The sequence below is a fragment of the Staurois parvus genome, unplaced genomic scaffold (assembly GCF_062004578.1).
Source record: "Staurois parvus isolate SC_StPar_1 unplaced genomic scaffold, SC_StPar_1.0 ptg000017l, whole genome shotgun sequence".
Lineage (NCBI taxonomy): Eukaryota > Metazoa > Chordata > Amphibia > Anura > Ranidae > Staurois > Staurois parvus.
In genome coordinates, this window is record NW_028317813.1 from 803,784 (window position 1) to 875,872 (window position 72,089).

Consider the following 72,089-nt stretch of genomic DNA (forward strand, 5'->3'; position numbering starts at 1 on the left):
AATTAGCTAGCCTCATACCACCAGTTTAGGCAATGTTGTGCATTGGTTTTCATGTGCAGTCCTTGCCCTCCTCAGCATGATGTATTTTTGTACAGATACCGGTAGCTTAAAAGAGCAATGTCTCTGCAATTCAATAAAGATAATATGGAGCAATACAGCACAATTTCTATGAAGCTCTGTAGCTACAGATACTAAAGAACAACCAGTTCCTCGTTAAACAGGAACAGTGTCTCTCACTTGTGGAGTCCAAGGAAGAACTTGGTACACAGGCTAACAGCTGGTGGGATCTTTAGGCTGGTACCACAGGTGAGAAGTTATAGGTGTCCCAGGGCTAATGAATCAATTAATTAATCTTGCGTGCTTCTATAGATACCAACTACACCTCTAATAAATAACCCCATTGTTGATTAAATAAAATATAACTATTTTATTTTCCCTAAATAAGTAGCTGCTAATGCACCCAAACCTTATCTCATATCAGGAATATCTTACAAATACAGTGACAAGTGCAGCGCTAAAGCATACACAACAAATTACCCAGGGCTGGCACAGTTTTCTGGTAGAATCTGATGTTATATAAACCCAGTGAAGGAACTACCACCAGGTGATACACAGAGATAAAAAAAAATCCTACTACATAAGTTGTACCTGTCCATCTGCAGTATTGTCTTCTCTACATCCGTTCAAAGTGCTGAATTTATAGCTTGTCTGAGAGTTCAGAAAAAAGGAGGCAGAAAGCTGAAGTAACACTCTGCAGAGCTCAGTGAGGAACACTCTGAGAGCTGATTGGAGAGAAGAGACACAGGTCCCTCTACACAGCTCGCAGGAACAGAGCTGAGGCTGTCAATCTGCTGGAGGTCCCTCCCCTGTCATCGTATTTCTATTGCTGTCAGGAAAACTTATCAGAAGTGATTCATGCTGATAACAGAGGAATGAAACAGCAGACAGAAATGACACTTAGTCTGGATAGAGACTAGTACACACTATAGAGGTGTATACTTTGTTCATATTTCATGTCTGAGGTTTACAACCACTTTAATTCTAATTGGTTACTGTGAGTAAATGCACTTATCACTTTGCTATTTGTCTATGCTGAAAATATGACAAATGAGAGGATAGTGAACAGCACTCCAACATTTATGAAAAAGCTGGAGCCTTTTTACTTTTCATCTTATTGAACAAAGCCTTTGTGAATAAACAGTCATTCAGGTCTCATGTAGCTATAGTACAAGGAATGAGTTAACTTTCTTCCATCTTGTTGCTAGGACTACCCTGTAGTTACTCAGCAATTATGCAGAGCTGATTTCTCACATCATATATTATTTCATCAGTTAGATTGCATAGTGTTACATTTTTAGAGTTTTGTAAGAGACAAATTAACAGACGAAGTAAGCTAATGACTTGTTTCTGGACCTACTTTTCTGTATGTCTACACTTCATACAAATGTTAAATATTAAATTAGTTGGTTGTAGTTGTAATTCAAATGGGATGTTCATTCCTATTTTACACTACCAATTTGGGATTTTTTTACACTATGATTGCTTATACAACCATTAAGTAGTACTGTGATAGCTGTGATTGGCCACAGCTAACACATGATACAAGGTTGCTGTGATTGGCCCTGTGCCATGTGATCGCTGCGAACAGTTACAGAGATCATAGTAGTAAACAATGGTGTCATAAATGACAGACATTGTTTACTACTGGTAATGTGATCGTTGTGATTATTATTATTGCTATTATTATTATTATTATGATACAGGATTTATATAGCACCAACAGTTTGCACAGCACTTTAAAATGTGAGGGCAAACAGTACAGTTGCAATACAATTGAATTCAGAAGGAATCAGAGGGCCATACTAGTTAGCGCTTACAATATTAAAGGGGAAGGTCAAGTTACATAGTTAATCTGGCTGAAAAAAAACAAAAGTCCATCAAGTTCAACCATTAAAAAAAAAAAAGTTTTAATCCTACACCCGCCTTTGATCCAGAGGAAGGCAAAAAACCCAGCAAAGCATGATTCAATTTGCTCCTGCAGGGGAAAAAAATCCTTCCTGATCCCCCAAGAGGCAATCGGATACTGTATTCCATGGATCAACTTTACCTATAAATGTTAGTATCCAGTTATATTCTGTGTATCTAAGAAAGAATCCAGACCTTTTTTAAAGCAATCCACTGAGCTGACCAGAACCAACTCTTGAGGGAGTCTATTCCACATTTTCACAGCTCTTACTGTGAACAAACCTTTCCATGTTTGGTGATTACATTTCTTTTCCTCCAGACGTAAAGAGTGCCCCCTTGTGCTCTGCGATGACCTCAAGGTGAATTACTCTACACCGAGTTCACTATATGAACCACTGATGTATTTATACATGTTGATCATATCCCCCCTTAATCTCCTCTTCTCAAGAAAGAATAAATTCAGTTCCTCTAATCTTTCCTCATTGCTGAGCTCTTCCATGCCTCTTATCAGTTTTGATTGCCCTTCTCTGTACTTTCTCCAGTTCCCCAATGTTCTTTTTGTGAATTGGTGCCCAAACTTGAATAGCATATTCCCAGATGAGGTCTTACTAATGATTTGTACCGGGGTAATATGATATCTCTCTCTCTGGAGTCCATTCCTCTTTTAATACAAGAGAGCATTTTGCTTGCTTTAGAAACTGCAGCTTGGCATTGCATGCCATTATTAAGCTTGTGATCTACCATTGATTCCCCCAGTTGTATCCCCCATAGTATGTATGATGCATGCATATTCTTAGCCCCCAAGTGCATAACCTTACATTTATCAACATTAAACCTCATTTGCCACATAGTTGCCCAATTAAACAGTGCATTGAGGTCGGCTTGTAAGTTGGAGACATCCTGTAAGGACGTTATTCCACTGCACAGCTTGGTGTCATCTGCAAAGACTGAAATGGGATTTTTAATCCCAGACCCTATATCATTTATAAATATATTAAAAAGTAAAGGTCCCAACACTGAACCTTGGGGTACACCACTGACAACCCTAGACCATACAGAGTATGAATCATTAACCACTACTTTCTTTTCTCTCTCATTAACGCTCTCTTTTCTACCCATTTACATACAGATTTTTCCAAGCCTGTAGACTTTACCTTACACATTAGCCATGTGTGGGGAACTCTGTCAAACCCTTTTGGAAAATCCAAGTATACCACGTCCACCACCACCCCTCTGTCCAAGGTTTTGGTCATATCCTCATAAAAAGAAATCAGATTTGTTTGACAACTTCTGTCTTTCATGAATCCATGCTGTCTGTTGCTTAAAAGATTTTTTTCCAGCAAGAACTCATCTATGTGGTCTTTTATTAAACTCTCCAGTATCTTCCCAACTATAGAAGTCAAACTAACAGGTCTATAATTACTTGGTAAAGATTTTGACCCCTTTTTAAATATTGACACCACATTCGCCTTACGCCAATTCAATGGTACTATGCCAGTCATTAAAGAGTCCCTAAAAATTTGAAACAATGGCTTTGAAATGATGAAGTTCAATACTTTTTGGACCTATGGGTGTATGCCATCCGGTCCAGGTGCTTTATTCAACTTTATTCTGTCTAAATATTTTTGGATCATATCAATTGTGAGCCAATGTGGATCATCTGGAGCTGTGTCAATATCATGCCTATTATGGACAAGACCTCCCCCATGCTCCTTTGGGGACAAAGAGCAGGCAAATTTAATAAATACCTTTTTCAGCTCTGTCTATACAGTCACCCACTCTAGATTATTTTGTAAAGGACCTACATGCTTGGACCGGACCTTTTTACTATTAATATATTTGAAGAAATTTATGGGGTTGGTTCTGTTATCTTTTGCAATCTGTTGTTCATTTTCAATTTTTGCGGCCTTTATTTCCTTTTTGCATATTCTGTTTTATTCTTTGTAATGTTTAAACAATGATAGCATTCCTTCATTTTTATATTTAATAAAAGCTCTTTTCTTATAATCTATAGCTTTTTTAAGTGAAAAAAAAGTTAATAACTGTGGAGGATGAGCTGATGGAGAAAATACATGTATAGTTGTTAGGTAGAGGCAGGATAGGCTTCTCTGAAGACAAAAGTTTTCAGGGATTGCCTAAAAGTGGACAGAGATAGGAGATAGTTGGACATATTGGGGTAGGGAATTCCATAGGATGGGAGAGGCTTGGGAGAAGTCCTGCAGGCAAGCATGGGAGAAAGTGAGAAGAGAACTAGAGAGCAGGAGATCTTGGGAGGAATGAATAGAGCAATTTGTTTGGTATTTTGAAACTAGGTTAGTGATGTAGCTGGGGGTTGAGTTGTGGATGGCTTTGTAAATTGTTGGTCACAGATTGCGCTATTGCACTCTAAAGGCATGCATGAGCAGCTGTTCTGGGAGGATGTACCCAGACATCCTCCCAGAATAACGCTTGTCCAGCCTGGCCATATATTTACATTGGCTGGATGGGAAGTACAGTAGTTTTAAACAACAGGATTGTTAGTGCGTTCCACTGGGTATCAAATATAAAAAAACAAAAGTGAAACTTGGATGGCTAAATATGAAAATGCATACTAATGAGAAAAACAGTTCTTTAAAAGGGTCATCATTGGTGTTCCAAAACTACAAAAAGTGCAATAAGAAATGCCAGAGTGCGATCAAGGCAGCGAAAGCTAGATTACGAAAGAACCATAGTAAAAAAAAAAAGTTTTAGATATTTTAATAGTTAAAAGATGAGATCAGAACATCGTGACCCCATAAGCCTTGGTTCACAATTGTGCAGGTGGTTCCTGCTGTTAGTCCGCACCTGTTCCCGTAGACGCAACCATCTACACAAAAAAATGCAGGAGATGCATGTGTGTGCCATTAATACTAATGGCACCCACACGCACTGGAAATCACAGCAGCTGCATTTTTAGGAGGCATGGCAGCCTATTCAAATGAATAAGCTTCTGTTCCAGTGCAAAACACAGTTCGCAGAGCTGCACAAGTATATACCATGCCAAAAAGATGATCAGAGGAAGTTGGTAACAAGTGACAGAGAGAAGGCAACTGTATTAAATACATTCTTCTCAGTTTATACAAATTCAAAGGAAGGTTATAATAAACAAGGCAGTAATGTCAATAATACTATATTGAATATATCTTTGTAGCTGACCAGTGTTCAAAAAGTCTAAAAAAACTTAATGTGAACAGATCACCTGGACTGAATAGTTGACACCCAAGAGCTAAGGACTTAGCCATGTTATAGCCAGATCATTGTTCCTAATTTTTAAGGACAGCTTACTGACTGGTATGGTACTAGCAGATTGGTAAATAACAAGTGTGTGACAATATTAAAAAAAGGGCTGAGATATATACCTGGAAACTACAGACCAAGCAGCCTAACATCATTGGTATGTAAACTATTGGAATAAATGATAAGGGACCATATCCAAAAATTTGTTGATGAAAACAGTATAATTAGTAGTAAACATGGAATTATGAAGACTTGATCTTGCCAGACCAACCGTTTAACATTCTATGATGAAGTGAGCTGTAATTTGGATAGAGGAAGGCCTGTGGATATAGTGTATCTAGATTTCACTAAGACATTTGATACAGTACTCCACAAATTTTACAGATCAAGGTCTTTTGGCATTTATGACATGGTATGTACAGTACCTGGATAGAAATCTGGTTGCAGGGGCACGTCCAGAGGGTAGTTATTAATGGCATATCTTCTGAATAGTCTGGAGCTGGGAGCGGTTTTCCCCAGGGCTCTGTCCTGGGACCAATTCTATTTAACTTGTCCATAAACAATATAAACTGATGATACAGAACTAAGCAGAGCATTAGCTTCACAACAAGATATAGCAACTTCACAAAAAGACCTAGTTGAAATAGAGAAGTGGGCAGCTATATGGCAGATGGGTTCAATATAGGAAAATGTAAAGTAATGCACTTGGGAGAAGAACTTCTGGGGGGATCAAGGATGGGAAAGGATCTGAGTAAGTAGTTGATAGACTCAGCAATAGCATGCAATGCAAAACTGCAGCCAGCAATGCTAGCAAACTTTTTGCATGCATTTAAAAGGGTATTTTTTTTAAAATGCAACTATAATTCTACCACTTTACAAAACCCTGGTTTGGCCACATACAGAGTATGCTGTCCAGTTCTGGTCACCAATCCTTGAACTGGAGTGAGTCCAGAGAAGGGTAGGAAAGCTAAAGAAGGGGCTGGAGGACCTCAGTTATGAGGAACGACAACAAACATTAAACGTATTCTTCCTGTAAGAGCAATACTTAAAGAGGGATATGACAGTGATATACAAATTGTTGAATGGCGACTCTAGCAGTAGACACACACACACTCAGGTTTTACTGAATGGAAAAGTGTCTTTATTCAGTCTTACCAACTATGTAACAATATATGTAACTATGCTAGTTGTAGAAACACAGATGGTGTTGCCACTTTGTAATGGGGCATGCCAATGCATTGAACATATACTAACTACATTTGTGAATATTATTTAGGCAACTTATTTTTTTTATTTATTTTTACACAAGTTCAAGTTTAAAGGTTTATTTTAAAAAGTTTCCAGTGTTGTGCAGCTTTTACAGAGTGAGGAGCTGGAGGAAGGCATCAGCGAGCAAATATCCCTAATGAAAATTTGTGATGCTTGCTATAAGCAGTTAGTACCTACTGTATACTTTTCAAATAGGGGAAAATGCAACCTTGGTGCACTCCACTAGATTAAGTTCTGTGCCACAGCACAGAATGCATGTAGCAAAATCAGCTATCATTGCAATTTTTCAAAGAAGTAACATGAGCAGAAAATAATTATTTATATTTTTTAACAGGTAGAGTTTTGTCACTTAATGTAAAATTGGGAAGGAGGGTCTGTTATGACCTATTTAGGAATTTAATTGCCTAGATTATGTTTAAATTATTCCACTTTTTGAAGTTTAATATATTATTATAGAATATTGTTGTTTATTCAATACATTGAGAGCTCATGTTGCCCTTTAAGACTTGGGGTTTCTACTCCACCACAAAGCAATGCCACTAAAAACTTATAAAAGCTATCAGATCCTGTATCCTGCCATTGTGACACAAGCAAGAATATGTCGCCATATCACAGTTGTTTAAAAGAATCAAAAGGGTTAAAATTATGGAGGACCTCCACTCCCTTTCAAGAGAGCCAAGTAATTCTTTTTTTTTCTTTAATCAGATACATTTTCATTGAGAAGGAAAAGTTGCACACACAATCATATAAAGCTCACAGCAGCAAGTTACAGACAGGGGCGGACTGACCATTTGCAAACTCGGGCACTGCCCAAGGGCCCGGGGTCAGTAGGGGGCCCCATGAGATGCCCCTGGTACCTTTTTCATAGGCTTTTTTGAGTTTGGGCAAGGACACAGGGGCCCCATGATCCCCTATTGCCCGGGGGGCCCCATGAGTTGTCAGTCCATCCCTGGTTACAGATACAACTAAAAATGAATAGGTTTGCCAACTCAGAAGAAAAATAAGACAGTGTACCTGACAGTATAAAATATACTGTACAGGTTATAACCAAACCTTTTTAAAACAATCCAGATTTTGTGTTATAAAAGGAACAAAAATATTGAGAAAGCTGTATTGGACAATCCTGGGCTAGAGTTGAAGACAATGAAAGGTAACTATTGGAGCCATGTATTATAGACCCCTGTAGAAAGGGTGATATGCACTATGCTTACTAATTGGCACCTTGGTCACAAAAAGGACTTTAGGCTTGTAACAATCTATATAAAGTTATTTGTGGGGGGGGGGGGTTTATTCCTGGAGTATATAACCAACAATGTTTGGGGAGAATTCCTTCTCTGGTAAGTATTTTTCTCCCTGATCAGAATGCCATTGACTTGTTGTATCCGTTTATGGCAAGTGTGAGGGGGTCGGGAAAGCCAATATTTAGCTATCAATTTCCTGGTGAAGATAAGAGACATGTTAAAGCAATAAACACTGCAGGGGCATATACAGTCATGGCCGAAATTGTTGGCACCCTTGATATTTTTCCTGAAAATCAAGTATTTCACACAAAAAAGGTATTGCATTAACACATGTTTTGCTATACACATGTTTATTCCCTTTGTATGTATTGGAACAAATATAAAACAGAGGCAGAAAAGCAAATATGACATAATGTCACACAAAACCCCAAAAATGGGCTGGACAAAAGTATTGGCACCCTTAACTTAATATTTGGTTGCACACCCTTTGGAAAACATAACTGAAATCAGTCGCTTCCTATAACCATCAATAAGCTTCTGACACCTCTCACCCGGAATTTTGGACCACTCTTCCTTTGCAAACAGCTCCAGGTCTCTCTTATTGGAAGGACACCTTTTCCCAACAGCAATTTTAAGATCTCTCCACAGGTGTTCAATGGGATTTAGATCTGGGCTCATTGCTGGCCACTTCAGAACTCTCCAGCGCTTCTTTGCCATCCATTTCTGAGTGCTTTTTGACGTATGTTTGGGGTCATTGTCCTGCTGGAAGACCCAGGATCTTGGACGCAAACCCAGCTTTCTGACACTGGGCCCTACAGTGCGACCCAAAATCCTTTGGTAATCCTCAGATTTCATGATGCCTTGCACACAGTCAAGGCACCCAGTGCCAGAGGCAGCAAAACAACCCCAAAACATCATTGAACCTCCACCATATTTTACCGTAGGTACTGTGTTTTGTTCTTTGTAGGCCTCATTCCGTTTTCGGTAAACAGTAGAATGATGTGCTTTACCGAAAAGCTCTATCTTGGTCTCATCTGTCCACAAGACGTTTTCCCAGAAGGCTTTTGGCTTACTCAAGTACATTTTGGCAAACTGTAGTCTTGCTTTTTTATGTCTCTGTGTCAGCAGTGGGGTCCTCCTGGGTCTCCTGCCATAGCGTTTCATTTCATTTAAATGTCGACGGATAGTTCGCGCTGACACTGATGCTCCCTGAGCCTGCAGGACAGCTTGAATGTCTTTGGAACATGTTTGGGGCTGCTTATCCACCATCCGGACTATTCTGCGTTGCAATCTTTCATCAATTTTCCTCATCCGTCCACGACCAGGGAGATTAGCTACAGTGCCATGGGTTGCAAACTTCTTGATAATGTTGCGCACTGTGGACAAAGGCAAATCTAGTTCTCTGGAGATGGACTTGTAACCTTGAGATTGTTGATATTTTGCCACAATTTTGGTTCTCAGGTCCTCAGACAGTTCTCGTCTCCTCTTTCTGTTGTCCATGCTTAGTGTGGCACAGACAGACACACAATGCAAAGGTTAAGTGAACGTCTCTCCTTTTTATCTGCTTTCAGGTGTGATTTCTATATTGCCCACACCTGTTACTTGCCCCAGGTGAGTTTACAGGAGCATCACATGCTTGTAACATTCTTATTTATCCGCAGTTGTGAAAGGGTGCCAATACTTTTGTCCAGCCCATTTTTGGAGGTTTGTGTGACATTATGTCGAATTTGCTTTCTTTCCTCCCTTTTTTTGTTTTGTCCCAATACACACAAAGGGAATAAACATGTGTATAGCAAAACATGTGTTAATGCAATACGTTTCGTGAGAAATACATGATTTCCTGGAGAAATATCAAGGGTGCCAACAATTTCGGCCATGACTGTAGTTCCACATCCAAAGCATCAAAGAGATAAACTACTGGATAAAATGGGACTTGGACAGGGTAAGTTGTGTCTATCACCGGTATAGTCTTTCCAATATTGAAAGAGCTTGGGGCACCTCCACAACATGTGAAGGAGATCTCCATTCTCTGTACTACATTTGGGACATAAGGGGGAGTCTCTCCTGCCCTCAGTAAAACATTGAACCTTTCTTCTATGGGAACTATGCAATGTGAACCAAAGAAGTCTTTAGTCTCTGCAGAAGTACTAAAGGCAGGCATGCCAAGCACAACAAACTCAACCAGGAATTGTTTACCAGTTATAAGGATGCATCTATGCGGTGACATTGCAAGACAGGGCTCACCCCCTGGTTCCTCCAGCTGCTTTCACACCCACCCTCTTATCCCTTCCCTATACCTATTCCCCCTCTTCCTCTCCCTCTCCTTTGCCCTTCTTTCTCTCTATATCATTACCTAACGTATTCCAGAATTCTCCCCCACCCCCACCTGGTTTCTTCTTTCTACTTTTTGCACCTTTGACCTTATGATACATCAGATTGCAATTATAAATGAACATGGCATATATTTACTCCACAATCTATGTAATGCTGTTGTGCAAAGTTTTTTCTTGTTTGTTATTTTTGAAAAATAGAGACAATGTCAAGGAAGCTTTTACCATGCTAACAAGCAACAACAGCTTGCTTTGACTGGTTAATAGATATAAGGTGTCAGACACTTAATGAATTACAACATACCAAATAGATAAGTAGCATGGATATGTCATAACGTGTATGCAAAGGTACTGAAATGTCATTCTAAGATTAAAGCTGTCCATATACCGTTAGCTTTTTTCATTCAGTCTGAGTTAAAAAAAAACAACAGATTCTTCCATCCACACAAAAGAGGTGGATGGAGGAATCTTGCCAGAATACAGGATTCTGACAGTGGCAGCTGCTGATGACAGAATAGGTAATATATAGAAAAAGTGAGCGCTACTAATAGAAATTCAAGTGAGCAGCTAATAGCACTAAAGATGATCACTACCACCTTTGGTATAAATAAAATAAGTAAAGTGCAGCGCTAAAAGGACAATTAGAGAAGTTCGATCTCCAAAGTTCGATAGAAAATCGATCTAGACACACACATAAATGTTCATAGGATCAAGCAAATGATAAGTGAACACAGCTGAAGTCGGGTCCGGGAAATGGCAAGAATGCACACTCACCGACCGCACATAGGGAATGCGCGTTTTGTTATGTATCCAATCAAACGAGTACCGATATCCCACAGGGAGAGATGTCCTCAAACGATCTGCTGGGCTAATATGGTCTCCTTAGTTTGGAATGGATCACTCACGGCACACGTCCCTTCCAGGTACAGGTATCCCTCCTCTGGGTGATATGTAGCTGTGTCTGCCGACCCCTCAGTGGGGGGTAAAAAATGGAAAAGTACCCATAGTGTAGTATATCCAAAATTTATTGATGAAGAAAGGGTTAACAACCCAGGTCAGTAATAATGCTGGCAGTAAGCCAGAGAACACAGAAATAAAAATGTATATAAAAGTATGTTACTGACCCTTTAAAACAGCAAACACCCAGACCTCCACGTGGTCTGGGTGGTAAAGAGGCGTCACAGGCTGTCAGTTCCTCCTGAGGCCTTTCGTGCTAAGGCACATCTTCAGAGGGGATGCTGACAGCTCTGTGACAGACGCCAAATGAATAAATGGAGAAAACGCGGGGTTCGCGCATGCGCAATGGATCGCCGCCATTTTCCAGAAGACCATACAACTGCGCATGCGCGCACATCGAAGCACCATTTTGCCACGGATATACAGAGCTGTCAGCAGTGGCATCTCCAGCCCAGCTAACTAGACGCATATACAGCGCAATTGAGCCTGAGACATGGCTCCACGTTCCCAGGGAGGTGGGATGGCAATTTATTACAGTTTCTATCCTACCAAAGAGGTAGGATAGCGAATTCTTTATGCAATAATATCTCATTGGTAAATTCACCACAATGGAGATGACATAATAAGGGGATGTTAAAAATAAACCCATATCATGAAAAAAGCGCTCCGAGTGCCCAGATAACAAACATAAACAGTATAAAAAATGTCATTACATACAAGTGATTGACGGTCTATCAGAGAGCCAGAACAATTAAAGATAAAAAACAATATATATCATATATCATAAAATCATATATAAAATGCATACCATATCATATGAGTAACAAATATATTGAATAAATAAATAAATAAAAGGCTTATGATCGTAAAACAATAAGCCGAAAAGGATAGCTTACAATAAAATAAATTAAGTAAGTTAAGTAGGATAACTAAAACTGAACCGATTCAACTAGGAATAATGTACTAAGTATTGCGTACCCCACCCAATACTTGCTTCTGTTTTTAGAGACACCAAATTCATGCCAGGGATTTAGGTTGTGCATGTGACGCACCTCCTATAAAGTAATTTTTTATGTACTGCTAAATGGTGATTTCAACCACATATGTTGAATATTGTAAAAAGATGACATTAATTCATCCTAGGCATATCTTAGGTGCTCAGGGTACAGTGATCACCAACCCATGTAAAATATGTATTTTGGTACGAATCCTTATGTACTAGTTCTTAGGTTTACACCAGGAGTACTCAGGGTAATGATGGTATGATAATAAATTGAGTTTTTAAAAATAAAATAGAATAGGATAGCATAAATAGAATAGGACAACCTAGACAAACAAATAGTCCAGAATTGAGATGCAGGGCTAGTATTAGTCAGTCGTGAAATATACTCTGTGCAGGTCATAAATCAGTAGACAAAAGGGCGGAAGGTGACTAAACCAAACAAGAAGAGTAAAGTGACACATTAGTAAATAAATAAGATACTAATTATTTGCTATATAGCAATTAATATCGATTTCGATATTGTGCCCTTTAGGGTGTAAGGTATCAAGTTCATACACCCATTTTGTCTCAGCCTGTGATACGGCCCTGGTTTTATTCAGACCCCTCCAATGTGGCGGTATTGTCTCAATTCCTACAAATTTGAGGGAAGAGGGGTCACAATTATGGAATAGCCTATAATGGTTCGAGAGTGAATGCTCTCTATAGCCCTTCCTGATATTGGCTACATGCTCTCGCAACCGGTCACGGAGGCGTCTGGTCGTACGCCCCACGTATTGCTTATGACACGGGCATTGGAGAAGGTACACCACAAACCTACTATTACAGGAGATGAATTGGTTGATGTTGTATGTTTTATTGGTAATGGAAGAGTCAAAGTTGTTAATCCTGCTCTTCCTTGTACCGTTGCATTTACAGATAACACATTTATTGCAGGGATAAAACCCTTTTAATTCTCCAAAAAATGTAGTGCCCGTCGGAGGGTTTATTGCATTAGGGGCTATCCGATGCCTAATTGCTGGCGCTTTTCGATAGATGATCTCTGGTTTGTCGGGTAGGAATTTAGATAATATGGGATCCAGTTTCAGTAGTTCCCAATTCTTTTTTATAATCCCTCCAATTTGTCTGAATTGTGTGGAAAATGATGTTATGAAAGGACAGACCCTTGCTTCTGTGCGTCTTGGTCTGTTAGATAACATAGTGTTCCTATCATATTGGGCAACCATCTGTATTGTATTATCCAGGGTGTCTTCCTTATAGCCCTTTTCTAAAAACCTTTCTTTCAGTATTAGTGCTTGGTTGAAATATGTATTCAAGTCTGTGCAATTTCGTCAAATACGCATAAGTTGATCAGTGACTGCAGCTGCTTATTGGCAGAACATTTTCCATCGTGTCCCATTGACAGAAATTATTGAAACAACTGACTTTTGTTGAGCAGCAAAGCTCCTGCACTGAACAAAACTTGGCCAGTACCCTGCTTCTACTAGTGTATGACCAGCTTAACTGTCTATATCAAGACAATGATACATGTACTTCCTTGCTGACTACTTCAAATGAAGAGTCTATTAAAAAAAATGATTGGGGGTTTGTTGAACTGGGCATTGGAATTTGAAAAAGGAGCTTCCTTCCACCAATTAAGATCCCATTACTGCATGTCTGCTTGAGCCACCCATATAACCCTAACATGTTTTCATTCTAATTAAAATAGTCCTCTTTGTTAGGTACTGTATATGGTTAGTGGACAACCCATTGTCAAGAGCAGAAACAGGACCAATAAAGAACACAGTGTACATGTGCTAGTAATAAGTCAGATATTTATATTTAATTGTAAACATATGTATATGAATGTAGCAGAGATCCCATACCTACCTTGAGTAGAATTCTAGCCCCTGTGACATTAAAGGGATGTGTGACCGGGGCTAAACGATGCAACTTTTTACCTATATGTTATCTCTCCATTGTGTGACCTGTTACAGGCATTATCCTGTACAAAGATTTTTTCCCTTACATATAGAAAGAAGCTCTTGAGCCCTAAGTTGGTGTTTCCATCCAGTCAGTCTCACCTGTATTGTAATTCATTAGTATCTGACCTCCAATGGTTAAAACAACACTGATGTTAGAAATAGAGCACCTACTGGTGGCAGTATGGTTCTAGGACCTGAAGGGTGTAGTTCCAGGATTGACAAACCGGTGTTTTCCAGCAAGTCCCAGAATTTAATATCTACTTGATCCCCACCTCAAGAGTCTCACAGAACCTCAGTATTTTACCTGTGTGCCCATGCTCTGTTCTGCTAAACCTTATACAAGTTATCCTGATCATTTACCTGCTTACTGTGTACCTGATTTCAGCCCTTCTGATCCTGCTGCTTGTACCAGGGTCCCATGTTTCTAAACACCTTTCTTGCCCCATTCTTCACCCATCTTACCCTTTCGAATTGCCCCTGCTGCTTGTATATAGCTTTGTTAGTTTGTTCGATTTTCACTTTTGTATGTTTTCACTGTTTGTATGTATGTGTACACGTATTGTATGTGTACACATTTATATGTGTTCACTGGTGTTTGTAATAGGTTACTGTGTATATGTTGTTTTTTCACTTGTGTCATATGCTTAATAAATCATATTTTTTCATTTTGTTTTGAGACTGATTGTGTGGAACTCCACAGTTTGTAACTGATGTTAGTCTCTCAACAGCTATTCTCTTAGTGAGATGACTGTGTAATTTTCACTTTTGCAACTAGATCTCTTCATTTGTCCTTAATTCATCAATGTGGAATCATTTTTAGGGGAAGTTCTACCTTTTAGTTCTAACATTGAGGTGAGTCTAACATAGGACTAATATATCCTCTGCTGTGCTCTCTGGGTGCCATCTTGGGGAAGTCTGTGTCAAAACTGGATGGTGACAGAGATCCCCCTGCGCTAATATGGAACCTAATTTCTATATGCTGCTAACACCCTGTCCTCTACCTACAGTATAAGTGAACAAATATAAGTGATAAAATATAAGGCAAACTTAATATATTGTTGTCTGATATGGTTGGTAACGAAGTAAGCATGGATTAACAATGGCAATAATATAATTTAACATACATGGTGATTATTAATAAAGACTAGGAAAAGGATAACACTTGGCATTCCAGATCAGCATAAATAGTAGCAAGGTCACCTAATGTGCAGCAGTTAACAGTAATAAGACTTGATCTACTGAACACAAGAAATATGCTGCCAAAATGCATTGATGGTGACTATGCTAGGCCTAAACCAATCGCTGTATGATGGGGGCTTGCAGGTTTGTTTTACAGGAAAGGCAGTCCTTTATGTTGTTCTTCTGCCAGCTATTGCAGTGGTCCTTTTAAGAAGCATTGGTGCACTTAAAGACAGTTTTGGTGAACCACCATGCAGTATAGGTGCGGTAAAGGTGTGATAAGGATACACACCATACAGTATGCAGTATAGGTGCAGTGTACTTATTGCCCTGCCTCCAATAACTTCTGCTAGCAGTTTGAATAATGGCCAGTGCCCTCTCACCAGTCCCTGTGTTGTGGCTGTGAACATTCACTATAGAAAGGAGGGGCCCTCAGTCTCTCCACAGAATGCCTCTGGAAATTCAGCGGTGGGAAGAATAGGGTGAGAGGACATTCCAGTCTGCCTGTGGTCTGTGCTGTGCTGCCTCAGGCATCTCTGCTTCTCTGCTGGTCTGGCCTCTCAGTAGTTTGGTCAGTATGCAGCAGATGTGCTTTCATTGGTTCTCTCACTGCCAAGAACCTACCTGGACAGTCTTGGAAATACAGCTTCACTTCACCTTGCCCTATTGTCTCTTGGGAATTAAAATGCAAAGGTCTAATAAGCTCCACAATATGGCTTACTTCCTAGACTTCAAATCCCATGATCCTTAGGATTCTGTATAGAAATCCATAGGCTTTTCTGGCTATAGTTCTTCCTCTGCTGACTGGAGAGGATAGTGCAACAAAACATTCAGCATAATAGCAGAAAGTATAAGTAAGCCCATTTTAAAAGGGAAATATGTACGGTGGTAATGTAGAAGTAGAGAGGAGACGTGTCTGTGGGTTGCATGTGTGCTGGGAGCGGGCAAACATCTGAAGCTGGATACTGCTATCTTTGGATATCCTTTTTCTTCATATATGGTGACACATTTCTTCACTGCTTGTGGAGCTGTGGAGACAGCAGGCATTTTTGAAAATTGTTCCTTTTATGTCATGGACCGCCTTAAGGATAGATGATCACAGGCTAAAGGATCTGGGGACCATTGGTTTACTGGAATTGTCCCGCAAAGCGTTAATGACCACTCTAGAGATGGATGGTCATGGAATGAGGGTGAGTGTCCGTCCATGTGGGGCACTTTTGTTGAGCACAATGGAGCACCAATCAGGATATTAAATACAAGTTGAACACAAGCACGAGCACTTTCTTTTACACTAATTATAGGACTGGTTTATGATATGTCTAAAATATGCACATGTTTATGACCATGAGCGGTTCATCTGTTTTTTAATTTTACTTTTTTTTGTGACAGTTTTACAAAATTGGAAGACTACTGCAATCAGGTCTAGTTTGTGTTGTTGAGTGGAAAATATCCATAAGCGCAGGAGCACTTTCTCTTTATTCGTCGAACATATTAAGGTAATCAACATGACTTTAATAAAACTTTCATTTTAATATTTTTTCTGCAATTGTTAGCATTCTATTTGCAGAGTATATTGTAACTAGCACATAGAACTAGATGTACAGGACTGTGCAACTGATCTATATAAAACCAGGCTCATTTCCAGGGATACATATTTTTACCTGTTCCAGGAAAGTAGTGACAGCTGGAAACTATACATGTGATACATGTACTGCCTTGCTGGTGATCTGCACTGTGATATCATGTACTGTGCTACTCAAGTACCTCCATACAGCAAATATTCATTTTAGCGATTAAACCCTGTGCTCGTGTAGCACACCCGAATGTGCTGGCTTTGACAAGTATGTGGATATTGCTCCTCCCTGAATCTGATGACATCCTCGACATCGCACAATACAGGGAGACAGACAATAATAAATAAGCAACTTTATTTAGTGACGGCTGCATGCTGAAAATAAGAAAAATGGTTACAGCAAAAAGAGCCTCCATGGAAAAATAAAGTATTTTCCTAGACAGTCTACTTTATCCAACAAACACTATTGCCAGGCAATTGTATTTACCCTCTGTATTCTCGTGATAGTCTTTCCTGGACTACTAATACATTCTATCACACTCGTTCTTGATGAGATTATTATTATTATTATACAGGATTTATATAGCGCCAACAGTTTGCTCAGCGTTTTACAATATAACGGAGACAATACAGTAACAATACAGTTCAATACAAGAGGGATTTGAGGGCCCTGCTCCTTGGAGCTTACAATCTAGGAAGGAGATAAACAAATAACTGAAGATATGACAGTTCTGTTTTGCCACAAAGTAGTACCATTTTAGAAAATAGTCCATGTAAAATTGCATACAAATTGTGATACGTGAAAATGTCAGTTTTGCAAAGTAAAACAGTTCTGCTGCATATCTAGACAGCAGTAGCATAGCAAATGTCTCTGAGGTGGCTACACTAGTAAATATTATAAGGACAAAAGAGAGGAAGGCCCTTTCACCCACATAGGTTGTTTTGATCTGAAGCCCCAAGTGATCAGACAGACACAGTCTAACTATGGATACACTAAACTACTGTAGGATAACAGCTAAAACACAATTGCTTTAACACCATGTGCTGGTATCTTGCTGAAAGAGTAACCAAAGACTCTTTCCAGCAGGTTGTTAAGCTAGATCCCGCTTCAGGGCTTTTTTTCTTATCAAGCAGTTAGTGGAGGCCAGAAACCCAATCTCTTAGCTCTGTGCTCACCTCTTCACAACTTTAATAGGATCTCAGGGAAACTTTACATACAAGAGGCATCTCCTTTCCTGGTAGCTCCAAGCCACCACTCAGTGGTACCTCTGCAACACCAGGGCCAACGAGATGACAAAGCCCAAGCTTTGCTGCAGATTGCAGGAGCAGGGAAACTCAATTACTTCAAACCACAGCAGTGTGTACGACCCAGCAGGCCTACTAACCCTTTCCAAAACAATCTATTCACCTCACATGATCTAACTTCTGCAAGCAAGTATTACTTGGTGCATTGACATACTCCAGCTCAGAACTATATGAGATTGCTTTTTGAACTCAGGACTCTTTTCTGTTACTTTAGATATCAGGGGAAAACCCAGACCCTAGGACCACTCTGTGACCTTCAAACCAGTCAAACCTGGGCCTTTCCACATTCCAAATCAGAGACAAATATCCCAAACTCTTAGGGTTGACACTAACATGGTGACTTATGCCTTTGTCCTACAGGGATATGACAAGCTTTCAGCATGACACAATCTAATCTACACTACAGAGTCCTCTATCATAAATACGCCAACACTACTTCTCATAGAGTATCTTTCAAGAGAAGTTCCCATTATCAATAATGAATGTCCAAACTGAAATGTAGTTACATAAATAACAAATCTTTACTGGGGTATTGTTCCTTCAACATAAACAGGGATATACATCCTTAGCTAAATAGGAAACAGTGCTCTATCAAAGAATTCATCAAACATTAATCTATGCTTCCATGGAGGAAACTGCTGCTTGCACAGTCTTTGCCCTCAGAAAATTACTCAAACTGGAGTAAACTCTGCACTCTTACCCTCTACTCCCACTCAGGGCTGCAGGGGAGCACAAATTAGAAAAAAAACTACATGGCTGCTAGCTTATCTTTTCCCAGAGTGAAAAAAGGTTCTCTTCTGCTGACCACTCACCCCCTTTGATGCAGGTTGTGAAATATTTAGAACATTTTTGTCAAAAAAATGCCTGCCCAAATTGGTGTTCAGTTTTGACACAGTGATAAAATATAATAGTGGTGTAGCGCTGATAACTAAATGTGCAGACTCCACAATAATAAGATACAAAATATAAATCACATAAATGAATGAATATACATATATAAGTGATAGATCTTTCAAGATCTAGAAAAACAGTGTCTCAAACTGTGATATTAACAGTACACAAAGTGCATACGATGAAGCAGGTCTTATGCCCGGACCCTCATACAGTAACAATACCCAGTCCCACTTGGGACCAAACTCCAAAAGACTAGGTGCTATATACAGTGGATCCCAAAATAAGGGATATGAATATGATCACAAATAAAGTGAATGATATATAAAGTGTATCCCAAAATTGGGATATAAACCAAATAAAGTGACTAGTGAATAATGTTAAACACAATATATAAACAAACTTCATAAACGCATAAAATGATAAAAAGTTTCCAACAAATTGCCAAGCATAGCAGAGATGGCAATGACTGCCAAAATGTGCCTATATCTTCAAACCACGTGCTATAGTGCTGGTGCAGATGGTGAGCATACAGCATGCCCCCTCACTTCCCAAGAGACAATGGGGCAAGGTGAAGTGAAACTGTGTTTCTAAGACTGTCCAGGTAGGTTCTTGGTAGTGAGGGAACCAATGAAAGCACATCTGCTGCATACTGACCAAACTACTGAGAGGCCAGACCAGCAGAGAAGCAGGGAAACCTGAGGCAGCACAGCACAGACCACAAGCAGACCGGAACATCCTCTCACTCTATTCTTCCCACCGCTGAATTTCCAGAGGCATTCTGTGGAGAGACTGAGGGCCCCCCCCTTTCTATAGTGAGTGTTCACAGCCACAACACAGGGACTGGTGAGAGGGCACTGGCCATTATTCGAACTGCTAGCCGGAGTTATTGGAGGCAGGGCAATAAGTACACTGCACCTATACATTGTACTGACGTACAAAGCTGTCCATAATTCTGCCCCAAACTACATCACCGACCTAATATCAAGTACCACCCTACACGCACTCCCCGCTCCTCATAAGACCTCCTTCTCTCTAGTTCCCTAGTCTCCTCCTCCCATGCCCGCCTCCAGGACTTCTCCAGGGCATCACCCATACTCTGGAACTCCCTGCCCCAATCCATCAGACTATCACCTACTCTGCTCTCCTTTAGGCGCACCCTGACAACCCACCTATCAGGGAACAAGAAGATCGGCGCAGAGCATGAATCTGCGCAGGCGCAGGATCCCAACAAGGCATACAGGCAAGCGGGCACTAGGACCCAGGCGTGCCTGTCACCAATGACGGCACCGGGCAGGCACTAGGACCCGGGCGCGCCTGTCGGCGCTGGGCGGGCTATTTAAAGAGCACCTCGGTGCTGATTCAGTGCTGACTGGTCTTCAGCTCCCCCAGTGTCCTGCTTGTTTCTTGTGCGATTCCTTTGGTGCTGACCCGGCTTGTTCCTGACCCGACTCTGAGTTCTCTTCTGCCCCCCAGTTCCTGACTTCGGCTCTGTTCCTGACTTTGGCAGTTTCCTCTTGATCCTGTACCGCGCTGCCCGACTGTTATGACCCTGTCTATCCTACGACTCCGCTCCAGTCCTGTGTCCTGGCTGCAAACCTGGCTCTGCTGTGCATCTGACAATCCACTGTACTTGCCTGGTCTATTTCTACAGTATCTGAATCAGTGGATATCCTGCTTACCAAGGTCATCATCTGCAAGAACCACAAGCAAAACCCTGGCGCTCTTGTCCCCCTGGTCCTTAGACGCCCTCTGTTCCAACCTCAGCGGGCTCAGGATTAGTGACACAAGTGAGGCCGACCTCGTCAATTCAGTCTCCCATCAGGTACGTGACACCACCTCTTCAGGGAAGCCTACCCCACCCCCTGCTAATTCCCTGTCAGCGCTGGGTGGGCTATTTAAAGAGCACCTCGGTGCTGATTCAGTGCTGACTGGTCTTCAGCTCCCCCAGTGTCCTGCTTGTTTCCTGTGTGATTCCTTTGGTGCGGACCCGGCTTGTTCCTGACCCGACTCTGAGTTCTTTTCTGCCCCCCCGGTTCCTGACTTTGGCATTTTCCTCTTGATCCTGTACCGCGCTGCCCGACTGTTATGACCCTGGCTATCCTACAACTCCACTCCAGTCCTGTGTCCTGGCTGCAAACCTGGCTCTGCTGTGCATCTGACAATCCACTGTACCTGCCTGGTCTATTTCTACAGTATCCGAATCAGTGGATATCCTGCTTACCAAGGTCATCATCTGCAAGAACCGCAAGCAAAACCCTGGCACTCTTGTCCCCCTGGTCCTTAGACGCCCTCTGTTCCAACCTCAGCGGGCTCAGGATTAGTGACACAAGTGAGGCCGACCTCATCAATTCAGTCTCCCATCAGGTACGTGACACCACCTATTCAAGGAAGCCTACCCCACCCCCTGCTAATTCCCGACCTCCTCCAGTCTTCCTACCACTCCATCCCCCTCAGCTACTTCTTCCTGTACCACTATCCCCTCCCTCCTAAATTGTAAGCTCCAAGGAGCAGAGCCCTCGAACCCCTCGTGTATCGCATTGTATTGTTATTGTACTGTCACATGTTCTGTCTCCCATTGTAATGTACAGAGCTGAGCGAACAGTTGGCGCTTTAACTAAAAATAAAAGAAAAAACAAGTACAGCCACCACATCTAAGGATTGATAAAATGCAATAGATTTATTTTTTGTTTATTGGGTTTAGATATACTGTAACATTTATAGATCTGAGTAGGCTGGCTAAATTTAGTTTTTTGGCTCTGCTACCCTCTGCTCACTCTGGTCAGGTCTCCCTAACCTTGGTGTCTGTTTACTCTTTCCTGCCTCTGCCAAACGTTTTTGGAAATGGAGTGGGAGGGTTAGCCACTGGGTTATGAATATTTTTCTGACCTCAGACAATCCCTAGGAGGTAGACCTAGAAGTTGTGGCTGTGGAGTAGATCAATGTTTGGGAGGGTCTGTTCAGAGATCTTTCTCCTGGGGCCTCTGCGCCTGATAAGCAGCCTGTGTTACTAAAGAGCTGTTGCTGTCAGGCCTCAGCATGTGCTTGGCTGAGGACTTGGAACCTTAACTGAAAGAAATTTTCTGGAGGAAGCTACCTTAGGAATCTGGGCTGGAGGAGGAACCCTTTCACTGACGAGTGTTGCAAGGAAGCTAGTTAGGAGCTGTCTTTGGACATTGTGAGTAGGACATTTTTCTAGAGCTCCAGGGGTGCATGAGCTTTAAGGGTTAGATGCCAGAGGTAGCTACAAAGACTGTGACTGTTCTTATAGAGTCTCAAACTAGCTGGCTGTCCCCACTACCTCCAGCATTGCTTAAGGCTACTATGGAAGGACTTTGGCTGAGAATCTGTCCTCTAATGCCTGTGTGTGCTTTGGAGTAACCTGCACCCTCACCCCTCTATCCACCTGTGTTCAAGTACTGTAATAAATCTTCAAAAACACACCCCTAGACTGAGCCTGAGTTTGTCAGTGTGCTCTGGAGCTGGTACCTGTGCTGGTAGCCTCTGAACAGATCAAGGAGACCTGGTCTATTTCCAGTGGACCCTCCAGGCTTGAGTGCAACATCTGAAAATGTGGATGATTTTTGCCCATGGAAGCAGGTTAGGAGACACATCATGTACAAGATCATGTAGCAGATGAGAAAACACCATGAAAAATAAATATTGTGATCTTTGTACAGCTCAATAATATTCTTAAAAGGACACAGTTATGCTAGAACAAGTTAGTAATAATTATACATTAGTTTATCATGATGCTCATAGACATTACCGAAGGGATACATGAGCAGGCATGATACAGCCACCTTAGGCAGCAGGATCATTCAGTTGGATTGTAAAAAGAAATAGTTTACTTGAATGTAGAGGAGTATGCACTGATATGCAACAATGATGGGCACTGATACAGCACTGATGGGCACTGATAGGCGGCACTGATGGGTGGCACTGTTGAGCTAGCACTGATATGCAACAATGATGGGCACTGATAGACCGCACTGATATGCAGCATTGATAGGCAGCACTGATAAGCTGGCACTGATATGCAACAATGATGAGCAATGATAAGCCGCACTGATAGGCGGCACTGATGGACACTGATAGATGGCACTGATGGGTGGCACTGACTGGCGGCACTGCTGGGCACTGACTGGTGGCACTGCTGGGCAGCACTGATCGGCAGCACTGATGAGTGGCACTGCTGGGTACAGGTGGGTGGCACTGATGGGCACTGTTGGGCACAGGTGGGTGGCACTGATGGGCACAGGTGGGCAGCACTGCTGAGTGGCACTGCTGGGCACTGATCATCAGTGTCCTGATGATCGGTCCCGATCCCTCCTCTGACAATTGCCAGTTATCAGCAGTACTTTCCTCATGCTGTGACAGCGTGAGGAAAGTGCAGCTGATAACCGGCAACTGCATTTACTGGTGATCTGCTGTGTCATGGCTGATCACGTGGTAAAAGGCCGCTGTGATTGGCCTTTTACCACATCACGTGATTAGCTATGTCCATAGGACACAGCGATCACAGAGATCACCGGGTGAGCGCCCCAGGGGGCACGTGGGAGGGTGCGTCCTGGGAGGATGTCATATGATGCCCTCCCAGAACTGCCCAGCCGCTATCTGCGGACGGCAAGTGGTTAAACAAAGAAGCACCAGATCAGACAACTGTCCTCACATACAGTTAGGTTCATATATATTTGGACACAGGCAAAAACATATTCACGCTATAGCTATACTGTATGATAGATTATGTATAATTAACTCTCCCTTATCAGTCATTGGAAGAAATTTCAAACTGTGTAGGTAACTGTTCTGAGAAAAAAATGAAAATGACTAGAAATAGAAGGAAAGCATTCTCTTAATGACACTCGTGCCAAGCAGCCACAAAGCATCTGGCTGGCCACTCAGCATGGGACCCGGAAGCAAGTGGAGATCACTGGAGTAGCAATATCTACTTCGGTGATTTCCAGCTTCCAGGTGCATCGGGCCAGGCATGGTTTATACATACAGTAGTTACCTTAGTCCAAGCTGGAAGTACAGTTAGGTCCATATATATTTGGACACAGGTACAATTTTAGTTTTTTTCAGGTATTTACCAAACATATTCAAGCTATAGTTATATAATGGATATGAGCTGAAAGTGCACACTCTCAGGTTTAATTTGAGGGTATGTACATCCAAATTGGAGGAAGGGTTTAGAAATTACAGCTCTTAAGAGTAGCTATCTCCCATTTTTCAAGGGACCAAAGGTAATTGGACAATTGAATATAATCATAAATAAAATGCTCATTTTTAATATTTTGTTGAGAATCCTTTACTGCCAATGACTGCCTGAAGTCTGGAACCCATGGACATTACCAGAGACTGGGTTTCCTCCTTTCTGATGCTTTGCCAGGTTCTAACTGCAGCTGTCTTCAGTTGTTCTTTTTTGTGGATCTTTCTGCCTTTAGTTTTGCCTTCAGCAAGTGAAATGCACGCTCAATCAGGTTGAGATCAGATGATTGACTCGGCCATTGCAGAATATCCCACTTCTTTTCTGTAAGAATCTCCTGGGTTGCTTTTGCAGTGTGTTTTGGCTCATTGTCCATCTGTACTGTGAAGCGCTGTCCAATCAACTTTGCTTCATTTGTCTGAATCTGGGCCGACAGTATATCTCTAAACACTGCAGAATTCATCCAGTTGCTTCTGTCTTCTGTCACATCATCAATAAACACCAATGACCCAGTGCCACTGGAAGCCATGCATGCCCATGCCATCACACTGTCTCCACTATGTTTTATAGACCACGTTGTGTGCTTTGGATCATGAGCTGTTCCAAGCCTTCTACACACTTTTTTCTTCCTGTCGTTCTGGTACAGTTTAATCTTAGTTTCATCCATCCAAAGAATGCTTTTCCAAAACTGGTCTGGCTTTTCTATTCTTCAGGTTTATGAAGGGTTTGTGGTGAACCCTCTGTATTTGCTCTCGTGAAGTCTTCTCTTGATTGTAGACTTTGACAATGATATGCCCACGTCCTGGAGAGTGTCCTTTACTTGTCTGGATGTTGTGAATGGGTTTTTCTTTACCATAGAGAGGATCCTGTGACCATACACCACTGTTGTCTTCCATGGACATCCATAACCTTTTTATGTTGCTGAGCTCACCAGTGCGCTCTTCTTTCCTCAGAATGTACCAAACTGTTTGGCCACTCCTAATGTTGCAGCTATGTCTCTGATGGATTTGTTTCATTTTTGAAGCCTTGCAATTGCCTGTTTCACTTGCATGGACAGCTCCTTTGAACTCATGATGTAGGTTCACAGCAATAGATTCCAAATGCAAATACCACACTTAGAATCAACTCCAGACCTTTTACCTGCTTAAATGATGAAGAAATAATGAAGGAGCAGCTCACACCTGGTCATGAAACAGCTGTGCAGTATATTGACAGTTCATGAAGAACTAACCATTTGACAGCCAAACATGGAAAATCTGACAGACCACAGCAGAAACAGTTGAATATTGACCCCATAAACAAGGAGATAAGGTTATCATAAACTATTTGTGGAATCATGTTTCTTACCATAGCAAATTAGCTATGACAATGAAATTGTCAGGGAACCAGGGAATGAAGTAATGGCAAAGTTTCCACTGAGTACATTTACTAAGGTTTGTTTAAGGATTTAAGTACATTCTACAGACCATTCAATGGTCTTTGATCCCTAAAAATTGGTTCTAAACATTTTCTAGCAGCTAAAAGTGAATGTTTTGTGAGCATGAAACCGATACAGTTATTGATAAATAAAGTTGTCTTTACTTGCTAAAGACAAATTCATTATTTATCAATAACGGTATCTGTTTCATGCTCACAAAGCATTCACTTTCAGCTGCCAGGAAACATCTAGTAATAAACCTTGGAGGTCAATAACCATTGAATGGCACATAGAAAGCACATTAGTTTCAGCATTCTTCATGCAGGGGCAACACAGGAAAACCCTACCCATTTATCCTTCACAATAAGTTAGGTGGAGACTTTACCATTCAGACATGTCAAAAACTATTACAGGCATCCTGCAACAATTCATTTCAGAACAAGAGACTGTACAACAGCTGCATTCCAAGCATGACTGTTCATACATCATCTGGAATCCAGACTGGAATGATCACAGAGGAGGGAAACGGCAACACTTAGACTAAACCCGCTCACACAGCCAAGCAGAGCAAGAGGAAATGAGTCAGACAAGCAACAATATGACTCTACTATTTAGATCAGGAATGCAGAAACAAAGGACTCCCTTTCCCATAGGACCATTTTTAAAGTGGGACTCCAGGCAAACAGCTAAATGCACAGTGAAATGACATGTATGACAACTATACAGTACTACTTGCCAAACCATTTTAAATCTTGTTTAGCCACTCTTGTGATTTACACACATCTGTCAAACTGCACAACCAGTGAGATCACTCAGCTCCTATCTAATTGATCTTCTTTCTTCTAAAAGGAGCAGGGCCCTCCTAACTTTCTTGTATTGAACTGTATTGTTGTTGTATTGTCTCACGGTATATTGTAAAGTGCTGAGCAAACTGTTGGTGCTATATAAATCCTGTATAATAATAATAATAATAATAATAATAATAAATGGACAGATGTGATGATGCAGGTTCCTTTCCAGACTGGAAGCAGAGGGGGGTATAGAAGGCTGTATTGTTAAACCAGGAAATAAATGCATCTCCTATCTGCCTTTGCAGATAATAAACCACAAGATATAAACCACAAGCCAGGCTGAACAGAAATACAAAACTTTAGCATGCAAAACAGTAATAATATATCTGTATTAAAATGTTGTACTTAGCTGTTTGGAGTTCAGCTTTAAAGAGACTCTGTCCCTGGGGTGTAGGGAGCAAACTGCTGCTGTTTTGGTGCCTCCGAAACCTTAATGTAACAACCAAATACTACACATTCCTATTGGTCCATCACTATGATGGACAGCCTCACTGGCCAATAGGAATGCACAGAAGGTAGAATGTGGCGACAATCAACCTATGATTTGGACATAACAGGAAAGTTTAGAGGGCTGCTGAACGTTTGTGCCTGTAGTGGCTTGCACTTCATACCTGTAGTTTGTCTTCCTTCCTCCCTGTAACAAAGTATTAAAATGTAACAAAAGGCAAAACTTTTTTTTTCCCATTTAGATAAGAGTAAGGGAGGGTAATAACCCCTGGCATTTCTTGCCATCTGTGGCCCATTGGGGAGATTTCCCTTCACTTCCTGTCCCATAGCCAAAACGTGAAGTGAGGGAATCCCGGAAGGGTCACCAGAATTAGTGTCTGGATTGCAAGTTTTCCCCTCAATACCTGTTCTGATGTCAACTAAAAATCTGGGATTTTCTTTTACTTTCACTTTCAATGATGAGAGTAAACAGGACAAATAGAGAGAGTGAATTTCCCTAGCAGGGGCACAGACAACAAAAAAAACAGACAGGTGGTCTAATCCCATTACACTCTTTCTAAACTCTATTCAACTAAAAAAAAGTTTTGCCTTTATTTACACTTTAAAGTGGTTGTAAACCTTTATGTGTACCCAGTGAAGTGACTGTCCACAGGTGATACACAGAGATGAATAAAATCCCCCTACAAAATTTGCACCAGTCTATCTGCAGTCTTCTCTACATCTGTTCAATGTGCTGAATTCATAAAGCTTGTCTGAGAGTTCAGAAAAAAGGGGGCGGGGAGCTGAAATTGCACACTGCAGAGCTCAGTGAGGAGAGTTCTGAGAGTTGATTGGGGGGAAGTCACACCCCCTTCCATACAGCTCACAAGAACAGAGCTGAGGCTGTCAATCTGCTGGAAGCCCCTCCCCTGTCACCATTTTTTCCTTGGTGTCAGGAAAACGTGTCAGAAGTGATTCATGCTGATAGCAGAGGACCAAAGCAGATAGAAATTACACTTAGTGGTCTGGAGACAAGTACACACTATAGAGGTGTATGCTTTGTTCATAGTTCATGTTTGAGGTTTACCACCACTTTATTTCTAATTGGCTACTGTGAGTAAGTGCACTTATCACTTCTATTCTATCACTTCATCACTGCTATTTGTCAATGGTGAAAATATGACAAATGAGAGGATGGTGAACAGCACTCCAACATGTATGAAAAAGCTGGAGACTTTTTACTTTTCGTATCAAGTACACACTATAGAGGAATATGCTTTGTTCATATTTCATGTCTGAGGTTCGCAATCATGTTAAATTACGTGTCTCACTATGTCACTTTTTTGCTATAATCACTGATCTTTTTGTGGCCTCACATTATTAATATTCTAAAGAACTGTATTCTCTCTGAAGAAGTCATATAGCACTTTGGTGGCTTCTTGCTATCAATGGCCACAGCTTATGTTACCTTTCTACTAATATGAATCTGCCTTTAAAGTAATCAAGTACTGGCTTCTTCAAATTTTAGCAATCGCTTGTAAAAATTGTGCCTTTTACAAAGTTGCTCTGAACAATTTCTAGCTTCTATTCTTTTCACCGTGAACAACCCATCAAAACCTTTTGTCAAGGTATCATTCCAATATATAAAAGGAGGGATGCTAGAAAAAAATATACATTTTTTTATTTTATTTTTCCTTTTTTAATTCTGATTTTTAAGAAACTTTAGTAAAACAAAGGAATCCTTATCTGTGAAATAGCGAGAAGAGCTGTGAAGCAAAAAACACTTTTAAATTGAGCTATGAACAAGCCCTTATGTGTCTGAAATTGTCCCTCCAGTAAATTCTGCTGATTCACAGCTATGCTTGTGCTAGGGAAAGGAATGGAGGACTACAATTATTATTATTATTATTATTATACAGTATTTATAAAGCGCCAATAGTTCGCTCAGCGCTGTACATTACAGAGGGGGACAGAACATGTGACAGAACAATACCAATACAATGCAAAACATGAGGGGATTGAGGGCCCTGCTCTTTCGAGCTTACAATCTAGGAGATGACATCACAACTTTTTTTTAAAATAAGGCTGTATATGTTTTCTGTGTGAATACAGACCAATATATTCAGATATACTGTATTTGATAGTATCTTCATTATATTTTACAGGATTTTAAAATCTTTGCACAAGACATTAAAAAGAAAATCTGGGCCTCAGCAGGAGAATGCAGTGTGGGAAAGGTGTCAACCTTTCTGCATAGCTAATGTAAACAGAATCAATTAGGCAGACTATAGGACAGATTTACAATAAGATCTCAGCTAGATTCACAGCTTCTAACATACAATATATCTATTCATGTTACCTGCTTCTATGCTCTGCACTTACAGGTAGTTATTACCTGTCAGATAGATAGCAGTACTCTCCCTGACAATGCCTTCTTCTGCTTTCCTTTCTAGAACAGATCCATTTTTGTTTTATAAAAGATTTATTAGGTTTTTCAAGATATTACAAAGGAATCGTGAGCTGGAAGCAGTAGTACAATTCAAGGATACCAATGAAAAATCAGAGTTTGGCTTGCAAGGCATAAAACATAATACACAAGCAAAGAACATCAGCTTGGATGAATTATGTGGAACAGCAATATAGCTAGGATGAGATGTATACACAGGTCAAGTGCAATATACTATCCAGAGAGAGGAATGCTCTTCACTAACTATAAAAAGTGCCTTGCTGAATGGTAAAAAAAGGGGAAGTTCCCTCAGCTGTTGCAACCACCAAGGTGAGAGGGGTGGGAAACAGTAGGGTAGGATAGGTGCGCCCATTGCCATGGATAAGGCTATAGAGAAATTAGAAACCAATAAACAGAGAAGTATGGAAAACTTGCCTGGGAGAAGAGAGAGGGAAAAGAAAGAAGGAGGGAAGAGGGGACCCTCGTGGGTCTCGCCACTCGTAACCAAGACGATTCACAAAGAGAGCAAGTTATGATCTATATTTGTCTGAGCATTAAAATCAACCCAGGGACTCCAGACCTTGAAATACTGGGTGTACGTGTCTTCAAGAATAGATTTGAGCTTCTCATGCACCATAATACCCACGAGTCTCTGTTTTATTTCAGCATAATTAAGAAAAGACTGTCTCCACGCCCAAGCAAGGGTTTGCCTGGGCAGCCAGGAACACAAACTCCATGAGCTTTCTCTGGTTCCTTGATAAGGACAAGAATGGTTTGAGTAACAGGCTTCCCAGGAGGTGCGAGCCAAAGAGATGTCAAGAACAGACCGTATCATGGTGCAGATCGCATCCTGAACCAAGGCATCTTAGGGCAGGTCTACCAAATGTGGAGGAGAGTGCCCGATTTCCTGCAGCCCTGAAAAGCAAATCGGGGACACTGAGGAGGTAAATTTAGAAATGCAATCAGGGATCAAGTTACCAGCGGGTGAGTAACTTGTAAGCATTTCCTTGGACATAGAATAGCATTTAGAAGAAGCTATCCAAATCTTAGCCTGAGATTTATGATCTGAGTTCCTGTCAAGGTCTGCAGTCCATTTAGCAGTATAGGGAAGAAAACCTGAATTGATAAGAGTTTGTGAGGAAGACATATAAGCCTCTCAACTAAGGATCCTTTTGGCATTGGTACTCGAAAGAAGTTAGGTGTTTTGGAGGGCAATCATGGTGCCTAAGCAACCCACGAACATGATAATGAATTCGGATATATTGAAAGAACTTACCATTTTTGTTCAGGCATCATCTAATGTCAGCATCTACCTACTGGACTGAGGCGTTTGCTCAGAGATGACAATATAATGTAAATCTTGGTGTCTGTGCAGTTCCTAGTTGTGTTCACACAGATCATCTCCCTGCTGTTGCTCCTAAAATTGTGACTTACTTTAAGCTTAGATTGTTTCATTCTGATGAGTGGGGAAGAGGAGTTTGAGGAAATGCTTCCTCCTGCCTGCAGCAGACTGATGACAATCTTAGTCTAGGCACAGTTACTTCACTGGTGCTCAAGGACTACTTTGTATTGATAGAAGGTGCAGCTCTTGTGCATAATTATGCTGTTGCTGTAAATTATGATACCTCAGGAATTTATGCAGGCTTGCAAAGTTAGAAAGGTTTGCATATGACCATCTGAAGCAGAACTCCATTATTTTAGGGTGCCTCCACTCTGGGTCCAACATTCAACTGAGAAGAGTGCCATAAACTGGAGGTGCAGGCCTTCTTCATGGGAGTGCACCAGATTAAAGGTAAGATTTGCAGTGAAGACTGCTTTTCATTTTCATGAGCTGTTTATTTTTTCCTTTTTTTAAAAAACTGGTGTTCTGCTTTAAGTGTGCATGTGTGGAAAACTGTTGCAAGTATAGCAGTAAATTTGTCACAACTTTTTGTCAAACTGTTTCTACAGGCTGCCCAGCATTACATGCACAGGGGCCAGAAATCTAGATTTTTATAAAAGTCTTTGCTAAAATGAAAGGAAACCTGGATTGTACTAGATAGGTGCCCGGTTCTGCCAGTAATGTTCCTCATAGATCCCCCTTAAATGAAATCTTTATTACTGAAGCCTCTAAAGCTGACTTCCTAAATTAGCTGTGTGTGGCTTATAAAGTTTAAAGTGGTTGTAAACCCTCTCATATACCCACTGAAGTGAATAGTCTCAGATGATACACAGAGATTAAACAAATCCTCCTACATACGTTCTACCTGTTTATCTGTAGTCTTGTCTTTTCTACATCCATTCAAAAGGGCTGATTTTAGGTAAAATCTTTCTTCGTCTGTCAGTATCACAGAGGAGGGGGTGAGGAGCTGCAGTTAGAGCTCTGAGAGCTGATTGGAGGAAAGGGACACACCGCCTTCATAAAGCACAGAAGCTGTGTAGTGACTAGACGAGCTGTGTGCTGAGCTCTCCTCCCCACACAAATTTTATCTCATGTGTCGGAAAACTTGTCAGAAGTGACTCATGCTGATAAAAGAGGAAGAAGCACCAGAGAGAAACAACACCTAGAGCTTTGGAGAGAGACAAGTAAACACCACAGATATATGTGCTTTGTTCAGATTTCATGACTGAGGTTTACAACCACTTTAAGGGACTAACTGTATGTGGTTTATACAAAGAACAAAAGCCTATGTGCCGTATGAGACTGGCTTATCTAGATGGCAAATACAGATTCTTTTAGATACATTCAGCTAGCATTTGAGATTGGGACACTTCAGAGATCTATATGAGTTCCTTTGCAGGTGCTTCTCAGCTCCCTTCTGTCTGCACTTGACCTCCACCTAACTGCTTAAAATTGAACTAAAGTTTGCAAATACTTAGCTCCCCAGCAATGGCCTGATGCTGGTATAGTTTGACAGGCTTCTTCTGGGTGCCAGTCTTTGGCCGTCTTGATTGGCTAGCACAGGATGACAACTCCTGCACATGCACAGGAATTTAATCATCCTGACACACAGGCACTGTGGCGGAAATGTAACCTAAGCTGCACATGTGCAGCTCAGTATACATTCTACAGAACACTCTGAGCAGACATGTATGTTTATTTTATTGAAGGAGAGATATTACATGTCTCTTTTGCAATAAATAGCCTGTCTACGCATAAGTTGTTTAATTTTTACTTTAGTTCCACTTTAAAGATGATTTTCCATTGCCGTTTACTTAAATAGGAAGAAAATTAGTTCTGGGATTAACAAAAGCCCTTATGTTCCACTTCCAGGATACCATATTTGAAAGCTTAATTAGGGGTTGCTACCCAAGAAAATATCAGGGATATTCATTTCTTTCCCTTGCATATATAAAGCGAACCTTACTCTGCCCATTCAGAGCAAAGACACAGTTTTCACATTATAGCCAAGATCCTCCTTGACTTGGCTATCAAGAGAACCTGTCAATTTGTCCTGAAAAGGAAAAGTACAAGTTCACTTTAAATCAGTTGGAAATGGTAATTTACAAGCTATGTGAGTCAGAGTTGTTCAAGTGAAAATTATTATATTACAGATATAATACTTATCTAATAAGGACCTTGTTGGAAGAGCGGTAAAACTGAACTATATGCAATCCTTGTGAAACCCTGGATTTATGTTCCAAAACACACTGAATTATGCTAAGGTTTTAGAAGAATATGGATCTTAAAAAATGAGTGACAGACTGTTAAACAGAAACAGTTTGGTTCTAATATGGGTAGGTCAAGATATGTCACAGCAACCCCCTAGGCCAAGACACATATATATATATACACACACACACACACACACACACACACACACATACATACTATATTGCCAAACGTATTGGGACGCCTGCCTTTAGACACATATTAACTTTAATGGCATTCCAGTCTTAGTCCATAGGGTTCAATATTGAGTTGGCCCACCCTTTGCAGCTATAACAGCTTCAACTCTTCTGGGAATGCTGTACACAAGGTTTAGGAATGTGTCTATGGGAAGGTTTGACCATTCTTCCAGAAGCGCATTTGTGAGGTCAGGCACTGATGACGGACGAGAAGGCCTGGCTCGCAGTCTCCACTCTAATTTATCCCAAAGGTGTTCTATTGGGTTGAGGTCAGGACTCTTTGCAGGCCAATCAAGTTCTTCCACCCCAAACTCACTCATCCATGTCTTTATGCACTTTGCTTTGTGCACTGGTGCACAGTCATGTTGGAACAGGAAGAGGCCATCCCCAAACTGTTCCCACAAAGTTGGGAGCATGAAATTCTCCAAAATGTCTTGGTATGTTGACGCCTTAAGAGTTCCCCTTACTGGAAATAAGGGGCAAGCCCAACCCCTGAAAAACAACCCGACACCATAATCCCCCCTCCACCAAACTTTACACTTGGCACAATGTAGTCAGGCAAGTACCATTCTCCTGGCAACCTCTAAACCAAACCCAGACACATCCATTGGATTGCCAGACAGAGAATCATGATTTGTCACTTGATGATGTAAGGCTTGGATACAGCTGCTTGGCAATGGAAACCCATTCCATGAAGCTCTCTACGCACTGTTGTTGTGCTAATCTAAAGGCCACATGAAGTTTGGAGGTTTTTAGCTATTGACTCTGCAGACAGTTGGAGACTTCTGCGCACTGTGCACTTCAGCATGCACTGACCCCGCTCTGTCATTTTACGTGGTCTACCACTTCATGGCTGAGTTGCTGTTGTTCCCAGTTGCTTCCACTTTGTTATAATACCACTAACAGTTGACTGTGAAATATTAGGAGCAAGGAAATTTCACAGATGGACTTATTGCACAGGTGGCAACCTATCAAAGTACCACGCTTGAATTTACTGAGATCCTGAGAGCGACCCATTCTTTCACAAATGTTTGTAGAAGCAGTCTGCATGCCTAGGTGCTTGATTTTATACACCAGTGGCCATGGAGGTGATTGGAATACCTGAATTCAATGATTTGGAGAGGTGTCCCAATACTTTTGACAATATAGTGTATATACACTCACCAGTCACTTTATTAGGTACACCTGTTCAATAGTTTGGTAACACAAATTACTAATCAGCCAATCACATGGCAGCAACTCAATGCATTTAGGCATATAGACATGGTGAAGACAATTTGCTGAAGTACAAACCGAGCATCAGAATGGGGAAGAAAGGGTATTTAAGTAACTTTGAACGTGGCACGGTTGTTGGTGCCAGAAGGTCTAGAGTATTTAAAAAAACTGATTCCCAGATTAGAACATGTCATAAAATTGTCCCATCTGTTGTGGAATTTGAGATAGAAAAGGGTCTTGCATGTCAAGATGATTCAAGGAAACATTGTACTTTCCTGAGTCATCTTGACATGCAAGACCCTTTCCCATTTTAAATTTTATAATATATGGGCCTTTTTTTTTTTTTGCACAATCACATATGCAGCCACCTACCATTTTCTACTTTATTACATTTTACAGATTTTGCTAATTAAAAGTTCTAGAAGCTTTGAAAGCATGCTGAAATATGGCAACACTTGCATGTCCCAATGCCCTTTCGCACACAACCATCTCTAGGGTTTACAGAGAATGGTCCAAAAAAGCGAAAATATCCAGTGAGTGGCAGTTGTGTGGACAAAAATGCCTTGTTGATGTCAGAGGTCAGAGGCAGACTGGTTTGAGATGACAGAAAAACATGCTTAAAGTCAATATGGACCAAAATCTCTGAAGAGTGTTTCCAACACTTTTTTGAATCTATGCCATGAAGAATTAAGGCAGTACTGAAGGCAACAGGGGGTCCAACCTGGTACTGTCAAGGTGTACCTAATAAAATTGCTGGTGAGTATATATATATATATATATATATATATATATATATATATATATATACACACACACAAACAGTATACATGTTAGACTTTTCTGGTCACCTTTTTTATTCGATTTTAAGTTCACATTCCATATTAATCCATGTGGTTCTGAAGATATGCTGAGATCTGTGTTTGGCTTTGACCCAGCTAAAACAGCCAGTGTTATGCCTCTGAAATAAAATAGGATGTACTGTTGCTGCATAGTTTTACAATTATTCTCAAGCCTGCTTATCAAATTACGTGCACAGTTGGCATGGTTACTCTTTTCCAGATCCAAAGCAGATGCTAGTACATAATATTATATTTATTATAGAGTACTTGGATCCTCTTCATATTGTGCATGTTCCCTTTTCCCTGCGTTTGTTCTGTCATACAATTCATCATCTGAGCTCATATTTCAAAAGTGTAATCTACTTTGATAAAAGTCTTCTGAGGGGCATCTGAGGCTGCAAGAAAGACACACTAAAAGTATATTTATGCAGCCAAACAACATAATGAAAAAAGTGTTCTTTAACTGATTTGTAGTGATTTAAACAAAGTAAATTATACTTGTATTGCCTTGTATGACTGTAAATTCAATTACTTGTATAGAACAATACATGGACATCATATGGTAACCTATACAGTACTCTTTTTATTAAAGTGGTCCTTGAAATATGACCTCAAATTAGTAAAAAAAAAGTATACGTGTATCATAGAAGTATAAGGGTTGCCCATTTGTTTAACTTTTTTTGTCTGTGTATAGATCTATGTTTGTCCCTTGCAAGTTTGAATCAAATTACTCTTAACTGACTCACTACCTCTATTCCAAGCAATAACTACTCTTTCAGTAAAATAACACTTTCTAAGATTAGTTTTGATCGTGTTCTTGATGTTAGCTTCATATTGAAAATACTACCTTGCTGAATCTTATTCTCACCTTTAATGTATTTAAAGTGGCTCTAAAGGCTCAAGGTTTTTTACCTTCATGCATTCTATGCATGAAGGTACAAAACCTTCTGTGTTTAGCAGTCCCCCTGCCCCTCCTAACACTTACCTGAGCCCCATCCCGATCTAGCGATGTCCATGAGAGCCTTGGTTCTCTGGGGACTCTCACTCCTGATTGGCTGGGGTAGCAGCGGGAACCATTGGTTCCCAGTGCTGTCAATCACAACCAGCGAGCCAAGCAGGAGAGGGAGGGGCGGGGCTGAACCATGGCTGTGTGTGTGAATGGACAAGCAGAGTCCCGGGCTGGGGAGCATATGCCTGTTCGAGTGCCCCCATAGCAGGCTGCTTGCTGTGGGGGCACCCGACAGCAGGGAGGGCCCAGAAGTGCCGGTGGGGGGCTGAAAAAAGGAGGATCAGGACTGCTCTGTGCAAAACCACTGTACAGAGCATGTAAGTATAATATGTTTGTTATTTAAAAAAAAAAGACTTTAGTATCACTTCAAAGATGAATTCCAGGCATAGATAATTTATACATACAGTTAGGTCAATCTATATTTGGACCCAGGCACAATTTTCATACTTTTGGCTCTGTATACCACCAGAATAAATTAAAATAAAACAATCCATATGAATATGAAGTGCAGACTTTCAGCTTTAATTCAAGGGGTTGAACATGAATATCAAGTACAAATTTTAGGAACTACAACCTTTTTTATACACAGTCTCTTCATTTTCAGGGGCTCAAATGTAATTGGACAAATGAATATAATCATAAATAAAATGTTAATTTTTAATATTTTGCTTAGAATCCTTTACTGCCAATGACTGCCTGAAGTCTGGAACCCATGGACATGACCAAAGACTGGGTTCCTCCTTTCTGATGCTTTGCCAGGCTCTAACTGCAGCTGTCCTCAGTTGTTCTTTGTTTGTGGGTCTTTCTGCCTTTAGTTTTTCCTTCAGCAAGTGAAATGCATGCTGAATCGGGTTGAGATCAGGTGATTGACTAAACCATTGCAGAATATTCCACTTCTTTTCCTTCTGAAGCTCCTGGGTTGCTTTTGCAGTGTGTTTTGGATCATTGTCCATCTGTACTGTGAAGCGCTGTCCAATCAACTTTGCTGCATTTGGCTGAATCTGGGCTGACAGTATATCTGTAAACATTGCAGAAATCATCCGGCTGCTTCTGTCTTCTGTCACATCATCAATAAACACCAATGACCCAGTGCCACTGGAAGCCATATATGCCCATGCCATCACACTGCCTCCACCATGTTTTACAGATGACATTGTGTGCTTTGCATCATGAACTGTTCCAAGCTTTCTCCACACTTTTTTCTTCCCGTCATTCTGGTACAGATTAATCTTAGTTTCATCCATCCAAAGAATGCTTTTCCAGAACTGGTCTGGCTTTTTAGATGTTTTTTGGCAAAGTCTAATCTGGCTTTTCTATTCCTCAGGCCTATGAATGGTTTGCACCTTGTGGTGAACCTCTGTATTTGCTCTCTAAGTCTTCTCTTGATTGTAGACTTTGACAATGATACGCCCACCTCCTGGAGAGTGTCCTTCACTTGTCTGGATGTTGTGAATGGGTTTTTCTTTACCATAGAGAGGATCCTGCGATCATCTACCTATGTTGTCTTCCGTGGACGTCCATGCCTTTTTATGTTACTGAGCTCTGCAGTGCATTCTTCTTTCCTCAGAATGTACCAAACTGTTGATTTGGCCACACCTAATGTTGCTGCTATCTCTCTGATGGATTTGTTTCGTTTTTGAAGCCTTACAATGGCCTGTTTCACTTGCATGGACAGCTCCTTTGAATGCATGATGTAGGTTCATAGCAATAGATTCCAAATGCAAATACCACATCAACTCCAGACCTTTTACCTGCTTACGTGATGAAGAAATAATGGAGTAGCCCACACCTGGCCATGAAACAGTTTTTCATTCAATTGTTCAATTACTTTTGGTCCCTTGAAAAATGGTCTTTGGTAATGTCCATGGGTTCCAGACTTCAGGCAGTCATTGGCAGTAAAGGATTCTCAACAAAATAATAAAAATGAGCATTTTATTTATGATTATATTCAATTGTCCAATTACCTTTGGTTCCATGAAAAATGGGAGATGGCTACTCTTAAGAGCTGTAATTCCCAAACCCTTCCTCCAATTTGGATGTACATACCATCAAATTAAACCTGAGAGTGTGCACTTTCAGCACATATCCATTATATAACTATAGCTTGAATATGTTTTGGTAAATACCTGAAAAAAACTAAAAATATATATGGACCTAACTGTAGTTCCAGCTTGGACTAAGGTAACTACTGTATGTATACACCATGCCTGGCCCGATATCCCTGGAAGCTGGAAATCACCGAAGTAGATATTGCTCTTACTATTGCTATTGCTATTACTCCTGTGATCTCCACTTGCTTCCGGGTCCCATGCTGAGTGGCCAGCCAGAGGCAATGTGGCTGCTTGGCATGAGTGTCACATACAGTTTGATATTTCTTCCAATGACTGATAAGGGAGAGTTAATTATACATAAACTCATCTGGTAAGTTCTTGATGCATCAGTGCATCCTCTTTTCACATTACTTTCTAAGCTGTAGATTAGTGATGGTAAATAATTTTAGTATAAATGTAATACATCTGTAAGACATTGAAGATGGTTTCATACAAATGCATCCAGCATGTAAAGTGTACATTTTAGTTTTCATAACTGTAAGTAATCTTACCAGTGTGCACAGTGCAGGTTATACTTATGATGTATTTTCAGACGTTACAAAATGCCTATACTTGTAACCTCAGACTTTGTGTATCTGGTCTATTTTTCACTAACAGAGTTTAAACTGAAGACTAAAATGAGTATCCCGCAAGCAAGGACAAGTCACTCAAAACATTTGTGGATAAAATGTGAAATCCCATTTGAATGGAATAGTTTTGTGAAATTCTGACTTGCACAACTTTTTGTTTTTGTGGTTTCTCCCTTAAAAATGTAGACTTCAGTTCTAGCAGCTGTACTGTGATCATATACATTGTAACCATTCTTCAAACGTACCTTGTCACCCACAAAACATGTAAAATATTGCAATTTACCAGTCATTAAATGTGCTGGCTGCATTAGTTTTCTCTTTTTAGGCATTTCTCCTTTTTCTTCTGGTGATCCAGCCATTAGGTTTGATATTTTTTAACTTCATTTAACAGGCCAAGCTGTAAAAAAAAAGTAGCAGTTAGATGGTTGAGACAAATCATTTAAATGTATAACTAAAGGCAAAACATTTTTAAATTTTGGATAGAATGGAGGGGGATTAGAACACCTGTCCGTTTTTTATTGCTGACTGTGCCCCTGTTTGGGAGATTTACCCTTTCTATTTGTCCTGCTTACTGTTATCAAGAAGGAAAGTTTAGGAAAATCCCAAATGTTGAAAGTCCACCAAAATAGGGAAATAGGCAAAATCTTCCAATGGGGATGCTAGTTTTGGTGACGCCCAGGTAGTCCCTCACTTTGGAGAGATTTACTCTTGCTTCTTATTTTGGCTATAGGACAGGAAGTGAAGGGAAATCAGCTTAGTGGGAGACACAGATGGCAAACAATTTGACAGGGGTTATAACTTTTCTCATCTTCGCTCTGTTCATAAGCTTTGGACTCCTGAAGAATCCTGACATTCAACACTTTCAGGAGTGTCAGGTACTTGCATCCCATGTGCTGTAGTTCTGTCACCTACCCTGTGATGGAGCCTGACCTGGAGTGGAAGGTGATCTCTTACACCTCTAGTTCGGTACCTCTGGTAAAGTGACAGGAGGCACAGGAGCCTGGAGTGGCACGAGTGCCTGGCAGTTCCGGTGATCACAGCTGCAGATGAGAGTCTGTGTTCACTCGGATGCAGGCTAAATCGTGATGCAGGGCAGCAGGCACAGCAGGCTGGTAGACAGTCAACAGGCACTTGACAGGCTGGCAGGTCACAGATTGCAGGCACTTGACAGGCTGGCAGGTCACAGGTAGCAGGCACTTGGCAGGCTGGCAGGTCACAGGCAGCAGGCACTTGGCAGGTCACAGGTTGCAGGCACTTGACAGGCTGTTAGGTCACAGGCAGCAGGCACTTGGCAGGCTGGCAGGTCACAGGCAGCAGGCACTTGGCAGGCTGGCAGGTCACAGGCAGCAGGCACTTGGCAGGTCACAGGTTGCAGGCACTTGACAGGCTGTTAGGTCACAGGCAGCAGGCACTTGGCAGGCTGGCAGGTCACAGGTAGTAGGCACTTGGCAGGCTGGCCGGTCACAGGCATTTGGCAGGCTGGCAGGTCACAGACAGCAGATGCTTGCAGACTGCAGGAGTAAGGATGACCACTAAAGGCTGAACGCAGAACAGGGTCAGGCAAAACAGGTCAGACACTAGCAGGCACATAAGGAACATAGCAGTGGGCAGAAGAGTAGTCAGGTTCAGGCTGGGGTTGGCAATGGTAAGCAAACAGACAGCAGGATCAAGCAGAGACGTGGTCAAACAGCAAGCCAGGGGTCGGTTCAGGCAGATTCCAAGCATGGTGAGACGGATCAGGGCAGCAACAGAAGATCAAGCACAGGAATAGGTAGCAAGTAGCAGAATGCTGTAGACCATAAGGCAAAGTCCAAGGGCAGCAGAAGTGTTTAACTAGCCCATTAGGCGCCAATCTAGTGGCAGGCGTGCATGCCACCACTCACACATGTGGCCATGCGTATGAGCACGAGCATGGGTTCGGCTAATAGGAATTCTCCATCTGGTCATAATTATGCACCTTGGCACATTTCGGTTTTCCTGACACTGGCTAACAGGAATTCTCTGTCTGTTCGGAATTATGCGTATGGGCACATTCTGCCTTTCTTGACAGGTTCTTTCTACAGATTGGAATTGTGGAAGGAACCACAGTGTGAAGCAGGGGGTCAGTCATCCAACACTTCCAGGAGTTTTGAATAGGAATAGGGTGTTGCTCTAAAAAAGAGTGAAGAGTGAAGGAATGGGGAGTGGAAACAAGAAAGCAATATACTCTACAGTATCTCACAGAAGTGAGTACACCCCTCACATGTTTGTAAATATTTTATTCTGTCTTTTCATGTGACAACACTGAAGAAATGACATTTTGCTACAATGTAAAGTAGTGAGTGTACAGCTTGTATAACAGTGTAAATTTGCTGTCCCCTAAAATTAACTCAACACACAGCCATTAATGTCTAAACCGCTGGCAACAAAAGTGAGTACACCCCTAAGTGAAAATTTCCAAATTGGGCCCAATTAATTATTTTCCCTCCCCAGTGTCATGTGACTCATTAGTGTTACAAGGTCTCAAGTGTGAATGGGGAGCAGGTGTGTTAAATTTGGTGTTATCACTCTCACGCTCTCATACTGGTCACTGGAAGTTCAACATGGCACCTCATGGCAAAGAACTCTATGAGGATCGATCTGAAAAAAAGAATTGTTGCTCTACCTAAAGATGGCCTAGGCTGTAAGAAGATTGCCAAGACCCTGAAACTGAGCTGCAGTACGGTGGCCAAGACCATACAGTGGTTTAACAGGACAGATTCCACTCAGTACAGGCCTCGCCATGGTTGACCAAAGAAGTTGAGCGCACGTTGTCAGCGTCATATCCATAGGTTGTCTTTGGTAAATAGACATATGAGTGCTGCCAGCATTGCTACAGAGGTTGAAGGGGTGGGGGGTCAGCCTGTCAGTGCTCAGACCATACGCCGCACACTGCATCAAATTGGTCTGCATGGCTGTCGTCCCAGAAGGAAGCCTCTTCTAAAGATGATGCACAAGAAAACCCACAAACAGTTTGCTGAAGACAAGCAGACTAAGGACATGGATTACTGGAACAATGTCTTGTGGTCTGATGAGACCAAGATGAACTTATTTTGTTCAGATGGTGTCAATCGTGTGTGGTGGCAACCAGGTGAGGAGTACAAAGACAAGTGTGTCTTGCCTACAGTTAAGCATGGTGTCATGGTCTGGTTCTGCTTGAGTGCTGCTGGCACTGGGGAGCTACAATTCATTGAGGGAACCATGAATGTCAACATGTACTGTGACATACTGAAGCTGAGCATGATCCCCTCCCTTCGGAGACTGGGCCTCAGGGCAGTATTCCAACATGATAATGACGCCAAACACACCTCCAAGATGACCACTGTCTTGCTAAAGAAGCTGAGGGTAAAGGTGATGGACTGGCCAAGCATGTCTCCAGACCTAAACCCTGTTGATCATCTGTGGGGCATCCTCAAAAGAAAGGTGGAGGAGCGCAATGTCTCTAACATCCACCAGATCCATGATGTTGTCATGCAGGAGTGGAAGAGGACTCCAGTGGCAACCAGTGAAGCTCTGGTGAACTGTATGCCCAAGAGGGTTAAGGTAGTGCTGGAAAATGATGGTGGCCACACAAAATATTGACACTTTGGGCCCAATTTGGACATTTTCACTTAGGGGTGTACTCACTTAGCGGTTTAGACATGAATGGCTGTGTGTTGAGTTATTTTGAGGGGACAGCAAATGTACACTGTTATACAAGCTGTACACTCACTACTTTACATTGTAGCAAAGTGTCATTCCTTCAGTGTTGTCACATGAAAAGATATCATAAAATATTTGCAAAAATGATAGGGGTGCACTCACTTCTGGCAGATACTGTATATAAATCAACTCTGTTATCATAATTAAACTTTACAATCTTTGCTCCCCACAAAGATATGGAATATTTACCTCACTTGATGTGACTGGCATCAGTTGCTATAGAATTGGAGAGAAAATGTCTGCTGATCCTGCAGAATCTGACACTTGCGGGAGTTTCAGATTCCTGGTCAGTTGTTTAGTCTGCTGACCCTCTAGTTTGCTACGGTCTCCTGTAGTGAAACAGGGCCTGGCAGGGGGAAACCACAGAACCCAGCAGGAACAAGGAAACTGACATACCAGGAAGTGTCAGACCCTGTAGGACGCTTAGCAGACCTTTTATCTTCACTACTGTAGATATCAGTAGAATAGGAAGCAGGAGAGTTTAGTATCCCATGTCTTTTTTACAAGAAACAAATACGTGTAAAGTTAGGTTTTAGCAACAGGGTTGCTTGACTATAAATACATTGACTTTATTGGATAGAAAAGATTTCCTTCCCCAATTAAACCGGGATTAAAAACAGCCAACTCTTTTCACGCATTGATTAAATAAATACATCAACATGATCTAATACATTGGTGGCAGATGAAGTTGAATAGCTTTTTCATTATAATGCTGCACTTACAGTATGTATCTTAGTCACAAAGCGGTGAGTCACCAAAAGGCCATTATGCCTATGAACTGGAATGCTAATCTTTGCAACTGGTAATGGAAAACACATTTTGATAATGAATTTGACATAGTTATGACCAGCATAAAATGTATAGTTATTTAATACCTTGAACAGACCTATGACACTGAAGGTATTCCTTAATATACTGTGAATCATGAAAATGAAATTAAACTCAAAATGATATTACAGCATTGATGATAAAGTGTAAAGTTTATCGCAAACCTAATAAAATTTTAATGCAGCTTACATTAAAACCTACTAAACTGTCATAGAAACAGTATTTGTCCTAAGATTGTTTTAATCATTATTGCTAATATATTTAGCTTTTGTTTTACTATTGTTTGTTTACATGTACACCTACAAATCTAAATTCTATTTGAAGTTGATGACATATTTCTGCTTTCCCTACAGTCATTTATAGCTTGCTGCATCAGACCTTTTTTGAAAGGTAAACCTCTGCTATCAAAGTCAAGGACCTTTCATTGCACAAAAGCTTTTATCATTTGTGTTCAGTGTGGTGAAAATTAAAGAAAACCTGTACTGGGAGAAAGGTGGAGACTGCCATTGCAGAACCCCTTCTAAACATGCTGATTGCTTGACTGTCTAACTTAAAGTGGAATGAAACCTCTACCAAGGAAAATCTAAACTGGGCCTGAGGAGCTTTTAGGTTAAAGTGCTATTAGGCACAGCATGTTAGCACATTATGGCAGACTTACCTAGCTAGCTATCCCCATCACCACTGCCACTGGTCATGGTCACTGCTATCTTGTCCCAGTCTTTGTTCTGGGTTTTGACTCTTCAGCCACATGGTTGGCAAGGTGTCATGTTGCCATGGCACAGAGCTGTGCTGTGAATGCATGCTGAGCTACGCATGCACGGCTCAGTGTGCACAAATGCTTACAGGCAGAAAAACGGTTTATGACAGAAGAGATCCTGGCTATCAGTTTTTTTTCCACTCTAAATACTTTCTAAGTCATCACCACTGGAGAATACCCAAGATAAAAGATAGCGTGTACCTTCTGCGCTAAGGAAGCTTACAGCAACTCTATTGATATAAATGAATAAATAAATGGTGGCTGCTAACACCTACACTTATTACCTAAAGTGACAATTAATAAATAATAAAATAATGATGTAGCGCTCAAACCAGTGAAAATTAAGCATAAACAAATATATCTATGTGATATAAACTTCCAAAATATATATAACAGACCTAATCATCCACAAATAAAATAATAATATAATACCCTCAAGTACAAGAGATTCTAATTAAATCTCCTACTAATGTCTTAATACAATCAAAGTGTGATGAACACAAAGTGAGATAGTGAAAATAATGATTGTAATATAGTAAAAAAAGTGCATTCAAAATTCCCCAATCCTAAATTCAAAAGGATCAAAAAACAGTGCAAACAAGACAAGTGATCAGAATGTCACTGATCAAACATAAACGGTGATAACGTGACCCCAGCACTGGGGGATCAATGATACAAACTGAAGTGAACAGTGCTTTAAAAAAATCACATCAACATATAATATTGAAAATATTTGCAACAATCAGGTGAATCAAAATACATAAAAAAAATGTCCAATCAAATTTCAAAATCAGTACCCTGATGAAGTCACGAGGGCCGTGACATAACGCGTAGGTGACGTGGCGACGTAATATCCGGTGACGCAATATCCATCTTGGTGCTCCTAGTGAAACCCATGCAGTACACCCATAGCATGAGGTTAATGGATTGAAATGCTTCTTTAACAGCAGTACTATGTGAGTAGCAAACTGGCTTTGTTTGAATACTTTTCCAATAAATACAGTATTACACTATGGAAGTTCTCTCTTCTGTATTTAATCATGGGTCCTGGTGGAGTTGATCGTATCACTCAGAGTTAAAGGGGATCTTGATGTGGTTTTATACTACTGCTGGAAGGAGTCCATTTAAACAGGATATCGCTTGTGGAGGGTCCAGGGGTGATCCAAAAGTGGTTTGGCCCATTGGGTCTTGGTAAGGAGGTGAGGAGGCAATTCAGCCATTTTTGGATATACCACCAGCGGCTGCAGTGCACACCCGCAGCACTTTTGCACGTTTAAGATTGTGGATCACCTGCATTATATACACTGATTTTGGAATTTGATTGGACATTTTTTTTTCATATATATTTTGATTCACCTGGTTGTTGCAAATATTTTCAATATTATATGTTGATGTGATTTTTTTGAAGCACTGTTCACTTCAGTTTTTATGATTTATCCCCCAGTGCTAGGATCACGTTATCACCGTTTATGTTTGATCAGTGACATTCTGATCACTTGTCTTGTTTGCGCTGTTTTTTGATCCTTTTGAAATCACACTTTGATTGTATTAAGACACTAGTAGGAGATTTAATTAGAATCTCTTGTACTTGAGGGTATTATATTATTATTTTATTTGTGGATGATTAGGTCTATTATATATATTTTGGAAGTTTATATCACATAGATATATTTGTTTATGCTTAATTTTCACTGGTTTGAGCGCTACATCATTATTTTATTATTTACCCAAGATAAAAGGTCCACTTGACCTCCCCACTTTCCAGCAGCATATACTTGCCTTTCGTCATTCCCCTTCAATTTGTTCTACCACAGGGAGAGAAGTCAAAATACCCAGCACTTTGGGGTATGGGTATGGACCCCATGTGTCAGTGCTAGTGCCTTATGATTGGCTTAGTTGGTTTAGAGCTTACACAGGGGTTCTTTCCCCTAGTCCTGTTAGTAGGGGAGCAAGGACAGGAGAATTTATTCAATAACCAGCAGTAGGGGAGCAAGGACAATAGAGTCTATTAGGTGACTAGCAGTGGGGTAACAAGGACAGGAGAGTATAATTGGTGACTAGCAGTAGGGGAGCAACAATAGAAGAGTACATGCAATGACTAGAAGTAGGGGAGCAATGACAGGATAGTATATTAGTTGACTAGCAGTAGGGGAGAGACAACAGGAGAGTATATTCAATAACTAGCAGAAAGGGAGCAACTACAGAAGAGTGTATTCTGTGACTAGCAGTAGGGGAGCAACAACAAAAGAGTATATTATGTGATTAGCAGTGGGGGAGCAACAGCAAAAGAGTATATTCTGTGATTAGCAGCGGGGGAGCAACAACAAAAGAGTATATTCTGTGACTAGCAGTAGGGAAGCAGTGACAGGAGAGAATATTCTTTGACTACCAGTAGGGGAGCAATGACAGGAAAGTATATTCTGTGACTAATAGTAGGGGAGCAATAACAGGAGAGTATATTCGTTGACTAGCAGTAGGGGAGTAATGAAAGAAGAGTATATTCAGTGACTACTAGTAGGAGAGCAATGACAGGAGAGCATATTAGGTGACTAGCCATAGGGGAGCAATGATAGGAGAGTATATTAGGTGACTAGCAGTAGGGGAACAATGACAGGAAAGTATATTCTGTGAATAGCAGTAGGGGAGCAACGACAGGAGAGTATATTCATTGACTAGCAGTAGGGGAGCAATAAAAGAAGAGTATATTCAGTGACTACTAGTAGGAGAGTATATTAGGTGACTAGCACTAGGGGAGCAACAACAGGAGAATATATTTAATGACTAGCAGTAGGGGAACAACAACATAAGAGTATATTCTGTAACTAGCAGTAGATGAGTAACAACAGGAGAGTATATTAGCTGACTAGCAGTAGGAGAACATGGACAGGAGACTGGCAGTAGGGGAGCAAGGACAGGAGAATATATTAGGTGACTAGCAGTAGTGGAGCAAGGACAGAAGAGTATATTAGGTGACTAGTAGTAGGGGAACATGGACAGGAGATTGGTAGTAGGGGAGCAAGGGCAGGAGAGTATATTAGGTGACTAGAAGTTGGGGAACATGGACAAGGAGATTGGTAGTAGGGGAGCAAGGACAGGAGAATATATTAGGTGACTAGCAGTAGGGGAGCAAGGACAGAAGAGTATATTAGGTGACTAGCAGTAGGGGAACATGGACAGGAGATTGGTAGTAGGGGAGCAAGGACAGGAGAGTATATTAGGTGACTAGCAGTAGTGGAGCAAGGACAGGAGAGTATATTAGGTGACTAGCAGTAGGGAAACATGGACAGGAGATTGGTAGTAGGGGAGCAAGGGCAGGAGCGTATATTAGGTGACTAGAAGTCGGGTAACATGGACAGGAGATTGGTAGTAGGGGAGCAAGGACAGGAGAGTATATTAGGTGACTAGCAGTAGGGGAGCAAGGACAGGAGAGTATATTAGGTGACTAGCAGTAGGGGAACATGGACAGAAGATTGGTAGTAGGAGAGCAAGGACAGGAGAGTATATTAGGTGGCTAGGAGTAGGGAGCAAGGACAGGAGAGTATATTAGATCACTAGCAGTAGGAGAACATGGACAGGAGATTGGTAGTAGGGGAGCAAGGACAGGAGAGTATATTAGGTGACTAGCAGTAGGAGAACATGGACAGGAGATTGGTAGTAGGGGAGCGAGGACAGGAGAGTATATTAGGTGACTAGCAGTAGGGCAACATGGACAGGAGCTTGGTAGTAGGGGAGCAAGGACAGGAGAGTATATTATAAATAGGCAACAAGCGAGCACACAATTATTTCAAGCAGCTAGCATCAAAGGATGAACCCCTATATCCTCAAATGTGACTAAAATAAATAAATAATACATCGCTTAATTATTGAAAGCGACACTATATATAAGTGAAGCGCAAAATTATTGAGCGCTGGAGTGACCACAGAACATCAAGTGTATCGCCAGATGTTGACAAGATAATTGGTGATAGTGACTGGAATTTCCAATGGTGACAATAGTGAATAGTTTCAAACAGATAATTGTAGTGATACACTTGTAAATAATGATGAATAAATGAAAGTCCAAAGTATTCCGTAAAACATCCGTGCACGTGACTTCATGATAAGGGTTTGCTGTATGATTGCACTCACCAGAAGCTCAATGATTTGTGCATAGAATCATATCCAAGAAATCTCCGGAGAACATCTGGGCTCAGGAAAGGAACTCCACTCACTGACAGCATACAGGGAAAAACTCCAGGCCTCACTCAGTGGACCTTAAAAGCACACAGGGACAGCTCCACTAGTACCTCTCCACCAGGGATAAAAGTTGCCAAAAAGGATATGTTCCACCTCTTTTTTGCAATGCTGTTCCTGATCTCTTCACATGTGTGTTTGTCTGTGCTCACCTAGACTAGCAGTAGGGGAACATGGACAGGAGATTGGTAGTAGGGGAGCAAGGACAGGAGAGTATTTTAGATGACTAGCAGTAGGGGAACATGGACAGGAGATTAGCAGTAGGGGAGCAAGGACAGGAGATTATATTAGGTGACTAGCAGTAGTGGAGCAAGGACAGGAGATTATATTAGGTGACTAGCAGTAGGAGAACAAGGACAGGAGATTAGCAGTAGGGGAGCAAGGACAGGAGATTAGCAGTAGGGGAGCAAGGACAGGAGAGTATATTAGGTGACTAGCAGTAGGAGAGCAAGAACAGGAGATTAGCAGTAAGGGAGCAAGGACAGGAAAGCATATTTGCATGGCCTCTTGGTGAGTCACCACTATGCGAGTAAAATAGAATATATTCTCCTGTCCTTGATCCCTACTGCTATTGTAGGATTGGGGTAAGGAACCCCTGTGTAAGCTCCAAGCCAACTTGTTGAAGCTTATACAGGGCTATGAACTCCTTCCCTGTCCATTCATGAGGCACTCACATTGACATATGGGAAAAGGGAGTTGAATCACATACTAACCCTCTGGAACGCCATACCTCAATCTGTCCAGCTATGTCCCGCTCTGTTCAACTTTAGGCAATCTCTGAAAAATCTCTTCAGAGAGGTCTATCCTGCCTCTAACTAATAAACTGAACTTTTACTTTCTCCATCAGATATACCTTTTACATGATACATTGGATCTCCTTTTTCGGTTGTAAGCTCTAGCGAGCAGGGCCCTCTGACCCGTCTGGAATTGAACTGTATTGTAACTGCACTGTCTCCTTCCACTTTGTTAACAGCTGAGCAAACTGTTGGCACTATAAACATTTTTTCATATAATAATAAGTGAACAATAAGTGCATGACTAAAGGAAAGGTTTGCTTTAAGTTTATAACGCAGTTGCTTTTAAATACAATATATCAATAAGAAAAATAGCTGTAGGATTTAATGTGTCACCTTCTACTTGCCAGACCACCTTGGCTCCTCCCTCTAATATGTACCGGCTTTTTCTTACAAATATAAATAAGCTGCTGATAAGTGAAATGTGTTAGAGGGAGGAGGCAAGATGGTCTGTCCAACAGAATGTGACGCATTAAAACATACAATGGAAAACAATTCAGAGTGCAGATCTTTTCCTACATTTCAACATACAAATATTGTATAGCTGTATAGGATTTAATTATCATTTCCTACCCCACCATACAGAAAGATAAAAAAGAATCAGTGTTTGAGAGCTAATTGGTCACTAGATGGTGCAATTGAGCCATGATATTTAAAGCTCATTTGCTTGTAGAACACATGCCCTGCTATGTCTGCAGCACTCACATATCATACATGTAATGGAACAGCGGAGTGGACATCTTTGCTGTCCTGTTTCTTGTGCAGCGTGGCTGCTGAGAAAAGAACAGTAGAACTCAATGACACAGAGTTGCATATTTGCTACTGCATGAGACCACTTCCTTAAGCCAGCCATACATGGATCGAAATTCGGCTAGTTCTGCAGGGACCAGCTGAATTTTGATCCATGTATGGGTAGGCTGGTTGTACAGAAGTCAATTGATAGATCGACTTCTGTACAACTAGCCTGTCTAGTTTTTCTCAATCAATCAATGCTGACGGCTATAGCAGCAGTCTCCCCAACGTCAGCAGCAAGGATTCCCCCCATTCAATGTGTGTGGAAGGAAGAATCAACTCATTTTTTTCGCTCAACTTGCTGGTTGAACAAAAAAAATTATTAATGTATAGTCATTCATAGCATTTCTGATGCTTGGCAGCTGACAGGTAGGCCTGATACATACACTTTAACCGCTTCCATACTGGGCACTTTTACCCCCTTCCTGCCCAGGCCAATTTTCAGGTTTCAGCGCTCACACTTTGAATGACAATTGCGCGGTCATACAACACTGTACCCAAACTAAAATTTTATCATTTTTTTCACACAAGTAGAGCTTTCTTTTGGTGGTATTTAATACCAACTGGGGTTTTTATTTTTTGCTAAATTAACAAGACCAAAATTAAAAAAAAACATATTTTTATTTGTTTCTGTTATAAAAGTTTGCAAATAAATAATTGTTCTTCATAAATTTAGGCCAAGATGTATTCTGCTACATTTCTTTGGTGAAAATAAATCAAATTAGTATTTATTATTTAGTCTGTAAGAAAATTATAGAGTTCACAAACTATGGTATAGATCTGAAAATTGATCAATCCTGAAGTACTGACAGCCAATCTAATTTCTTGAGGTCCAAGAATGTCAGAACAGCACAGATATCCCCCAAATGACCCCTTTTTCCAAAGTAGATAGTCCGACGTATTTCATAAGAGGCATGGCGAGTTTTTTGAAGTTGTCAGTTTTTTGTCATAATTTTTTGGAAAATGAAGAAATTAAAAAAAATGATTTTCACATTTTTTTCTGTTTACATACTGTACAGCATCATCATATAACTGGCATGGCGGTGATCAGGGACACTGACTGGTGACAGTACGAAAAATAAAAATTTGATCATTTTTTTTCCATTTTTTTTATTATTTTTAATTTTTTATTAAATATTAATTTTTTTTCTCTTTTTTAAGATTTTTCATATTGCACTATGACCAAGGTAGTATAATGTTAGCAGAGTAACATTGTACTACTTTGGGGAAGTGATCAGTATTTTTTTATTTTACACAATTTGCTTATAGCAAAGAATTTCTTTGCTATAAACAAGCATTTACCTGAATAAAATCGATTCATTCAGGGGATTTTTTTGTGATTAGCAGGTCACATGGTACTGGCAACAGGGCCGGTACACAGATCTGTCATTGACCATGACTGAGGTACATGGCTGTACATGGCTGGTAACAGATTACGCCGCAGCGCGGCCCTGCGGGCGTGCGCAATGCGCATTCTGGAAAGGACGCCATATGGTGTCCACCCGAAGGGACGAGCTGTTCGCCCGGCTGCCATCTGGCTATAGGCTGGGCAGCAACTGTTTAACTATACTCATTCACTCACTATCAGTTACTCCTGATTGAAAACTAGCCTCTTCCTGTTGCTCTGTTCTTTGTAACAGAGGATGAGCTGTAAGGCTTGGTTCACACCAGTTCACCAGCTGTTGGTTCTCAGTGCTGTGTTTGCATGGACAAGGCAAGTGTACAATTCAAACGCACATGTTCCTGTGTTAAAAATGGCTGTGTATATAAGTGGGTGCTGCAGTGACCGTGGGCTGAAACTGCACAGAATCAGCAAGGGAGAATGTCACCAGCACACCGAGGATCACCAATATCCTAACCAAGTTCCTAACACCAGAAACCACTAAATAACTCATCCACTCCCTCATCATATCACGACTCGATTACTGCAACTCCCTCCTCACTGGCCTGCCCCGCCACAGGCTATCCCCGCTTCAGTCGATCCTGAATATGGCAGCCAGACTCATTCACCTTACCAACTGCTCCATCTCCGCCACCCCCCTCTGCCAATCCCTCCACTGGCTTCTGATTGCCCAACAGATCAAATTTAAAATCCTAACACTGACATACAAACCTGTCCACCACACTGCCCCAAATTACATCACCTACCTAATATCCAAGTAGCACCCAACACGCACACTCTGCTCCTCACAAGACCTCCTTCTCTCTAGTTCCCTGGTCTCCTCCTCCTATGCCCGCCTCCAGGATTTCTTCAGGGTGTCACCCATCCTCTGGATCTCCCTGCCCCAACCCATCAGACTATCACCTACTCTCCTCTCCTTTAGGCGCACCCTGAAAACCCATCTCTTCAGGGAAGCCTACCCCACCCCCTGCTAATTTGCCGACCTCCTCCACTCTTCCTACCACTCCATCCCCCACAGCCTGTACCACTATCCCCTCCCTCCTAGATTGTAAGCTCAAAAGGGCAGGGCCCTCGAACCCCTCGTGTATTGTATTGTATTGTTACTTTACTGTCGCATGTTCTGTCCCCCTTTGTAATGTACAGCGCTGAGCGAACTGTTGGTGCTTTATAAATACTGTATAATAATAATAATAATAATATGGGTCCAAAGGTTTTAATGAATGATCACATAGTTACAGCAAGGCAACGTTTTGGAGTCTCGCAGGACCCCTTCATCAGGCTGTGACGTTGTTGAATGATAAATCTTGCTGCAATTGCCACAAACCGCATTGCGCAACACATGTTGCTCACAAGACGTTTAGGAACGCGCTAGATGGGCAGTGATGTCATTACTCTTGGTGGAGCTAGGATGCCATGTTTAAAAGTGGAGATGGCTAATACTTTGTGCTGTTCCTATTGAATTTCATTACATGTAAATGCAAATTTAAAACATTTTAAAATAAAATTGGATTAGTGGTCTGCACTACTGGTCTATTTTTGCTTCCTTCATGTTATCTCTATTCCCGGGAGATCAGTGACCATTATTTCAGGAGATTTGGAGAGGAGTGTTTTACAAACAAAGCGCAACTGACCTCATTAATTACAGTGGGATCCTTCAGACCAGGTGAGAAGATACCTATGAGGTGTGGGAAAGGGCACTTGGGTGTTGGTTTTCATTGAACAATATAATGTTCTTGTAAGGAATTGGAAATTGATTGCAATTGCACGAAGATTGGATGGGACTTTGTTATTGGACTGCTTGTTCCTTTTTTAATTATTTAAATAACGTTTTTTGATCACACATTTTTACTGCACATTGTTATATGATATATGGTATTTTTTGAAGATATATGTTAATGAGAATATATGGAGTATGATATTTATTTTTTTATAGATTGAATCTATTTAGTATATGTCACTTTAAGAGCATTTGATTAAGTTATGTATTTTAGCATAGTGATTGCAAAGTTAGGTGGGAGCTGTTTTCTAATTTATGATTTATAAATTCTGTTTTATTTTATTTGTTTTACCTTTCATAGCACGGTAGTCATTTTATTTTATTTAAATACTGATGTTGAATTACAACACTTTTTGGATCGTATTACTCTCCCCAACAGATAAACACATGCTCAAAGCCCCACTGACATCAGAGGAATTTGAGCTTGCAGCCACAAGTCTGCATAACAGTAAAGCACCAGGTTGGATAGCCTACCTAACAAGATTTACAAACAGTATATCAAGTAGACATGTGCATTTCATTCTGAATCAAAATTTATCCAGAGATTTAGACATATTTCAATTTCCCGATCACAATAATAACAAATTTAAACAAATCCAAAATAACAAAATTAAATTTCGTCCGAAATAAATTATCATAATTCAAAACACATTTGAAAAAGAGTTTAAAAACAAATTTGAAATGTTAACATATTGCTGTTTTCCTTCAAAGACTGTGTGTATTAGAACATAGCCATCTTCCGAAATTAGAATTTCGAAAAAGGATAGAATAGAAAAGAATAGAATAGAAAATATAAGAAGAGAATAGAAAATAAAGGAATACAATAGAAAATAATAGAAAATAAAGCAATAGAATAGAAAAGAATGGAAAATAAAGGAATAGCATAGAACAGAAAAAATAGAAAAAAATAGAATATAGCCGTCTTCCGAAATTTGAACAGAATAGAATAGAAAAAAATAGAATATAATGAATAAAGATGTCTTCCAAAATTCTAATTTTCGAAAAGAATATAACAGAATAAAATAAAATAGAATAAAACAGAACAGAAAATGAAAGAATAGAATAAAATGGAATAGAATATAAAGGAATAGAATAGAAAAAATAGAATAAAACTGTCTTCCAAACTTTGAATAGAATAAAATAGAAAAAATATAGTAGCCTTTCTAAATTCAGAGTTCAAAATTCACATTTTGAATAGAATAAAATCAAATAGAATATAGCCATCTTCCGAAATTCAAATTTTCAAAAGAATAGAATGGAATAAAATAGAATAGGATAGAAATTAGTAGAGCAAAACAGAACATAATACAATAGAACAGAAAGAATATAGCCATCTATCTGCAATTCGAATAGAATAGAACGAGCTGTTCTTCAGAATGGCTTTGAATACTATGAATCCATTGGAAAAATTTGGACCTGGTTGAAAAACGAATTAATGGAACAAAACTAAACAAAAGTTTAGTTATAAATGCAATGAAACAAAATTAGAAACAATCCAAAACAGAACAATTTTTTTCGTTCTGCACATGTCTAAAGGCGAGGCTATTCTACCTGCCCTGTTATATACTCTTATTGAAGCTTTTGCCTCAGGTTCAATCATTCCTTTCATGACAGAAGCAACTATCATGGTAATACCCAAAAAGGTAAAGATCCCCTGTATCCAGACTAATACAGGCCAATTTCACCACTTATCTCTGATATAAAAATTCTTGCAAAAGTCCTTGCCAATAGATTGAATCTCTAAAATAATACATCCGGACCAAATGGTGTTTGTGCCCAATCTCTCCAGAGCCACTAAAATCAGGCACACTTTTTTTTTAAATATTCACACCCCATTTGATGGCAAAAACAAGCCACAATTGCTCTTGGTATGCGCAGAAATGTTTGACCAGATTTAGAAAGCCGCAGAGGGTCATAACAACCTTTCTAATTTTTGTATTGTAGATAATATGAACTTTTATCATGTGGCCTCAATAAAGAGTTGTAAATATATTGTTTTATCACCTGAGTCTACCTGGATTGAGTTCTTTCCTTTTGTCTCAGTAGTTTGACAGTAAAGTAGTTTGAGGTCACATAATTCAGCACATGCCTATTTTACATGATGTAAAGATTCTTCACCTTTTTGAAAGCTGTAGAATTTGTTAGGGTCATGTCAGATTACCAATCTTGTTGCAGTTGGAAACTCACTGTCACGTACCTGATAGGAGACTGAAATGACTAGGTTGGCCTCTCTTTTATCTCCAGCCCAAGCACTCCCAGAAGTGAAACAGATAGGGGTTTATTTACTAAAACTGAAGATTCAAAATTAGACTCACTTCTGCATAGAAACCAATCAGCTTCCAGGTTTTCTTGCCAACACTGAATTGAACAAGCTGATGTTAGAAGCTGATTGGTTTCTATGCAGAAGTAAGCCTGATTTTGCACTCTCCAGCTTTAATGAATAAACCCCATAGTATCAAGAAACACCAGTCAGTAGATGTTGAAGGCAGAACTTTGGGCTCGAGAGCTGGAGATGCAGCTTTGGAAGATCTAGCAGAACATCTAGTCGGGAACAGCGGCACCAAGAGCAGTTTCAGATGATGTAAAAGAGGAACTCCGACTGCAATGCAGATTCAGAAGGCAGAGTCCATTAGCACTTATAATGGACCTACAACAGGAACACACAGAGATGACTGGAGTTGACGCGGGATGCAGACAGAGCAGGAACTCGGTAATAGCTTGGAGCCAAATCAGAGACTGAAGCATAGTTACAGCAATAGTCAGGGCTATCAGTGAGCGGGCAGCAGGGTGCAGAACCATAAGTCGAATCAAAGGAACTGATAGGCAATGGTAAAAACAGAATCTAAGATTAGGTCAGAGGCAAACCAGGAATCCGATATAGGACACAAATCAGAGCACAGGGTATAGCTGAAAACCAGTCAACACTGACACTGAGTTAGAGCATTCCTTAAATAGGTCATCTGGCACCAATGCCAACTTTGGGAATTCTCACACAAGCACCTGCTCCTAGTTAGCAGTTTGTGCAAAAGTGTGCTCATGTACATATTTCCGAGTCAGCTGGCTAACAGGAATTCCCTGATAATTATCAGCAATGAGATCATTACACAGACCATTTCACTGGCTGATACGTTACAAAATTTCGCCAGCAGGATAACAGGCACTAAAAGTAAGGTTTAAAAAATACAACAAACTGAATTCTTAAAAAAAAATCTGATTTGCCATTTTGTGAATTACAAATATAAGACATAAAAGCTAGAAGCAAAAAGGTCATCACAATTTCCATACACATTTGGCCACAAGCGAAGGTATTTCAAATAGAATAAATGTCACTACAGCCTCTTTGAAACTTTAAAAATGACATTTAAAGCACATGAGGTATTATTCTCTTCATGTTCTTCCAAACAGAATCTGCAGTTATCTCCACTGTACAAATATGAGCTCACCATTTGGGCTTTTATATGTCTTTATTCATCATTTTTAATACTTCTGATTTTAAAGTATACCTGTCAAGATTTAAGGTCAGGGGCTGCCTCTGATACTTTGGTGTTAGTTCTTTCAGTCACTGACCTGCAACAATAATACAGATTTAAAAAGTCATAGAAAAGTCACAAGCCCTTATCTGCATCCTTGCCCTGGGCTGGTTACAAAAAATACTGACACAGTAAAATCAATATGTCAGCAAAGTAACTAGCAATTAGAGAAAATGTTTCTCTCATGACAACTTTACTTTAAACACTTACTAAACAATCAAATATGATTTACTTAAGGGGGCGCCTCTAAGTGCAGCATTAAAAGAAAACAGTTTAATAAACCATAATTGTAGCATTCACATTTGTGAAGAATTAAAATAACCATGAGAAATGACCATGAGAAGTGTAAGGACTGCCGCCACTCATCAGATGTGTAAGTAGCAGCTTCCAAGACCAGATGGAGCTGAGGAATGAACCGGACATCTGTGCTCCACAGAGGGCATCGGCTCCTGTAGTTGGAGAAGAAACCAGAACCGGAAGTGATGTCAAAAAACCACCGTGGACTGCAAGACCGGAAGTGGCATCATGGAAGGTGGGTCCGTAGCCTAGGTAACGCGTTTTGGAGTTCCAATCAGCTCCTTTGTCAAACCTGATTGGCTACAATGGCAATCCCCATTTTTATTGGTGTTTGGGCCTATGTGGGTGGGGTAGGGGTGGTCTTATACAAGAAAGATATTGATATGATAGAATTAGTCCAGTTGACAGGTTTGAGGAATAAAACATCTGGAGAGACCTCAGGAACTTAATATGAACAGTCTGGGTCACATTTTGCTGTGAAGAAAATGTTTGGTTTTTTGTCAGGCTTCTCTGCACAAAGCAATAAAACCCAAGTGTCTGATAATGACTGTCAGTTGCTTTAAGAATCTCATCTCTATGTAAGAGGAGGTGGAATCCAGCTCCTCTTAGGCCTCCGTGGGTGTCATCAGATGAGAAGATGTCCGATTAGACCCTGCTGCCCTGGATGACCTCAGATGCATACAGCCATAAGTGCTGATATAAACACATTAAAAGACAGTGGTAGGACAGGCAAATCACTCATAATTCCAAATTCCCCATATGAAGATGATAATTAGATCATCTACTTGTGTCCTGAGGAAAGCTTACACATAAAGAAGAAATGTGTCAGCAAGCTCCAGAGGTGCAGTGACATGAGGAGCCTGCTAGATTTTGGAGATCTGTGCTTGTTTGCTCAAAGATCATATAGACAGCATCTCCAGCTGTAAAAAAGGATGGCACAAATCTCGGTGATGGAATAAGTATAACTATGCATGTTAAGGGCATATACAGTTATAACCTAAAATATTGGTGTGGTGCAATGTATTGGCTGCATATGTGTGTAATTGTGGTGCTCTGACCCCTTATGGGGCAGATATATACCTGCATAGGATCAGGATTGGTTTGATTCTGGAATAATGACTGACCAAGTTGTGAATGGCGCTGCTCATAACTTGGGAACCTTGAATAGGTTGATGGACAATGCAACCATGTGGAAAGTGCTTACCGGAATGAAGAGCGCTTTTGCATTTCAGCAAGGTAATGTGAGTGTCGTTGCATATACTTGTATATGGTGGAATTTTATAGTATTGTAGGATTTATGGCTTGAAGCAATGTAGCACATTACAGCCTTTTATTGCAACATTTATTCTGGACATATGCAAATTTAAGCTGCTCTGAGTGGAACTGCTCTAGAGATCTCATAACAGAAACCATTATAAGCAAATATCTGGTTCACCAGATTCACAAGTGCAATGCAGTGGTGTAAAGCACGCCACCACTGGACTCTGGAGCAGTGGCGACATGTTCTCTGGAGTGAAGAATCACAATTCTCTGTCTGGCAATCTTATGGACATGTCTGGGTTTGGAGGTACTTGCCTGACTGCATTGTGCCAAGTATAAAGTTTGGTGGAGGGTGGATTATGGGGTGGGGTTGTTTTTCAGGGGTTAGGCTTGGCCCCTTAGTTCCAATAAAAGGAACCCTTAATGCATCAGCATACCAAGACATTTTGGACAACTTCATGCTCCCAACTTTGTGGGAACAGTTTGGGGATGGCCCCATCCTGTTCCAACATGACTGCACACCAGTGCACAAAGCAAGGTCCATAAAGATATGTATGAGAGAGTTTGGGGTGGAGTAACTTGACTGGCCTGAACAGAGTCCTGACCTCAACCCAATAGAACACCTTTGGGATGAATTAGAGCAGAGACTGCGAGCCAGGCCTTCTTGTCTGACATCAGTGCCTGACCTCACCAATGTGCTTTCTGGAAGAATGGTCAAACATTCCAATACACACACTCCTAAACCTTTTGGATGGCCTTCCCAGAAGAGTTTAAGCTGTTATAGCTGCAAAGGGTGGGCCGACTCTATACTGAACCCTACGGACAAAGACGAGGATGCCATTAAAGTTCATGTGCGTGTAAAGGTAGGCATTCCAATACTTTTGGTAATATAGTGGATGTGGTAAGGGGACTGAGCCATTAGTTAGGACTAGTATTAGCTCCACGATGGATACCGCTGCGACAGATGTAAACGGTTTGCCCTTCTGGAAACTCGCGTTAGAGATCTGGAGGAGCAAGCTGCAACACTGGGCAGAACAGACAACCTTGAAAGGGGTCTTCTGCTCTCTGAGCAGGTAGTCAATGGGATTGATGTGGATTGTGGAGGGGGCTAATCAGCATTTTCAAGTAGGAAGATGGGTTTCTGTAATGAGGGGCTCACAGGAAAGGAAGGCTGGCCCTGGGTTTGTGCATCCAAACAGATTTGCCAAGGTGGGTGAAGATGTGGGGGTGGCAAGCTTAGGAGTGGCAGTTCTGGATGTTCCTGCTATCCCAAACAGCCAGGAGGGCAGACCATCTGGGAGGGGTGGTGAGGGTAGTGTAGGAAGGCCAAGACTGTTGTTGGTAGTAGGGGATTCTATAATCAGAAGGACTGATAAAATAATTTGTTGCCAGGATCTCCTCAACCGAATGGTTTGCTGTCTCCCTGGTGCCAGGGTTCAGCATGTGGTGGACCGGGTTGATAAATTACTGGGAGGGGCTGGGCATGACCAAGCTGTCTTGGTCCATGTTGGAACCAATAACAGAATACATGGAAGGTGGAGGCTTCTTAAGAATCAATTTAACCCCTTGGCGCCAGTGCCTCCCGACCCTTTAAGGGTTTCAGAAGCTGGGAGGCGGGGCGGGGTTTTAGGGTCATGTGACCGACGTGATTCGCCATCATGGCTGTCACATGATCGGGAAAGGTCCCGATCGAAAGAGGAGATCGGGACCTTTCCGTGAGTACCTGTGCAGGGAGCTCGCTCTCAGCACGTTTTTCTTAATTGCACACAAATGTGCGTCCGCTCGGCGTCTAGGCCCAGACGCCGGGAGGCCGCACATTTGTGTGCGGCCGGCATGAACAGGTTAAAGAACTAGTCTGCAAGTTGAAGGGAAGGACCTCCTAGGTGATATTCTCTGAAATATTACCTGTGCCATGCGCAACTCAGGAAGGACAGGGGTAGATTAGAGAACTCAATGCATGGCTAAAGACCTGGTGTAAGAGGGAAGTATTTTGCTTTCTAGAGCACTGGGCTGACTTTTCATTGGGGTGCAACCTACAGTTGCAAGAAAAAGTATGTGAACCCCTTGGGATTACGTGGAGTTTTGCATGAATTGGGCATAAAATGTGCTCTGAACGTCATCTAAGTCACAACAATAGAAGTCTGCCAAGCAAAATAGGTGAGTTGGAAGCTTTGGTGCATGAACAGAACTATGATTTAATTGGTATTGCTGAATCTTGGCTTCATTCTTCACATGACTGGGCCACTGATATTCCTGGCTATGTTCTCTTTTGGAGAGACAGGGTACATAGGAAAGGTGGTGGTGTCTGTCTCTATGTGAGAAGTGATTTCAGAGCGAGTGTGAAAGAGGACCTAGTTGATGGAGCGTATCATGAGGCTGAAGAATTATGGGTGGAACTACACATGGGGATGCGTACTACAAAGGTAATCATTGGAGTTTGTTATAGGCCTCCCAGTGTTAATGAGGAGGTGGAGACTCAGCTCCTTGCACAGATGTAAAGGGCTGGGACAGTGATAATAATGGGGGATTTTAATTACCCGGAAATTTACTGGAGTAATGGTACTGCAGGAACAGTTAAAGGGCAACATTTTTTAAACCTACTACAGGACAATTTTATGGTACAGTTCATAGAGGCCCAAACTAGGAATGATGATCTGTTGAATCTGGTAATCTCAAACCATGCAGAGCTTATACGAATGTCCATATAAAAGAACATCTGTGTAGCAGTGACCATAACATGATTTCATTTATTGTTAGCTGCAAACAGCAAGAACATGCGGGAAAAATAAAAATGCTTAATATTAAGAGAGCTAATTTTTCAAGGCTTAGAACTGCTCTCCAAGACTTAGACTGGGAGGGAATATTGGCATCAATGAACACAACACAGAAATGGGAGTTCTTCAAAAAGATTATATGTGAAAACACTGCAAAATATACTCCCGTGGGCAACAAGTTTATAAGGCTAAAAATCAAACCTATGTGGCTTACGGCCAAAGTAAAAAAAAAGCTAAAGATAATAAGAAAAAAGCTTTTATTCATTATAAAAATGAAGGAACACTATCATCATTTAAACATTACAAAGAATATAACAGAATATGCAAAAAGGAAATAAAGGTCGCAAAGAATGAAAACGAATGACAGATTGCAAAAGATGCTCACAATTGATATGATCCAAAAATATTTAGACAGAATAAAGGTGAATAAAGCACCTGGACCGGATGGCATACACCCACGGGTCCTTAAAGAATTGAACTCAGTCATTTCAAAGCCATTCTTTCTAATTTTTAGGGACTCTTTAATGACTGACATAGTACCACTGGATTGGCGTAAGGTCAATGTGGTGCCAATATTTAAAAAGGGGTCAAAATCTTTACTACGTAATTATAGACCTGTTAGTTTAACTTCTGTAGTTGGGAAGATACTGGAGAGTTTAATAAAAAACCACAAAGATGAGTATATGAGTAAAATATATTTTAAGCAACAGTGTCAGGGCTCCCAGGTATGACCAGAGGTGTGTGACTGACGCAGGGAAACGCAGACTTCAGATATGTTATAAACAATGTAATTTATTAACACTAACCATACAAACATAAACGCAGTGCAATACTAAAACATAACACAGTGCAAACAAACCAACCAACCACCCACAGATAACAGTACATACAATGCAAGCGTCGTCAGGCAGGCCGGGTCAATATCAGTCAGGCAGGTAGGTACAGGGGGAGCAAGCGGAGAATGGTCGGGGTCACAGGCCAGGTTCAGCAGGTAGCGGGCAGCGTGGTACAGAGGGTCAGGCAGAGGAGAATGGTCAGACAAGCCAGGGATCAGAGCAGGGTCAGCAGAGAATCAGACAGGAACAGAGAGCAGGAACAGGATACAGGGTCCAAGAGAAACACAACACCAAGGCCGAGTCTGCAGGTCTGAATGTCCCTTAAATACACCAGTATAATTACTTCCAGGTGTTTGACTGGCTGCAAGGTTGAATCTCTGATTGCTGGGAGCACCCGCTGGCCAGCCCTGGTACTGCAGCTCATAAGGCAGCTGAGTCCCACTATTGCTGGCCAGTCCATTCCTGACAGTACCCCCCCCTCAAGGAGCGGCCTCAGGACGCTCCAAACAGTCCTAGCTGGGCAAAATGTTCCACCGCCCGGGTCTGGTAACTGGCGGGATATCAAAGACTGGCACACCGGGCAGGACTCCGGGCAGCGGCACACCGGGCAGAGGCACATCGGGCAGGACTCCGGGCAGAGGCACATCGGGCTGGACTCCGGGCAGAGGCACATCGGGCAGCGGCACACCGGGCAGAGGCACATCGGGCTGGACTCCGGGCAGAGGCACATCGGGCTGGACTCCGGGCAGAGGCACATCGGACTGGACTCCGGGCAGAGGCACATTGGGCTGGACTCCGGGCAGAGGCACACCGGGCTGGACTCCGGGCAGAGGCACATCGGGCTGGACTCTGGGCAGAGGCACATCGGGCCGGACTCTGGGCAGAGGCACATCGGATTACCAGGCGAAGCAGCAGGCAGCGGGCCACCAGGCGGAGCAGCAGGCACCGGGCCCCTGGGCGGAGCAGCAGGCCCCCGGGCAGAGCAGCAGGCACCGGGCCCCCGGGCGGGGCAACAGGCATGGGGCCCCCGGGCGGGGCGACCGGCATCGGGCCCCCAGGCGGAGCAGCGGGCGCCGGGCCCCCAGGAGGGGCGACAGGCGTCGGGCCCCCAGGCGGGGCGACAGGCGTCGGGCCCCCAGGTGGGGCGACAGGCGTCGGGCCCCCAGGCGGGGCGACAGGCATCGGGCCCCCAGGCGGAGCGGCGGGCCCCAGGAGGGGCGACAGGCATCGGGCCCCCAGGCGGGGCGACAGGCATCGGGCCCCCAGGCGGGGCGACAGGCATCGGGCCCCCAGGCGGAGCGACAGGTCTCGGGCCCTCAGGCGAAGCGGCGGGCGCCGGACCCCCAGATGGAGCGGCGGGCGTCGGGCCCCCAGGCGGGGTGACAGGCGTCGGGCCCCCAGGCGGGGCGACAGGCGTCGGGCCCCCAGGCGGGGTGACAGGCGTCGGGCCCCCAGGCGGGGCGACAGGCATCGGGCCCCCAGGCGAAGCGGCGGGCGCCGGACCCCCAGATGGAACGGCGGGCGTCGGGCCCCCAGGCGGGGCGACAGGCGTCGGGCCCCCAGGCGGGGCGACAGGCGTCGGGCCCCCAGGCGGGGCGACAGGCGTCGGGCCCCCAGGTGGGGCGACAGGCATCGGGCCCCCAGGCGGAGCGGCGGGCGCCGGGCCCCAGGAGGGGCGACAGGCATCGGGCCCCCAGGCGGGGCGACAGGCATCGGGCCCCCAGGCGGAGCGACAGGTCTCGGGCCCTCAGGCGGAGCGGCGGGCGCCGGACCCCCAGATGGAGCGACAGGTCTCGGGCCCTCTGGTGGAGCGGCGGGCGCCGGACCCCCAGGTGGAGCGACAGGTCTCAGGCCCCCAGGCGGGGCGGCGGGCGCCGGACCCCCAGGTGGAGCGACAGGTCTCGGGCCCTCAGGCGGAGCGACAGGTCTCAGGCCCCCAGGCGGGGCGGCGGGCGCCGGACCCCCAGGTGGAGCGGCGGGCGCCGGACCCCCAGGCGGAGCGACAGGTCTCGGGCCCCCAGGCGAAGCGGCGGGCACCGAGTCACCAGGCACGACAGTGGGCTCCGAGTCAACTGGCATGACCGCTGGCACTGGGTCAGACATTGGATCGTCTGGCTGGACAGCGGGCATCGGGTCACCAGGCATCAGGTCATTTGGCTCGACAGCGGGCACCGCGTCATCTGGCAAGGCAGTGGGCTCCGAGTCAACTGATATGACCGCGGGCACTGGGTCAGACATTGGATCGTCTGACTGGACAGCGAGCATCGGGTCACCAGGCATCAAGTCATTTGGCTCGACAGCGAGCACCGCGTCATCTGGCAAGGCAGTGGGCTCCGAGTCAACTGGCATGACCGCGGGCACTGGGGCAGACATTGAATCGTCTGGCTGGACAGCGGGCATCGGGTCACCAGGCATCAGGTCATTTGGCTCGACAGCGGGCACCGCGTCATCTGGCAAGGCAGTGGGCTCCGAGTCAACAGGCACGACAGTGGGCACCGGGTCATCAGGTACCGGATTGTCTGGCTCGACAGCGGGCATCGGGTCACCAGGTATGACAGCGGGCACTGGGTCACCAGGCATCAGGTCATTTGGCTTGCCAGCGGGCACCGCGTCATCTGGCAAGGCAGTGGGCACCGGGTCACCAGGCACTGGATCGTCTGGCTCGACAGCGGGCATCGGGTCACCAGGTATGACAGCGGGCACTGGGTCACCAGGCATCAGGTCATTTGGCTTGCCAGCGGGCACCGCGTCATCTGGCAAGGCAGTGGGCCCCGGGTCACCAGGCATTGGATCGTCTGGCTCGACAGCGGGCATCGGGTCACCAGGTATGACAGCGGGCACTGGGTCACCAGGCATCAGGTCATTTGGCTCGCCAGCGGGCACCGCGTCATCTGGCAAGGCAGTGGGCACCGAGTCACCAGGTACGACAGCGGGCTCCGAGTCAATTGGCACGACAGCGGGCACCGGATCAGGTACCGGATCATCTGGATCAACAGCGGGCATCGAGTCAACTGGCCTAATAGGATCGTCAGGCTGGATCAGTTCATCATGCTGGGTAGAGGCATCAGGCTGAATGCCGGCGTCCGGCTGAGTAGAGGCTTCAGGCCGAGTAGAGGCTTCAGGCCGAGTAGAGGCATCAGGCCGAGTAGAGGCATCAGGCTGAGTAGAGGCATCAGGCTGAGTAGAGGCATCAGGCTGAGTAGAGGATTCAGGCTGAGTAGAGGCTTCAGGCTGAACCACGGAAGGCAGGTTCACCGGTTTGGATACTGGCAGGATGGTATTGGTTGGAAAGAATTTTCGCTTTTTTCTGGTTTTAACTACTGGAGCACTGCAAGTAAACGCAGGTCTGCAAACGAATGGAGCAGCTGGAGTCAGAGAAGAGCTGGAGGATGGAACAGGAGAGGGACCAGTTGCTACAGAGGGCTTTTTTACAGGGTTAAAGGCAGGATAGGTGCAGCGAGTGGGAACAGGGTACTGACATGCGGTAGATAGCAGGGCAGGAGGAGCTGTTGGGAATGCAGGAATAGAGTTTTGAGGAAATAGATTAGAAGCAGGACTGGGTTTTTGTAAGCTGACTGAGGCTGGGTGCAACAAGTCTGTCCATGTCTGCAGTATGGGTTGAACAAAGCTGAGCTTACACAAAGCCTGTCTGACCAAAGACTGCACTGCGTTTATACAATCTCTTAGTACCTGTGGTGAACATGTGGAATAACGCTCCAGAAAGTAACCCACATCATCCTCTAATAACCACACCAGGGACTCTACCTGGTCTGCACTAAATGGTGGCAAAAATTCATCCCTGCATTCGGGGGTACCAGATGAAACCAACTCAGCACAAACCTCAATCAAAGGCTGCACCTCAGAGAATTCTGTGCCCTGATATACTAGAACATGAGCGAGCCGTATACATTCTAGCAGTTCATCCCGGGTATACTCCTTCAGAGTTTGATAAGCATACTCCCTGTCATCAAACACTAGCAGATATAAATACGCAACCTCATCCAGATCCATCCTTCCCATCAACAAGCCAAGATGGCTTCCCTGTGCAGCCACTTCTGGTCAGGATTGGCCTTGGTGTAATGTCAGGGCTCCCGGGTATGACCAGAGGTGTGTGACTGACGCAGGGAAACGCAGACTTCAGATATGTTATAAACAATGTAATTTATTAACACTAACCATACAAACATAAACGCAGTGCAATACTAAAACATAACACAGTGCAAACAAACCAACCAACCACCCACAGATAACAGTACATACAATGCAAGCGTCGTCAGGCAGGCCGGGTCAATATCAGTCGGGCAGGTAGGTACAGGGGGAGCAAGCGGAGAATGGTCGGGGTCACAGGCCAGGTTCAGCAGGTAGCGGGCAGCGTGGTACAGAGGGTCAGGCAGAGGAGAATGGTCAGACAAGCTAGGGATCAGAGCAGGGTCAGCAGAGAATCAGACAGGAACAGAGAGCAGGAACAGGATACAGGGCCCAAGAGAAACACAACACCAAGGCCGAGTCTGCAGGTCTGAATGTCCCTTAAATACACCAGTATAATTAGTTCCAGGTGTTTGACTGGCTGCAAGGTTGAGTCTCTGATTGCTGGGAGCACCCGCTGGCCAGCCCTGGTACTGCAGCTCATAAGGCAGCTGAGTCCCACTATTGCTGGCCAGTCCATTCCTGACAAACAGACAGCATGGATTCATGAAAGACAGAAGTTGTCAAATAAATCTGATTTCTGTTTATGAGGAGGTGAGCAAAACCTTGGACAGAGGGGTGGCGGTGGACGTGGTATACTTGGATTTTGCAAAAGCGTTTGACGCAGTTCCCCATACACGGCTAATGTATAAGGTAAAGTCTACAGGCTTGGAAAAATCTGTATGTAAATGGGAAGAAAACTGGCTAAAAGATCGTATTCAAAGAGTAGTGGTTATTGATTCATACTCTGAATGGTCTAGGGTCGTCAGTGGTGTACCCCAAGGTTCAGTGTTGGGACCCTTACTTTTTAATATATTTATAATCGTTATAGGGTCTGGAAAGAAATTTAATCTCCAAACATGGAAAGGTTTCTTCACAGTAAGAGCTGTGAAAATGTGGAACAGACTCCCTCAAGAGTTGGTTCTGGCCAGCTCGGTGGATTGTTTTAAAAAAGGCCTGGATTATTTCTTAGATACACAGAATATAACTGGATACTAACATTTATAGGTAACGTTGATCCATGGAATATCTGATTGCCTCTCCAGGGATCGGGAAGGATTTTTTCCCCGGCAGGAGAAAATTGGATCATGCTTTGCTGGGGGGTTTTTTGCCTTCCTCTGGATCAACTGTAGGTGTAGGATTATAACTTTTTTTTTTTTTTTTTTTTTTTTTTAATGGTTGAACTGGATGGACTTTTGTCCTTTTTCAGCCAGACTAACTATGTACATAACTAGTGTATGTATTATTATTGTGTTTTTGCTTATGAAAAGAGTATTATTGTTAGTAGATTACTCCTATGTATCATGGTGCACCCTATAAAGTACTAATATAGCAGAATAACTGGATACAAGCATAGGATCTAATTATCATCATATGGGGAATTTTACCCTGTCAAGGCAAGTCAATTACAGTTATGAGAGGTTAGCCTGATCTACTGCTGTATTTTAATGTGTTTGTAGCAGTCACCTAGGGAGTCGAGTACCTTTGCAAGGATTAGATCAGTGTGCTCTTTTATGTAAGTTTTTCGAATATATGTTTTTGGGTAGAGGATCAAGCATTGATACAGAATGATTCTCCCCCTATTGACGATGATATGTTAAACATTTTTGAACCGCCCTATAGCATATATACAGTTACAGGGCAGCCTGTGCAAAATCACATACAGTATATAAATGTAATCCTGCACTTGCGCCTAGGGGGAACGCTGCTTTGGCTGTGAGTATTCACAGCAGAAAAAGATCTGCAGATGCTGGGCAGTGGATGAGCTCTGCCTATGTAAACAAGGCAGAGCTCCATTCTGACAGGGGAGAAGTGATGGATCTTGTGTCCTTACAAAGTAAGGAATAAGATCCATCACTTCCATTAATAAAAGCAGTGTCATTATTACAGTGTTAGTGCATATTTTTAGCACTGATCACTGTATTAGTGTCAGTGGTTCTCACAAAGTGTCAGTGTCCGATTGTCCGCTGCAACATCCCAGTGTATGTATATTATATATACACACAGTTGTGTTCAAAATAATAGCAGTGTGTTGAAAAAACAACCGGTACCGGTCTTCTTTACAAACTCAAACATTCACTATATAAACTGAAAAATGTTTGAAGATTTTGCTTTCCTTTGAATCACTTAATTAATATTTAGTTGTATAAGCACTGTTTCTGAGAACTGCTGTACATCTGTGTTGCATGGAGTCAACCAACTTCTGGCACCTGTGAACAGGTATTCCAGCCCAGGATGATTGGACTACATTCCACAGTTCTTCTCTTTCTTGGTTTTGCCTCAGAAACTGCATTTTTTATGTCACTCCACAAGTTTTCTATTGGATTAAGATCTGGGGATTGGGCTGGCCACTCCATAACGTCAATCTTGTTGGTCTGGAACCAAGATGTTGCACGTTTACTGGTGTGTTTGGGGTTGTTGCCTTGTTGGAACACCCATTTCAAGGGCATTTCCTCTTCAGCATGACCTCTTCAAGTATTCTGATGTATTCAAACTGATCCATGATCCCTGGTAGGCGATAAATAGGCCCAACACCGTAGTATGAGAAACAACCCCATATCATGATGTTTGCGCAACCATGCTTCACTGTCTTCACAGTGTACTGTGGCTTGAATTCAGTGTTTGGGGGTCGTCTGACAAACTGTCTTCAGCCACTAGACCCAAAAAGAACAATCTTACTTTCATCAGTCCACAAAATGTTGCGCCATTTCTCTTTAGGCCAGTCAATGTGCTGTTTGGCAAATTGTAACCTCTTCAGCACATCTTTTTTTCAACAGTGGGACTTTGCGGGGGCTTCTTGCAGATAGCTTGGCTTCACATAGGCGTCTTCTAATTGTAACAGTACTCACAGGTAACTTTAGACCTTCTTTGATCTTCCTGGAGCTGATTGTTGGTTGAGTCCTTGCCATTTTGGCTATTCTTCTATCCATACGAATGGTAGTCTCGCTTTCTTCCACGTCTTTCAGGTTTTGGTTGCCATTTTAAAGCATTTGCCATCATTTTAGCTGAGCAGCCTATCATTTTCTGCACTTCTTTATATGTTTTCCCCTCTCCAATCAACATTTTACTCAAGGTACGCTGTTCTTCTGAACAATGTCTGGAACGACCCATTTTCCTCAGAATTTCAGAGAGAAATGCACTGTAACCAGCATGTACAACATTTTCTGCCTTCCTTCCTTAAATAAGGGCAATAATTGCCACCTGTTTTTAAAAGAATGAATGACCTCACTAATAGAACTCCGCACTGCTATTATTTTGAACATGCCCCTTTCAATTAGTGATTCAATTACACAGAATCAGCAGCATGCATGTCATGACTGTTGGGTCTGTTGCATTTCTATTACTCTACTACACCTGCTAGTAAATTATTTGCCATGTAGAAATATCATTTCTAGCAAAAACAGTGATTGATCAGGTTAGTGATGTCAGACTGCTATTATTTTGAACACAACTGTATATATATACATACACACACAATATAAATTCACAGATGTGAGTACACCCTTCACATTTTTGTAAATATTTTATTCTATCTTTTCATGTGACAACACTGAAGAAATGACACTTTGCCACAATGTAAAGTAGTGAGTGTACAGCTTGTATAACAGTGTAAATTTGCTGTCCCCTCAAAATAACACAACACACAGTCTAAACCGCTGGCAACAAAAGTGAGTACACCCCTAAGTGAAAATGTCCAAATATTTTGTGTGGACACCATTATTTTCCAGCTCTGCCTTAACTCTATTGGGCATGGAGTTCACTAGAGCTTCACAGGTTGCCACTGGAGTTCTTTTCCACTCCCCCGTGATGACATCACGGAAATGGTGGATGTTAGAGACTTTGCGCTCCTCCAACTTCCATTTGAGGATGCCCCACAGATGCTCAATAGGATTTAGGGCTGGAGACATGCTTGGCCAGTCCATCACCTTTACCCTCATCTTCTTTAGCAAGGCAGTGGTCGTCTTGGAGGTGTGTTTGGGGTCGTTAAGTTGGAATACTGCCCTGCGGCACAGTCTCCAAAGGGCGGGGATCATGCTCTGCTTCAGTATGTCACAGTACATGTTGGCACTCATGGTTCCCTCAATGAACTGTAGCTCCCCAGTGCTGGCAGCACTCATGCAGCCCCAGACCATGACACTCCCACCATCATGTTTGAGTGGAGGCAAGACACACTTGTCTTTGTACTTGTCGATGTAGGTGCCACCACACACGCTTGACACCATCTGAGCCAAATAAGTTTACCTTGGTCTCATCAGACCACAGGACATGGTTCCAGTAATCCATGTCCTTAGTCTGCTTGTCTTCAGCAAACTGCGGGCTTTCTTGTGCATCATCTTTAGAAGAGGCTTCCTTCTGGGACGACAGCCATGCAGACCAATTTGATGCAGTGTGCGGCACATGGTCTGAACACTGACAAGCTGACCACCCCTTCAACCACTGCAGCAATGCTGACATCACTCATGTGTCTACTTCCCAAAGACAACCTCTGGATATGATACTGAGCATGTGCACTCAACTTCTTTGGTCGACCATGGCGAGGCCTTTTCTGAGTGGAACCTGTCCCGTTAAACCAGTGTATGGTCTTGGCCACCATGCAGCAGCTCAGTTTCAGGGTCTTGTCAATCTTCTTATAGTGTAGGCCATCTTTAGGTAGAGCAACAATTCTTTTTTTTACAGATTCTCAGAGTTATTTGCCATGAGGTGCCATTTTGAACTTCCAGTGACCAGTATGAGTGAGAGCGATAACACCAAATTTAACACACCTGCTCCCCATTCACACCTGAGACCTTGTAACCCTAACAAGTCACATGACACCGGGGAGGGAACATGGCTAATTGGGCCCAATTTGGACATTTTCACTTAGGGGTGTACTCACTTTTGTTGTCAGGGGTTTAGACATTAATGGCTGAGTGTTGAGTTATTTTGAGGGGACAGCAAATTTACACTGTTATACAAGCTGTACACAAGTGTCATTTCTTCAGTGTTGTCACATGAAAAGATATAAGATATTTACAAAAATGTGAGGGGTGCACTTCCTTCTGGGAGATACTGTATATACACACACACAGCTTAAAAAAATGAAAGGAACACTTTTTATGAGTGCAGCATCAAGTCAATTAAACTCCTGGGATATTGATCTGATCAGTTAAGTAGCAGAGGGGGTTGTTTATCAGTTTCAGCTGCTTTGGTGTTAATGAAATTAACAACAGGTGCACTAGATGGGCAACAATGAGACAACCCCAAAAACAGGAATGGTTTTACAGGTGGAGGCCACTGACATTTTTTCCCTAGTCATCTTTCCTGACTGTTTTTCACCAGTTTTGCATTTGGCTAGGGTCAGTGTCACTACTGGTAGCATGAAGCAAAACCTGGACCCTTCAGAGGTTGCACAGGCAGTCCAGCTCCTCCAGGATGGTACATCAACACGTGCCATTGCCAGAAGATTTGCTGTGTCTCCCAGCACATTCTCAAGAGCATAGAGAAGATTCCAGGAGACAGGCAGTTTTCTTTTTACAGGTGAGAGCAGGTTCACCCTGAGCACGTGACAAATGTGAAAGGGTCTGGAGAAGCCGTGGAAAATATTATGCTGCCTGTAAGATGGTTCAGTATGACTGTTTTGGTGATGGGCCAGTAATGGTCTGGGGAGGCATATCCATGGAGAGACGTACAGACCTCTACAGGCTAGACAATGGCACCCTGACTGTCCTGAGCTCAGTGATGCCTTGGTCCAGATCTGGGAGGAAATACCTCAGTACACCATCCGTTGTCTCATGTATCATGATGATGTCAGACATGCTTACAAGCACGTGGGGGCCATACAAAGTACTGAGTACCATTTTGAGTTGCTGCAATGCAATTTCAGCAAAAAAAAAAATCTTCCCAAGGGCAAGAACTTACTTTTTTTTCTGTTATTGTAAATACTATTAGCTAAGGCAGCCCTCACCTTTTTAATGTTTCTGCAATCAACACAATTAAATTGACAGTCATCTTGTAGAGTTATACATTTTGTAATTTGTAGAGCTTCTGAAAATTGAGGCGTGAAATCTTGCTATAT